Source organism: Carica papaya, chromosome 5 (assembly GCF_054855325.1).
Source record: "Carica papaya isolate Zhongbai chromosome 5, ASM5485532v1, whole genome shotgun sequence".
Lineage (NCBI taxonomy): Eukaryota > Viridiplantae > Streptophyta > Magnoliopsida > Brassicales > Caricaceae > Carica > Carica papaya.
The window spans coordinates 8,928,597-9,000,685 of NC_142313.1; the positions used below are offsets into that span (position 1 = coordinate 8,928,597).

Sequence of the window (72,089 nt, forward strand, 5' to 3'; positions counted from 1 at the left end):
TTTAGTGTAAGGGATGTTAATCAAAATTTTTATTACGATTCCGCATTTGACATTTTTAATACACATATTTCATTCTAAATTTCCGGGGCTGTTACACAAGAGGCATGATTAGGAGTGGCCACTACTAAATATGTTTGTATTTGGCACAATCAACGCTTTTCTGAATTTTATTAAATTTGAGCTTGAAAAAAAAAATTATTTAGTAAAACGAGTAAAATTTGAGTTACCAAGTATTTAGTTTTAGAATTTGGGAATAAGTTAAATATTATACTATATTATATATTTAATCAAAATGTAAAATATATTTTATAGATGATTTATTTTGATATATTTATAAAAATTTAAATAAATCTAGATTAAAAAAAATGTTAAACGAAATTATTGTCTTTATTAAACTCAATTCTATCAAATCTGAATTTATTTGAGTTTGAGCTCTAGCCCATAAATGAGTCAAATTTTAATTTAAAAATAATTCGTAGAAAGATTTAAATTCAAACTTGATACAATTATAAATAAAAAAACAAATCAAACTCAAGTATTTATGTATTAGCTTCACTTGTTATCATTCCTCATATATGATAGTATATTACAAAAAAAAAATTTATTTATCTTCAAAATGCATATATATATATATATATATATATATCACAACAGATAATCTTATTTAATGGAGTTTCATCTAGTAAAAAATAATTTAATATATATAATTTTTTACAATTATTTATTTCCTTGATATTTTACCATTACACAACAAATTGAGTACATCAATTTAATAATCAATATAAATCCCAAATAATTTTACGGTTATAGTGTCACTTTAAATTTATTATCTCTTAACTTACAGAAAAATCAATTCTCAATTTTTTTTTTTTAGATTCTTTAAGATCTTAAAAACTACCCCAATAATTTTATATTGATATTTAGATTTTAAAATTTGCCATATTAATTTGGTTATCTTATTATAAGTTTATATGAAAAAAAATTCACCCATAATGTAATTATAAAGAGCTTATAATATTGTAAGCGAATAAACAAATAAATCATATAAAAAATTATACAAGTCAATTAAATACATTCAACCGGTTTGAGCCCCTTCGGCATTTCATAGATTAATTATTATTTGTACAGCAAACTCGGCATTAGAGAGGTTCCATGGTCTAGTGGTAAGGACATTGGACTCTGAATCCAATAGCCCGAGTTCAAATCTCGGTGGAACCTTTCTGCCCTCTTGATTTTCTTTTTCCTCTCCGCTTCTTCCGCTGCCGCTGGATTCGGAATTCACTTCTTTCAGCGCAGTATGGAAGAAAATTTAATGGTAGGGCACGGTGATCTGCGGGAGATGTTTTGAACCCCAAAAACTCTTTTTCTATAACCCATGTTCCACCTTTCTTCCCCGTGATTGTTAAAATACCTCTGCTTCATTTCATTTTAATTTGCTTATGAAAATGGAACCTGAAATCCAACGGAAGGTCGAGGAAGCCGTGAAAGACATGCTTAAAAGAGCCGACATGGAGAACATGAATCAATTCAAGCTCAGACTTGCTGTATCAGAGCGACTCGGTCTTGATCTCTCCGGAATCGAGCATAAGAGGTTTATCAAAGACGTTATAGACTCTTTTCTACTCTCTACCGCTGACGAGACGTCTCGGAATGGTGCGGAAACGGAGACTAAGATTGGAGACGGCATTATCGACTCTTCTCTACTCCCAAGTGACGAGACGGCTCGTAATGGTGCAGAAACCGAGACGAAGATTGGAGATGGCGTTATCAACTCTTCCTTACTCCCAACTGCTGACGACACGGGTTGTGAAGGTGTGGAAACCGAGACGAAGCTAGGAGAGGAGATCGCGGAGAGAGACACAGTGGTGCAAGGAGATGAAACAGAGCAGAAGGCGGAGGTTAAGAAGATTATCGTCAGGGATCGCGTTCTTTGCGAGGTGAAATGCTCTTGGCTCCGTTCGGTTACCTGGAAAAAGCAAGATTCTGCTAAGAATTTTTGTTCTTTTAATTGCAGTGCATTTAGTATGTGAAAGGAATTTCGCTCCTTGTATGTGAGGAGTGTGCAAAGATTGATATCGTTGCAAAGCCTTTTTAAAAAGAAAAAAAAAATTGCATTATCATTGTCATTGATATTAGTTGTTTCGATTTTAGCTATCAAACAAGAAAAGTGTGGTGCTTAAAGCTTTCAAAGGGAATCCCTACTTATCAATTGGAGAACATCATCTTAGGGAGGGAAAGCAGATTACTACTGGTAAAGGTGATAATACATTCTCTCCCCCTTTACTTCTTCTGGTTTATAATTTCATCATTTATTAGCTAATATGCTCTTGAGCTTGTAGGTGTAATTTTGTGTCGCTAATTTTGACATTATGGTATTTAAGACTGTTTTTGTGCATAACAATTGAACAAGGAGTAGTTTCTTCCCTGTCTTTATATAAACAAATCTTTGCATACATTTCAGATTTGCTCTTTTCTTCTCTCGGCGTTTGGTCAACAAGGTTTAATTTAAACAGCTACCTGTCTTTGATGTCTAGTTTTCATATACTGGTGCTGAGAGGAAAATAATAACTGCCCCTGTGGTGTCTGTCTCTTACAACTTGACATGCTACATTGCATGCAAAACCCAAGCTCACGGTACCATGTTTACGTGGTTATCTTCTTTTACTTGAAGGCCGTCTTTCCACTTCTATGTAATTATTGGTTATATTGTATTTAACCAGTTTCATTATCATCGAGAAAGTGCTGTAAGCAACACTTGATGAGTCCGTAAAATTTGTCCATTGACGTGTTCTTTTTCCCTAAAGTGCCCATGTTCCCTTTACACTGCAATCTTCATCCTGAAAGGTTTTCCCACTATCATTTTCAGGAATTAATTTGTCAGCTGAGCAATGGTCGATCATCAAAAAGAATATCCCTGCAATTCAAGAAGCCATTAAGAAGATGAATTCAAATTTAATGTAAGAATATTCTTTTGATATTAAGTTAGTACTGGTGTTGGTATTTCTTAAAATAGTCTAGTCATAAAAATTTTGTTACACCAAAAGAGCAAAACTGCATTGTTGCATGAATTTAACAATTTTGATCCATATTCCTATCTTTGGATGCAAATGATCACTCAAATAAACAATAGATGGTGCATTTCCTTCTATTTTTTGTTGTAAAAAGGTAAGTAGCGAAACAATTAACTTACTTGACTATTTAATCAACATACAGGAGATCTGAGCCTGATGGTGAACAAAATACTACCGTGTCTAATTCAGCAATTGATTTTACTGACGAATTTGTTCCTATTGAGACTACCCGTTTTGATGGAAATAATTATCATTTATGGGCAGCAAAGATGGAATTCTTCTTAAAGCAATTAAAACTCTTGTACGTGCTCACTGGGCAATGCCCAAGTAGTGCCTGTGGTCTAGAAGCAAGTACTGAAGAACTTGATCAAGCAAAAGCAGCCAGACAAAAGTGGGTTAGGGATGACTATCTTTGTCGCCAGAATATATTGAACTCTCTATGTGATCGTCTTTATCATGAATACTCGAAGAAAAGTAAGAATGCTAAGGAACTGTGGGACGAACTAAAATTAATTTACGAGTATGACCCACATGGAACAAGGAGGCATCAAGTCAGTAATTATATTAATTTTCAGATGGTTGAAGAGAAATCAGTTCTTGAACAAGTTCAAGAACTCAATAAGATTGCTGACAACATTGTTGCTGCTGGAATGTTTCTTGATGAGAATTTTCATGTTAGTGCCGTCATTGCTAAGTTTCCTCAATCTTGGAAACACTTCAGCATCAAGTTGATGCATGAGGAACATCTACCAATCCTTATGTTGATGGATCGTGTGAAGGCTGAGGAAGAGTCTGGCAATAGAACCAGGCAACTAGATACATTCAAGTTTGTAAATTTTCAACCATCCAAGGGCCACGGGCCAAGGATGGAAGATATAAAGTTAGGGCTAACCTGTAATAAGAGAGAAGCAGAGACAGCTGGCAGAGTCATGATCTGTCATACTTGCAGCAAAATGGGGCATATTTCCAGATACTGTCATAGTAAGAAGTCTGATAGACATGCCAACGGGAAGCCGTTTGATGGGGAGGCTAATGAGAAGCCCTTTGATAAGGAAGCTAAGGAGAAGTCTGATAGAGAAGCTAACAGGAAGCAGTTTAATGAGGAGGCTAATGAGAAGCCCTTTGATAAGGAAGATAATGAAAATCTGGTCAGGGACAATTCAAATATATATATGGTTGCTGACATCGACATGGCTGACAGCAATAAAGTGTAGTCGATAAAGAAAAAAGGTAGAAATATATCTTAAAACCTCTCTTCAACTTGAGGTGGTTGATATTTCTCTGAGGAAGAGTTCCTGTTTTGATCTTGGGGAGTTCTTCATTTTCTCTACGGGGGAGCTCTAGATTCATAAGCTGTATTGTACAAATTTCCCCCATGTTTATTCTGATCTATTTCCAACACAAACAAACAGAGGACTAATCAAGAAGCTGGGATATATAAATCGGACATAGAGCAGGCTTTTATTTTCGGTCACTTAGGCATGGGGGGAATATCGGGGAGACTTATAGAAATCCTAACCCATAGAAAACAACTGTGACTTTCTCATAACCCATAGAAAGTATCTGAAGTATATTCGTTAATATGACCACAAACAATATTTAAAAAAGATTTGAAATGATTTCCCAATATTGTAATAATTTGGCTGATTTAGCCCTAAGAGACTTCATGGTGCAGCACTGTCTTTGTTCATTACAAGCCTCTCTTATAGTTTGGTTCAGGTACTAATTCTTGATTCTTTTAGCTTCAGTGATGCCCATGACTGGCTTGAACTCAGCCCCTCCATTTAAAAGCTGTGCAACTAAAGTAGGCTAAATTCCCAGGTCTGGTTCTTGATGTTTTTAGTTTCATATCATGATGAACAATCTGCTAGTCTTTCTATGAGTATATTGAAGTACTTTATTTAGTTAGTGGGTTTTAACTAGGATGGACATTTTTATTTTTAAACTACCCTTTTGACATCTGATTTGTCGAAATGCCATATGACTTTCTTTTTCTGAAAGAAAAATATAAAATGACACATGAGCTTATGCATGTCAATTCTATTTATCACTCATCTTTGCTTTTGCATTATTGTTTTATTTTGAACTGGTTGATCATTATGTTGTCATATATTGGTCCAGAGCCTGGTTCACAACACATGGATGAGCAAGGGCTTGAATTTCTTCAGTTTGCTTTTCGCTGGTTTAATTGTCTTTTGATTTGCAAGGTTTGGATCTATACTGGAAGTCCCTGTACAATGTTTTGCCATCCACAATTTTCAGTTTTAAGGTTAGGGACTGATGATATATTTTGCTTTACCAGATTCCTTTCCATCTGGTTACACGCCTATGGGATACTTATCTTGCGGAAGGAGATGCATTGCCAGATTTCTTTGTGTACATATTTGCTAGTTTTCTTCTAATGGGGAGACACATCCTCATTTCCTTGGCACTTCAGTATGAAGTATTAAGTTGTTCTCTGGGTTGATCTTCTTTCATGCTTAAAAATATAGATGAAGTTTGAACTGAAATGAACCATGTTTGATGCCTTAAAATCCTGTGCTTATTCGTACTCTATATTTCTCATAAAATTGAGTGCCTACTTCTGATAAAATTTTGTAAGAGTTGTCAATTTATGCTCCTTAAAATCTTATGCTTATTCCTAGTCTGTATTTCTTTCCGTAACAAATATTTCTAAGTAGATAGTTTAAGAAAAGGATTTTCTTTTCTTTCTCTAGTTGTCTTTATAAATAACTAGGTACTAGATAAGCAGAATCTTTGTTTAAAATAAAAATAAACATGAAAGATCCACCCAAAAGAGAATACAAAAAACATTAACGTGAAACAGTTCCTCTTTTCATTTTTTTCTTTTCAGTGGTCGGATAAAATTCAGAAGCTTGATTTCCAAGAAATGGTGATGTTCCTGCAACATCTTCCAACTCAAAACTGGACCCACCAGGAACCCGAAATGGTGCTCTCGAGAGCATATATGTGTCACAGTATGTTTAACAACTCTCCCAGCTACTTAGCCAGCTGAGAGGAGTAAAGTGACATATTCCTAATCAAGTGCCTGAAATACTATACTGTTTTTCTTGAGTATTGTGGAGTAATCATTTTTATTTACTTTGAATACCTCAACATCTATGGGTGTATATTTTTGTACCTCTTTCATAAAACCCCATGACATGGTCATAAGATTAATCCTCGCACTACGGCCTCTCTTCTTAACAAAGATTAAGCCATACGTATGGAAGCACGTGAATGAAACAATACGAAACGGGAAAAATGCAATTCCATACACCGAAACATGTTTCGGAAATAGTGTAGGAATTAATCTGTTACAAAATTTCCATAAGCAAAGCAAAAGGCAGAGTAGCAGATTAAAGCTTTAAGATTCCCTTAAAAAGAAAGAGAAAATCCTTTTCCTACTTGTCAAGAATACAAGTAGCAAAATAAAAGCATCCTAGAAGGTGTAAGTCAATTCAAAAGAAGAAACTCGTCATTTATGAATATATTTGATTCATTGTTTATTCAATCCCTAATCAGAATATAATGCATTGTGTTTGGTCATCACTGTTCTAGTTCGCGGAGAGATGGTAACTCAATCACAAGAAAAATTGCAAATATAAAGATGGGGTGAGGGAACTGAACTAAGCTTAACCATGAACAAACCTGAAGAACTGAACTAAGCTTAACCGTGAACAACCCTGAACACATCAAAAAAGAAAATATGCAGATTCAAGACTCCGAAAAATATTGCCTTGGCAACTCAGCCAAAGTGTCCAACAAGTCAGCTTTCAGAAGTCTCGAGAGTCTGGTCTGGAAAACTTGCTCCAGTTTAGAATCTGACGTGACCAGTTTGAGAGCATAGATTCCCTGGATATCACCCTTGACCTCAACAAAGGCTTTTCGGGGTCCTTCTCGTCTTAGCCCACAAGTGATGACAGAAACCCACCCTTGTTGCTGGTGGGTTTTCTCAGTCATCGTCATCATCATCATCCATCTTTTGAGGCAAATGGGGTTTTACAAAAAGAAATAGAAGAACCATTTTTTTTTCTCGGAAAACAAACAAGACCCAGAAGGAAAAATCACGTGATAACCCTCTCGCACGCACGTGCAATGACATTTATAATTTCTCCCCTTCTCTGTTTCGACCAAAAACAGAAAGTCCTCGATACCAAGCAGCAGAAAAAGGAGAGAAGATGGGCGTATCAGCCTCAAAGCGAGTGAAGAACTCACTAGCCAACTCTCGCTCGTTTGATTCGGCTTGCGACTCCGCCTACGCTCATTGCCTGTCCCTAACCCAGCACGCTTTCGAAGGAGTCCTCCCTTACCAGCTCCTCGCTGCCTCCGCCCACCTCCACCACACCCTCTTCACCCTCCGTCTACCTCTCGTCATCAAGTGGGTACCGTTTCCCCCAACTCGCGCTCAGGTTGACTCAGCTCTGCGAGCTGTAACACGTAAGAGGCACGAAAACGACGGCAAAAGCAGCGTTTCGTGTCCGGAGGATGAGGGCGCACTGGTTCTTGGACCGGCCTTGTTCAAGGAATGGGCCTTGGTGGTGTTTGCGGAGGCCATCGTGGGCAATGCTACGAAGGCGGTACTCACCCGGGTCCCCATCGGAATCGCTGGAATCGCAGGCATCGGAGCAATCGCTCGGCCAGGGAAGGATCTAATCGGAGCGGCGATTGGAATTTACGCGCTCGGTGTTGCGACTTCGATTTATGTTAGCTTGTCTGGATAGGCATATATAATTTTAATTGGATAGGAGGAGAGAAACCGTCTGTTGTATGCCGGTACGTGCATAAACATAATACGTGCGTATATAACGTCTGTGCCTTTTGGTCTGATAGAGCCGCGGGTAGGTGACCTGGTGTTTCATCTATTGGTTGCCACGTGGCACGCAGTAATTACTAAATAAAAATAAAAATTTTACTTTAGTCGTTAATTTATTATTTTCGCTAACACCCACGTTGTAATTTGAAATCTTCTAAATTCTGCTCCAGTTCTCAAATTTCAATTTGTCTGGAGAAAAAGAATGCAACTTCACTTTTCCTTTGTTTCTAAACTTTTCAATCATCTTTTTGGTTGCAATGGAGACGAATTCATTTTTTTTAACTTCTCAAAAATGTTTGGTCGCCAAGAAAAAGAATTCACGTTAAGTTTTTATGTTAATCTTTTATGATTTTCGATCATCTGTGAGGGAAACTAATTCATTATTATTTTCTTTGTTTCCTTATCTTTTTTGGTAACAAAAAATTTTAATTGCTTCTAAAAAAACAATTTTTTTTTTTTTCCCTTGAATTTGCAGTCATCCCTGCACTGATTTCCAGACTTTTTTTCTTTCTTTCATCATTTAAATATGCATTTATTCATATATTTGACAAGTTATTCCTGCACTGTTTGATTCCTCATGATAAAGACTTTTATTTCTTTTGCTTTGCTATTCTTTCCTTCCTGCCATATTTCCTTCTTTGTTTCATCATTTGTACGATGTATTTTCTATGCGAATACTATATAATCTCTTTGCATTTGAGGTAGAATATGACATTTGGTAGAAAAGTTTCCATCTTTTCATTATTCTTTTCTTTATTTTTTTCTTTTAATTAAATTTGCAATGACTGATGAGATCATTTGCTCTTAATCCGAGCTTGTATTAATAGTTGGTCAATGGAAAATAGGTACATTAAAAACCCATGATCCCTTATAGCATATTGATATGATTTTTGAGATAAGTGAAGAGAAGATAAGAATATTGGCATAATTATGGCAGGGGAGATATAAGGATTCGTGTTCATTTTTGCAGTTATTTAATGATGCATTTGTTATTATTCATAGATTTATTTCTAAACTTTTCAATCCTCTTTCTGTTTGCAATCGAGACAATTTTATTTTCTTTTTATATCTCGACATGTTTGGTTACTAAGAAAAAGGATTCACGTTGAGTTTTTATATTCTTTATTTGCGTATCCAAATGATTTTCAATCATCCGCGAGGGGAAACAACGTGATTATGATTTTCTTCATTTCCTTCTCTTTTTCGTTAACAAAAAATTCAATTGCTTCTAATAAAACAGTTTTTTTTTTCCCTTTAAATTTGCAGTCATCCCTGCACTGATTTCCAAAGAAGAAGATTTTTCTTTTTCTCATTCTTAACTTTTTCTTTCTGTCTGTGTTTATTTCTTAATTTAAATTTACAGTCATACTTGCATTAAGTAGCTTTAAATCCGAGCTTGCATACAAAACCTTCTTTCTTTCTTTCCTTCTTTCTTTTCTTTCATTTCTTCATTTTTTTCTCTCTTTCTATGTTTGTTTCTTAATTTAAATTTGCAATCTTACATGCATTAAGTAACTTAAAATCCAAGCTTGTATAGGAAACTTTCTTTCTTTTATTTTTCTCTTTCTTTCCTCATTTATTTTATTTTTCATTTAAATTTACAGTAAAACGTGTGTTTAGTAGTTCTGAATTTGAGCTTGCATGGAAAGTCCATCAATGAGAAATAGGTACCTTGTCAAGTTTCATGATCATATATTAGTGTCTTGAAGTGGTCTTTTAGATGGGCTAAGAGATGCAGATGATGTTGGCATAGTTATTGCCAAGAAGAAGTTAAGCATTCTTTTCGCTTTTAATAGTTAATGAATGAAGCATTTGTGATCATTACACCATGTGATCTATGCATTCGTCTTAGTTCATGCAACATTAATTAATAACAAATGATGTGTCAAAGGTAGAATTTGAACTTTGAAAGAAAAGTTTTCTTTTCCTTTTTTTTTTCATTTCTTTGTTTTTCTTTCTTCCTTTTTTTTTTCTCTCATTTAAATTTGCAGTGAAATGTCAAGTTCCTCTCAATCCAAGCTTGCATTAAAATGTTCAACAATGAAAAAGTGATATTTTATCAAGTTTTATGATCATTTATATCAAACGAACGTGATCAATTATGTAATTTAGGAGAAGGGGAGAATGTTAGCATAATAGTTGCTCAAAAGAGGATTTTTTTTCATATTTGTTGAATAATGCAATTACCATTTATATGCTGTATAATCTTATGTATTACTCATAGGTTATGTGATATACTTATAGCCAGTGATACTGTAACGACTCCAGAAATAAAAATTCTGATTAACATCCCTTACACAATAACCAAAAACGTATTTAACGTATGAAAGAATAAACTAATTAAGGTAAATACTAGTAATGAATGCTATAAATAAAACTATGAAATCCTTAAACGTCTACTCGCTGTCTTCCTGCGGGACAGGATCGAGAACCAAATCCTCCTGATATGAAATGGTTAAATAAGGAATGAGCTACACTAACCCAGTAAAGACATCACACTATCTCACTGTCACAGAAGTAAAGGTTGGTAGAAAACAAAAACGACCAATGGAGCATAATTCATGATAAATTCATTTATCAATAATAAAATCCTTTACTGTCCATTTACATCGGTGAGCTTCATGAAAATAACATAAGAAAATAATAACATTATAATATCATGAAATCATACACACTTTATAACATAACACATATCATACATTTACATTTCAATCATCATACAACAGATTTTCCTCTTTTATCAGCCTACTAGTATCCATGGAGATCCATAGGGGTCCCCGCTATACGTGAACTATTCACATTGATAACTTGATTCAGGGCTGTCCTCATACCCCATCTGGTATGGGCGCCAAAAACCATAAACCTCAATGCCCCGTCCGGTATGAGGGTGAAACGAGCCGTCCCCATATTTCGTCCAGTATGGGCGCCAAAACACATAAGGTCTCCATACCCCGTCCGATATGAGAGACCACGTTCCCGGTAGGGTTCCCTACGGACCCGGTCCGTTTACCATCTCTCAGGATATCTAGTTAGGCTGTCGACATCATCCATTTATCAATTCACATATCTTTTTCTATTTTTCTTGATCTCAATTATCCAATCAAACATAAACACGTAAACTAGTAATGAACACCAAACAAGACAACCACGGGTTCACAATAATTCAAACCATAATAAACGAAACCGTGATTCATGCACATAAAACCATAAAATAAACACGTCAGATACCATACTGCATTTAAAACTATAAAATAGATCAAACAACAACTGACCGAAAAATACATCAGATTCGGGCTCCATTAGCAACCTTAATTAATTATACACAATTCATGAAATACTGTTTTATCATTTATTGAGCTTTAATACTGTGATAAAAAATAGGGTGAAAAATCCTTACTTGTTTCGGAGTCTGAAATCGGCTTTACACTGCGCCTACGGGCAGCCCCTAGATTCCCTAAATTTTTCTCCGGGAACTGAAACACACTTCCAGTACCTACACGTGTCCTGAAAAAACTCAAAATCAGACCCAGGGCCTACTCGCCCAATTTTAGAATTCCGGCACGGCGGCTCCGCCGTGCTCCGGCGACGGCACCGCCGCCCGCAGCGGCGATTCGCCTCGGGTTAGCCATTTTCAGCCGAATTCGGCCAAACTTGCATTGGTTCCTGCGATAAAACAACCCTAGGGCCCTCGGTGGGCCAAAACATCACGAAAAACTGAGACTTACCGGCGGCTGAGCTCTCGGGTGCGACAGCTTCTCCGGCGTGAGTCGCGATTTGATGTTTTACTCCGGTCAACCTGTAGAGAAAAGGATGGTGATCACAGTGGTGTAAAAATTGCATTGAACGAGAACCGAGAAGGGCCTCATCGGAGGCAAAAATTGAGGGAAGCTGCGGTGGCGCTGCTGGACTTCGGTGGTGTTTTCTGGCCGATTGGCCGGTGGTTTGGCTCCGATTTGGCCATAGGCAGATTCAGCATCGAAAAACGAGCTAAGGAGAGAAAATTTACCTCGTTTGGCAGTCGAAAAATCCTCCGGTGGGCGGCGGGTGGCGGCGGCCGGCTCCTCCGGTGACTGGGTCTTCTTCTCCAACGAGGGTACTGGCGACTAGGGTTTGGGGTTGGGTGTGGGTGAGGTTATTTATAATCTTCTCCTTTTAATCTCAGCCGTCCATCATGATTTAATCTGGGCCGTCCGATCGCGATTAAAATGAGAATAAATCTGGGTCGTCCATCGCGATGCGATCTGGGCCGTCCGAGCGCATAAGATCTAGGCCGTCCGCATGCGTGAGATCTGGACACTTCGATCGCGTGCACGCGGATCGCCCACGTGGCTCCGTCCCGCATCAGCGTCCTTGCCACGTGGCGTGTCATGGTTGGTCGAGGCTGTTGACTGAGCTGCAGACGTAGCTGCTGACGTGGCACAACTTTTTTAAATTACGTTTTGACCTCCGGTTTTTTATTTTCTTTTCAAAAACACCCCCATAATCTAAATTTTCACCCCTTTTTTCCAAAATCATTTTCAATTAATTCCCAATAATAATTTTACCCAATTTTATCATTATTATTATTTTTATTTCTATTAAATTAAATTAAACATATAATTATTACAAAATAAATTAACTATTAAAAAAATAAAATAAAATCCAAAAAAAAAATTCAATATAAAAAACAAAAATAGTTTTGGGGTGTTACAACTCTCCCCCCTTAAAGAAATTTAGTCCCCCAAATTTGCCTCTGGCTCTTGATCGAACAAATGGGGATACTAAGCTCTAAAGTCTGATTCTAGCTTTCAGGTAGCCTCCCTTAGCGTGTGGTTCTGCCACACGACCTGTACAAATGATATTTTCTGGTTGCGGAGTATCCTGCTCTTTCGGTTCGTGATACCGACTGGTACTTCTTCATAAGATAAGTTCTCTTGGAGTGGAAGCAGTTCATGAGCCAAGACATGAGAGGGGTCTGGGTTGTACTTACGTAGCATGGATACATGGAACACATTGTGGACCTTGGAGAGCTCTGGAGGCAGTGCTAGTCTGTAGGTAGCAGTACCAATCATGTCTAAGATCTCAAAAGGTCCAATAAATGGGGGGTTCAGTTTTTTTTTCCTGCCGAACCTACTAATTCTCTTGAAATGAGTGACCTTAAAGAATACCCGGTTGCTTTTCTCAAACGCTAGATCTCTCCTCCGGGTGTCCGCATAACTCTTCTGCCTGCTCTGAGCCGTCTGAATGTTCTTTCTAATTTTAACTATTTTAGACGTGGTCTCCTCTACCAACTCCGGGCCGAACAATCTTATATCGCCCACTTCTTCCCAACAAATTGGTGATCTGTATGTACGCCCATATAACGCCTTATATGGAGCCATGTCAATGCTCGCTTGGTAGCTGTTGTTATAGGCAAACTCTATCAGGGGTAGATGGTCGTTCCAATGGCCCCCGGAGTTAAGGACAGAAGCTCGGAGTATATCCTCAAGTGTACCAATTGTCCTTTCTGATTATCCATCAGTCTGAGGATGGAATGCAGTACTGAGAGACAACTTTGTTCCCATGGCTTGCTGAAAGCTACTCCAAAATCGAGAAGTGAACCTGAGGTCCCTGTCGGATACCACTGTCACTGGAACTCCGTGCAATCTGACTATATTCCGGATATACATTCTTGTCAACTTGTCCAAGGGGTCGGTCATCCTGATGGCCAAGAAGTGGGAAGATTTGGTAAGCCGGTCAACGATTACCCAGATGGCGTCATGTCCTGCACGTGCCTTAGGTAATCCCGTTACGAAGTCCATGGTTATGTATTCCCACTTCCACTCCAGGATCGGTAAAGGCTGAAGTAGCCCACTTGGGTGCTGATGATCTGCCTTGACCTGCTGATATACCAAGCATTTGGATACAAAGTTGGGTATGTCTCTCTTCATCCCATTCCACCAAAACCAGAGTCGCATACTTTGGTATATTTTGGTGCTTCCGGGATGCATGGCAAACTTCGAGCTGTGGGACTTTGTCATGATGTCTCTCTTTAACTCACTGTCGTCTGGGACACACACCCTGTCTTGGAAACGGAGTAACCTATCGGCAGATATTCGGAATTCTGAGCTCACTCCCTGTTCTGCATCATTCTTGCGGGCTACCAGGGCGGGGTCGACTGACTGGGCTTCCCTTATTCTCTGGATTAACTCGGGCTGGACTGTCAGGCGGCCCAAACATGTGACTCTCCTCAGGTCCTGAAGTCGAACCTGTTGTGTGGCCCTAATTTACCTGCATTTTGAAACCATCAAATGGGCTAAGATACCTACACTTTTCCTGCTGAGAAAGTCTGCTACCACGTTGCCCTTACCCGGATGGTATAAGATATCACAATCATAGTCTTTAAGAAGTTCCATCCACCTTCTCTGACGTATGTTGAGATCTTTCTGAGTGAATATGTGTTTCAAACTCTTATGATCGGTATAGATCTGAAAGGTCTCTCCGTATAAGTAGTGGCGCCAGGTTTTCAAGGCATGTATGATTGCAGCAAGCTCTAAGTCATGGGTGGGATAATTCTTCTCATGGTTCTTTAACTGTCTGGACCCATATGTTATTACCTTCTCATACTGCATCAGGACACAACCCAAGCCTAGATAGGAGGCATCACTATAAACTGTATATCCCCCTGATCCACTCGGTAAAGCCAGTACGGGTGCAGTAGTTAGCCGCTTCTTTAATTCTGAAAAACTTCTTTCGCAGTTCTCATTCCGCTCAAACTTGGCATTCTTCTTTGTGAGTCGGGTTAGAGGAGCTGCTAGGCTGGAGAATCCTTCAACGAACCTACGGTAATAACCTGCCATCCCTAGGAAGCTCCGGATTTCTTTAACTGATGTCAACTTCTCCCAGTCAAGTACCGCTTCAACCTTTTCGGAATTCACTGATACTCCTTCCTTTGATATGATGTGTCCTAGGAAGGCGGTCTGTTCAAGACAGAATCCACACTTACTCAACTTTACATATAACTTCTTTTTTCTAAGGACCTGCAAAACTTGGGCAAGATGCTGAGCATGTTCTTCTCTGCTTTTTGAGTATACTAAGATGTCATCGATGAACACGATAATAAATCGATCCAAGAACTCTCTGAAGACCCTGTTCATCATATCCATAAAGATTGTCGGGGTGTTGGTTAGCCCAAATGGCATGACCAAGAACTCATAGTGTCCGTACCTGGTTCGAAAGACCGTCTTGGGGATGTCTTCTGTTCTTATCTTCACCTGATGATAACCTGATCGCAGGTCTATTTTAGAGAAGGCCTGTGCACCCTGCAGCTGATCGAAGAGGTCATCAATCCTGGGAATGAGATATTTGTTCTTAATTGTAACCTTGTTCAATTCTTTGTAATCAATACACAGTCTCAATGTTCCATCTCCCTTCCTGGCAAAAGTGACTCCGGCACCCCAAGGGGACACACTGTGTCTAATAAAACCACTGTCTTGCAATTCAGTGATTTGTTTCCTCAGCTCTTCCATCTCAATGCGGCTCATGCGGTAAAGAGCAACCGAAATGGGTTGGGTGTCTGGCTGTAGGTCTATAGTGAACTCGACTTCCCTGTCCACTGGTAGTTCGGGTAGTTCGTCCAGAAACACATCTGGAAAGTCTCGGACTACCGAAATCTCTTGGATACAAATTTTCTTCTTGAGCTTACCTAGTTAGAGAAAATAGCAAGATTAAGGTACTAGAAAATTAAGGAAACTTACTATCAAGGAATAAGTACTAAATAATTTTATTAATTTGTAAATAGCTCCTCATTGGGAGGATTAAATACAACCTTCTTGTTAAAGTAATCTATGGTGGCGTGATATGCCGCTAGCCAATCCATTCCTAAGATTACATCAAAATTTCCCGTGTCTAACCCTATCAGGTTTATACTCAATTTTCTATTTGCTATCTCCACAGCACAAGCCGTGTAGACAACTTCCCCTAATACATAAAGTTTTTATGTATTTCCACCATAACAGTTTAGATCTCACTTTTTGTATTTTTTAGAAACAAACTCCTTTTAAAAAGCCTTAAGGTTTTCCATGCACCTCATTATCTCTCTCAATAGCTAGGTTTTCTCTTCCTCAGACTTCAATAGGTTAATTGCCAACTTTAGTAGAACTAACTCTAGTGTGTTTTTTTTTTTTTAATTTCATGATAAGAATCATGAATTAGCATGCCTAGTTTCCACCACTAACTCTTTCATCGTCTTGGTAACTTTAGCCCTTGTATCTAGAAACTCTTCAACTCTCGTTCAAATACCTTTAATCCTGATTCCCTTTTAAATATGTGTCAAAAACGTGTTGCTAGTACTTTTAAGTTCATTCTTATTTTTCTTTTCTAATTTTAAATAGATTTTCTTTCTCTTTAATTACACCTAATTATGCATTCTCCATTTTCACTAATGTTCTTGAACCTTTCTATATTTTGGCCATAAAAGTTTCAATCTAGCTTTTAATTTTTTCAGACTTTTTGTTCAGACTGTTTAGCTCTTTTTTTACTACAAGATTTTTCATACATAGTATAGTCTCACTCTGCAGCTTAGTTTTCCCACCCTCAGACTTCATTAAATCGATAACTTAACTCAATTGTCAATTTCGTTTAGTGGATCGTTCTCAGTGGTATCTATAACAAGCATAATCACTCTTTGGTTTTTAAGAAAATGAAGAGAAAACCATTATTAATGCAACACAAATGAAGAATCAAATAAAGGGTGAGGAACGAATGAAGTCTACAACAAGGCAAATGAAGAATCGAAGGCTATTACTATTGAATATACTAGGTATTTTTTAAAAAAGATAAAAAATAAAATACATTGCTTTATTTTAGCACAATTAGACTTCAATGATGGCATATATGGCTTTTTAGATTTTGGAAGGAAAGAATCAATGCTTTCTTAATATTTGATGATAACGTAATCTTATCCTATCGATTTTTAAATTTGATTATGCTAAGAAAGCATTGGTTTTTTATTTTCTTATTGTATTCAAAATCCAAAAAGCAATAAAAGCCATTGTTAAAGTCATCTTGTAATATGAGAGAAATTTTTTCAACTTTTTCAAAGATCACTTGGTAGATTTAAAAGTCATTATCTTTGATTCTTCATTTACCTTGTTATAAACTCTATTTTATTTCCCAATCTCTCTTGAAATAATAAAAAATTAAATAAGTGAACAAAAATAGTTTTTGAAATATATTATATCTTTAAAAAAAAAATTCATCTCGAAAACTGACAGTGCAAGAAAGCACTACATTTCGTTTCTAGTTTTCTTAAAATTTAATATTTTATTATCCATGAAATCGTATAGAAAACAAAATGAATGGAATAGAACTACGTAAAACTTGATCCCTAAAATGAAGGTAGGTAGATAGCTCAGCGTACTACTTTAAGTTTAGTCAAATTTAAGCATTTTAATTTTATATTAGAATTCAAGAAATAAACATAATTACGTATGACTTGATTCTAAAAAATAAGGTTCGTAGAATTATTGAAGTACTACTCTAAGTCCAGTTAAATTTAAGCATTTCAAAATTTTTATTAGATTTCATGAATAATAACGTACTGAAATATAATGTCTTCTAATCACTATTGAATTTTAAGTAAAATAAATATAAACACAAAGCTTTCCAATTCTATCGGATTTCAAGATGAAAGAAATTTGAACATACAATTGTTTTTAAAGATTTTTATATTTTAAGAGAAATGAAAGATGAAATTTTACTTCTTTTTATTACTTATGTAGGTTTTTACTACTCCAAAAAAGATTAGAAAATGAATAAAGTCTACTGCAAGGCAAATGAAGAAACAAGGGCAATGACTTTTAAACGTACTTGATATTTTTAAAAAAGTTTTAAAAAAATTGTATTACTTTGTTTCAACACAAACAAGCTCCAACAATGCATATGTGGCCATTTAAATTTTGAAGGGAAAGAATTAATGCTATAACATTGAGTGTATACATCTAGCAGCTAAGTTTAAAGAATGTGTAGCCATTGAGAAAATACAAAATGATGTTATGTTATCTCTTGATGTTTATACATAAGGGAACTTAATATATATCATGTTGAATACAACAAAAATATTTGAAAGATGATTTAAGAGATATACAAACTACGATATTATGTTTAGATTAGAACTTAAATCAAAACAAGGTTGCATATTGAGGAGAATTGGAGTGTTATTAGATGATCATAAAAAATAATATAAAGCTTTTTTGACATTATTATGTGTATCTTGAGGCTAATTTATGTGGTGTCAACAAATTTTGTTTATAGAAATATGTCAACTACAATAACTTTTGATTGAACAAGTGAAAATGATTATGGGAACATAAAGAAATTGTTACAAATACGAAGATAAAGTTTGATAAATATTGGGGTAACATTGAGAAGATGAATGTGCTGCTACGTTGTGTTTGTTCTTGATATAAGGTGGAAGTTAGAAATATTGACTGCTAACTTGTATGATTTTTATGATGAGTTTTAAGCTTTTGACATCTTAGCAAGATAAAAGAGCTTTTTTTTTAGCTTTACAATTGAATATATAAGATTTTATGCATCTCATGCTAAAGAAAGCACTAGTAAAACTCAATATCATCAAACGTTGTCTAGTACTATTGACAATCAAATATATGAACTGTAATACCCAGACCCGAAAAATAATCCAAGATAAAGTTTTTATTTTTTAATTATTAATTTAAAATAATTGATTATTTTATTTTATTTTTATTTAAGTGAAATTTTGAGAAAAAATAAATTAGGAACGAGATTGAAAATAATTTTAGAAAAAATAGGTAAAAATTTGGATTCTTAAGGTATTTTTGAAAGAAAAATTAGAAACAGGGAATCAAAGTAAAAATAGAAAAAGTTCGGCCATGTAGGATTGCCCAGTCAGCAACCTCGATGAACTAGAGCGCGTCGCGTGGCAATGCGCGCTGACATCAGTGCCATGTGGGAGGCCACACTGGCGATCCGCGTACTCTACTATCGGACGGCACAGGATCGATCCCACGCGCATGGACGTCCCAGATTTGTTTCTCCCTTAGGCGCGATTGGACAGTCGAGATTAATCACGATAAATGGTCCACATTCGTTTCCTCATTAGACGCGACCGGACGGACGAGATCGATCGCGATGAACGGTTCATATTAATGTAAGATGATTATAAATACTTCACATCACACGGGAACCTAAACCCTAGCCACTAGCCCGCGTCGGAGAAGAAAAACCAGACGCCAGATAAAGTTGCCAACCGTCGACCGCTGCCACACCAGAGTCACCACCAATTGCCAAAAAAGGTAAAAAAATTTCTTACATGCTCGAAATTCGATTCCGAATACCCATGTGGCCAAATTGGAGCAAGAAGGATAGTAGATGAGTTAGAAACTACGGGCAAAACTAATGGAGCTGCTGTGGTTAAACTCCTAAAATTTCTCCGATAAGTCCCTTTGTGATTCCCGTTTCACGTGATTTTTTTATTATTGTATTCATAATCCTTTTCTGTGCAGGGTAGCCAAAGAAAGAACCTCAGCCGCGAAAGAGGACCAGCGGAGCCCCTGCACCCGGAGGTCCCACCCTCCTGCTGGTATGATCGATCTTTTTTGTGATTTTTCGATCAACAGAGGCCCTTAACGTATTTTTCTACAGAGATACGACCAAAATTGGCCAAAACTGGCCAGACTAAGGCGAACTGCCAACGTGGGGGATGGAGCCAGTGCCAGAGCATAGCGGCAACGCTGTGCCGAAATCTAAAAAATTAGTTGTAATGAGTTTTGGACACTAATTTTAGATTTTTGGAAGTATTTTTAAGCATGTGACGAGTATTTTGAATTTCACATAAAAAATTCAAGAAATTTAGTACCTATTAGGAGGTGTAGTAGACAGTTTGATATCTCGAAATACCAATCGAAGTAAGGATCCCTCATCCTATTCTCCGTTACGATAAATTAAGGCTTAACGATGTATAATTTTATATTTTTCTAAAAAATTAAAAAATTCTAAAAATAATTACAAGCTACTAGTTGAGCCGGAACTAGGTAATTCACAATTGTCTTGATTTTCTGTTTATTTTCTTATACTGTCCTACTTACTTAATTTTCGTATAATATTTGTTCTTAATTTATAGTTCAATAGTCTTATCAACTTATCTGGTTATTTTGGTTATATACCGTCAACATGAATGTAGTTTAATTGATTTGTGAATATAATATGAGATATTGGTACGAGTTTATTAGTTATTTGTTAATGAAAATCTGTATGTGAAAGACTTGCTGGTTACCTAGGGAAAGGGCATACTGGTCCAGTACATAGGAAATCCTACCGTGAATGTTACCTCAGTCGAACAGGGCTGAAAAATCTCTTACAGAAAAAGTTTGGGAGATATGGTTCACCCTTATATCAGATGGTGTATCGAGGCATCGCATCCACACCCAACCTCAAACTCTAGCCGCCAGAACCCTCACCGGAGAAGACGACCCAGCCACCGGAGGAACCCGCCGCCGCACCGGAGGACTTTTCGGCCGCCAAATGAGGTAAAATTTCTCCCTTTGGCTTGTTTTTCGATGTCGAACCTCCCTATGGCCAAATCGGAGCCAAACCACCAGCCAATTGGCCGAAAAATACTGCCGAAGTCCAACGGCACTGCCGCAGGTTTCCTCAAGTTTTGTCTCCGATGAGGCCCTTCCTATTTCCCGTTCGATGTAATTTTTATACCACTATGACCACCGTCCTTTTCTCTACAGGTTGACTAGAGCAAAACACTGAATTGCAACTCGCGCCAGAGGAGCCACCGCACCCGAGAGCTTCGCCGCCGGTAAGTCTCGATTTTCTAGAATTTTTTAGCCCACCGAGGGCCCTAGGGGTGTTTTATCACAGGAACCAATGCAAGTTTGGTCGAATTCGGTCGAAAACGACCGAAAACGGCCAATCTGAGGTGGATCACCGCCGTGCCGGAATTTCGATATTGACCGAAAGGGTCCTGGGTCTGATTTGAGATTTTTTGGGGACACGCACAGGTACCGAAAGTGTGTTTCAGTTTTCGGAGAAAAATTCAGGAAATTTAGGGACTGCCCGTAGGCGCAGTGAGAACCCGATTTCAAACTTCGAAACAAGTAAGGATCTCTCACCCTATTTCCTACCACGACATTAAAGCCTAATAAATATTAAAACGGTATTTTATGAATTAATAGATATGTATAATTGATTAAGGTTGCTAATGGAGCCCGAATCTGATAAATTTTCGATCAGGTGTTGTTTGATTTACTTTACAGTTTTAAACGCAGTATGGTGTCTGATGTGTTTATTCTATGGTTTCATATGCATGAGTCACGGTTTCATTTATTATGCTTTGAATTATTGTGAACCCGATGTTGTGTTGTCTTGTCTGGTATCCATTGGTGGTTTACGTGTTTTGTGTTTGATTGGATAATTGAGATTAAGAAAAATAGTAAAAAGGCATGTGAATTGATAATGGATAATGTTTACAGCTTCACTAGATATCCTGGGAGATGGTGGACGGACTGGGTCCATAGGGAACCCTACCGGGAACGTGGTCTCTCATATCGGATGGGGTATGGAGACCTTATATATTTCACCCTCATACTGGACGGAGTATTGCAATTTATGGTTTTGGCGCCCATACCGGACGGGGTATGGGGATGACCCTGAAATTAAGTTATTAATGTGAATGGTTCACGTATAGCGAAGACCCCCTATAGATCTCCATGGATACTAGTAGGTTGAATAAAAGGGGATAATTGTTGCCTGATGATTGAAATACAAAAGCATGATATGTGTTATGTTGCAGAGTGTGCGTGATCTTATGATATTTATGATATAATTATTTTCATAAATTGTTTTCATGAATCTCACCGAAGTAGGTGGACAATAAAGAGTTTTATTATTGATAAATGAGTTTGCATAAATTATGCTCCATTGGTTGTTTTCGTTTTATACCAACTTTTACTTCTGTGACAGTGAGATATTGTGATGTCTTTACTGGGCTAGTGTAACTCATTCCTTACTTAACTATTTCAGATCAAGAAGATTTGGTTCCCGAGCCCGTTCTGCAGGAAGACGGCGAGTAGAAGCCAAAGAATTTATTAGTTTTTCTTACAGTATTGTTTCATAGTATTTCCTTTAAGTTAGTTTATTCTTTCATACTTTAATTCGTTTTAGTTATTGTGTAAGAGATGTTAATCATAATCTATTTTATTTCGCTTCTGCACTTATAATAAATATATACACATTTTTTTTTTAATTTCCGGGGCCGTTACAAGATACCCCTATGGACCCTTAGGGATATCAGTAAATAGGTAAGAAAGAAAAGCAATTATTTCTCGTTCTCTTATGCGTGAAAGTGAAAGGTGATATGGATATGGGTCTTCATAGGTTGTCTTTAGTAAATTCGTTATGATAAGTATTAAACAAATATTTTCAAATTTTAAATGTATTTAAATAAAGTAAGGGCTCCATTAGTTGTTTTTCTAATTTTTTTATTAATTTTCAGTTTTTTGTATTTGTAATTAGTGTGATATTCTTACTGGGTTAGTATAGTTCACCTTTTCATTAACTATTTCAGATCAAAATGACTAAGATGCAGATTCCAATCAATAAGAGGGTTGTGAGTAGTTCCCTATCAATAACGATACGTTTTGAACAAGCTTTGATTTACTGTTGTGGTGGAGGGTTAACAATCCTACATTTAGTATTCTTTTATAGCTATAGTAGCTTGCATTTAGTATTAAAGAATATACACTTGATTAATTCAAGAGTTTTTTCATTCGTAAAATATAATATAGTTTCTTTTACATACTTTTTTTTTTCATGATATAGATGGTGAGATGCTTTAATTTATGAACAAAATTGGATTCGAGATAGACCTCTGATAAGATAAACCTATAAGAAGATCTTTAATATATAGAGAAATTGAAACAATATATTGTCATTCACTCAATTATCTTATTTATATAAATTCATTTTTAACTTTGATTTTATTTTTTGGTTTTTAACATTAATTAACATGGAACTAAATGGGTCAAATCCTAGTGAATGGATTTCTATGTTGGACTAGTTTGTGTGGATGAAGACAAATAAAATGGGTTAAAGGAATTTAGTCACAAGAATAAAATTATATGGTAATAGAAAATTGCTAATTCAAAATTTGAACTGTCTACTTTTTATGATTAAAAAAAATTGTATGTTAATCAAACATAATGTTTAATCATGCTTAATAAATAACTATTTAAAGCAAAGCAAAGGAAGATTAATATAAAAGAGTGAAATTAATAGAAATAATTGAAGGTTTTCGTGTTTAAAGTAGTGTCACGAACGTGCCCACGAAAACACCACCTTGTGCTAAGATGAGATATCCATATTTGGTCTAATTAAAGCATGAAATGATACTTTATGCCTAAAGTCATATTAACAAGGATGGCTTTTTATTTATTTATTTTTTTTAAAGTGTTTTATAAATAAATAAATAAATTAAAACACATAATAGATAAGAAAATTAAATATTTTATTAAATATAATTAAATTTATATTAATAAAAATTTTAAAATATATTTATTAATATATAATAATTATGTTGATAAATATATATAGAATTATAATTAATAATATAATGTAATATATTTAGTAATATAAATATAAAAAATATATATATGCGTACACATTATAGATTAAATTCTAATGAATTTTAAAAATCTGAACTGAATTTATTTCTAATAATTTTTTTTTTATATAAATTAAAACTTTACTTAAAATTATACTTTGAAAATATATTAAATTGAATATGATGAATCAGAATAAATAAATTTACGTAAAAATATCATTCCTATATTAATCTCATCTCATGTACGTCATTATTAAAGTAATATTTTTTGTGTGTAGAAAATTAATTGTGTTTTTATTGATATTTAAATTATTATTAATTATTAAAACTTATTAGAAAAATATTAGTACTAACGAAAATTTATTGAATTCTATTAATCCAACCATTCTACGGTCAAATCAAAATTCAAAACAATACTGAAAAAATGGGTCCACAACTTGTTATTAAAAGCATATATGATGATATCATTTCAATGCACTATTTGAATTTGACCGTCACTCTACAAACCTTGCCCGAATGTTTTCTTCCCAAATACATATACATACATACATACATACATACATATATATATATATATATAAAATAGATGAGGGGCGACCTTTCAGCAACTCTTCAAGCCAGAAAAAGAAAAAAAAAAAAAAAAGCATTTTTAAATTAAAATAATTTGAACGACGTTAAAATATAATTTTTTTAATAAATAAAAAAGCAATAATTTAATTTTCGAAATCATAATGTCATCATACAATTTTTTTTCTTAAAAGAAATAAAAATAAAAAAAAAAGGAGAAAGAAATAAATGGCATGAAAAAAAAAAAAAAATGGAGGAAAATAATGAGAGAAAATGGGCACCAAACCAAAAAGCAAAAGGCCAAAACATGTAAAACAAGTTGGGCACCACAAAAATTAATAATAAAAGAAGGCATTTTTCATGCTGTGGAAATTAGGGCACATGCCTTCTCTTTTTCTTTCTTACACCCACGTTTGTTTCGTGTGATTTGTCTCCTAAATAAATATTCTTTCTTTTTTACCCACAAAATTTACATTATTTACAATTTATACCCATCTGAACCGAATTACTATCTTAATCCCCTCCGTTTATAGTTTTCTTTTTCAAAGTCAATATCTTCATCAAGACAGTTTTGTTTTTCTTTCATTCTTACCACATTATTATATTTTTCAAGATTTTTTAATTCAACAAGGAGATGATTTCTGGACCACCAACATTGTATGTTCCAAATTAATTCTTCCTTGTTTATTTATATATTTTTTTTATTTTCTGATAATGTTGCATATTGTTTCTAACGCTTTGCCTCTGGCAAGCATTCAAGGAGACACTCTTTATACAGAGTTAGGATTATATACATTTACTAGTGTCTATTTTTGGCGAGTATATAAATCTCTACAGAATGCAATCTCTTCTTTTCCCACCTTTTTTATTTGCATATAAAAGAAGCTTCACCCACCTGGTAGATCAAAATGAAAAGAGAAATGAGCTAGAGAGGGCTGATTTCATGAATCTTGCAATTAACCCACTTTGTAAATTTCTTTGTTGCTTGCCCCCTCCATTTTAAGGAAAAATGAGCTAAATAAAAGTCCAGCTCTTTGGGAGTTTTTGTTTTATGTCTCGTTGTAACAAGAAATTTTCTCAGGAATCAAACAAAAAGCGGGTAAAAGATTCGAAGCCAGATGACCCATATCACAGGGAAAAAAAAAAGAGTGCTGCAGTTAAAAGGTCAAATACTCAAAAGCCATGACAACATGTTAAGTTAGTACCTAGGAATAATATCAACTCTTCTTTACAAGGTCTTCCATACAAAAAGCTGACTCCAACATCCCCCCCACCCACCCCTCCACATGCTCCTTGTTCTTCCTCACTTCCTTTGACAAAAAATTACATGGAGAAACTCCAATTATGCTCTCTTTATTTATTTTATACATATATATAAACTAAACATGTGGGCAAAGAAATGAAACACTTTTGAGTATCTTCTGCAAAATCTGCATTCCAATCTACAAGACAATCATTGGTATTCTTCCCAAATCAACTTAACTTCAATGCATTCAAAAATGTTTGAATAAGAAAACTATGGGAAAGGGGAAAAGCAATTAAGAAATAAACATGAACTATAAAGAAACAAAACAATTTATCATTATCTCAAGAACCAACAATAATAAAGTTGGTTTGAATGACAATTTAATTCACCTTGCAAGAATACTTAATTACCATAAGATATGTGTAAATATAAACAATCATAGAAAATTGGCTGCCCTACTTGGTTAATAAGTAATTATATTCTACTTTTCTAGCTGAGCCTGCTCTTCTTTTATGGGACTTCCTCCTGTGTATCAAAACTTCTGAAGAAGCTTTTGAATTGATTCTTCACTACATATTACGCCTATGGACTATGTTAAATGCAATTCTCCAACTATCCAACTGGCGATAATTGTTGTAAGGAGTTGGATTCAAGGGAAAGCGCTGCAATTAACTTTTCCTTTGTCAGTTGCTCAGCTCCTTGGGACTTAATCACAAATGTATGGAATACCATATCGTTAGCTGCCGCAAGTCTTGACTCCACAACCGTGACATGTGCCTCTTTGAATGCCTGGATGACCCTTGATGCCGGGTGTGAATCTAAGGGGCAGCTCACTCTCACAACAACTTCATCATGAGAAGATTGAATATCTATTTCAGGTACTTGGTTCAGCTGTTCGGAATTTATGTTAGCCTCCAAAGCCGATGATTCTCTAGAAGAGCTTCCAAATCTCTCTCTCTCCGCTTCCATGAACTTCAGCTTCGCCTGAAGCTCATTGATGTAAGCAATTGCATCCCCCAACAAAGAGGCTTTATCCATCTTTGATATATTAGGTACCACAGCTCGTAATGCATAGAACCGCTGGTTCAGTTTCTCTCTCCGCTGCCTCTCTGCCTCCACATGATTAAGAGGCTCTTCTCTTCCATTTGCTGGCTTCCTGCCCCGTTTCCTGGGCCGCCTCTCATCAGCAGTGCCAGGCCTCTCTTCCTTGCATGAAGCCTCAACATCTGAATGCTCAGATTCAGCTGTAGTAGGCCGAGTGACCACAGAAGGCCTCGAGGTGGCTCCTGAGAAATCAATCTGCATTTGCCCTTGCTTTTGTGGCTGGAAATGATTGGGCCGGAAATCTTCCCTTGCTCCATTTACAAGCTCTTGTAGATTATTTGCTGTAGGTTGAGAGCCATAAAGATCTGCTGAGCTTCCTTGCTTCATACCATGAATATGCGCCCAGGTAGTGGCATGCAGACCATTTCGAGTGCTGGAAAAAGCAAGCCTGCCTCCATTGGCATAGGAGGCATCCCATGCAGGCCTCTCTTCCATCTTTCTAACAGCAAGTTTCTCCCTAAAATTGGGATGAATGTGTCCCGAGTTGTTCAAATCTTGCCCAAAAATCTTTTTCACTCCCTCCACTCTCTCAACAATCCCCAAATTAGGGAAGTTATTATTCTCATCCTTCTTCTCATTCATCACAACAGACACAGGTGCTACCACCGGCTTTGCACTCATCAAGGAAGCACTGGTCGAAAAGGAAAATTTTATTGACTGCAATAACTCCAAGCTTTCAGGTAAAGATCTCACGGACCCCAATTCAACAACACCAACATCAGTCGGGACTAGAACAACAGTCTGAATACCAGCAGACTTGGCCAGAAACGACCTCACACAATACTCAGATGTAGATTTCAAGGCATCAGAGAACCACATGTGCTTTCCCGAAGCAAAACACTGGCCCGGGCCACCTTCTCCCCGAGGGAAGGAAAAATACATGGATGCCAAAAAGAACATCTCAGTATCAGTAACCCTGTCCAATCCTAAAGCATAATTATCCTCATCAGATCCACCAAACAATTTGTGCAGTTTCTGCAATACCCTCTTCCTCATCTTCTGTTGGGTCTCATCCTCCAGCATAAGATTGAGAACCCGCTTGGCCTCGGATTCTTCTCCTTCCTTAGGCTCCCTACAACACCCATCTCCCCATCCGAGAACTAAATCACCAGTCTTGGAGCGGGAAATTTGCCAGAAAATAGCGTAGTTCCAGCTAAAGTTAGAGGCGTTGGGTCGGTCCACGAGATCAGAGAGCTTGTTCTGCAAATTCTCATCATTCCCTATGGCCATTAAGAGATTTTCATTCGAGACTGAGCTGGATAGCAAGAAGTCGAAAGCCTTTGTGCCCAAAACCGCAGCAACCATGGCCTTATCCTCATCATTCCACGCCAGACCACCCATATTCACCTCTATTTTCATCTCTAGAACCGAAAAGAAAGGCTACCAACGAAAAGAGGGCTGAAAATTTACTATACGCAGATCAAATCTCAAAGCCAAACAGTCCCAAAACCCCGTTCATACAAGCTTATTAACGAAAATTCAATGCACCCAACCAAACAAAAAACACCCATGGCGGTCCTGAGATGGCATGAAACCTATAATTCCAGATCTCAGCCTTCTTCAAAACTAAGATATAAAGAAAACCCAGAAAAAATAAAGTAAAATTAAGGCAAACAACGTAAGAATCAGAAAATAATACACACCAGTTGAGCGAAGCAGAGTAAGATCATGAGACAACGGTGGTGTGAAAGAGCGGAGTGTAATTCTGGGCGCTGAATATTTTCCCGGGAGAGTGGAAAATTGAATTGGGAGAAAAATAAATAATTTTCCGGGAAAAGAAAGAGATCAACCTGAAAGGAAAAAGAAGGGGAGGGTAAGGGGAAGGGAGGTAAACTGGTATTGGGTTTAAAAAGCAAAAACCAAAATTAAGAGAAAGAAAAGAGAGGACAGGGAGAGAAATAAGGCTTGTTCTTTGTGCTCCCTAAAATGTAACTGCATGAATGGACCGTGGTTAAGTAGAGATTAGGGTTAGGAGTAACCATGGTTAGGTTCATTCTAGTAGTCGGCAACGTATGTGCGAGTGCAGGGGTTTTTTTTTTTAAGCTCTTTAATAATGGCGACACAGGTAACACGAACCCGCACGTACCTCAGGGTTTACAAATTTTTTTTTTTTTTTTTGGATGATTTTTAAAAATAAAAAATATAAAAATTTGAAAAAGAAAAAAAGGGTTGCTTGTGACATAAATTTGCGTGAACTCGTGTCAAACAGTGGCATACAATAAGTTAGAGCACATGTAGAACATGTGACCCCATTTTTTAATAATTTATTAAATTCCCACCTATTCTCATTGCTTTATCTTAATATGTCACGTTATTTTTAAAATATAATTATTTTATTTAATTTCATTATTTTAAATATGATTTATTGAATTTTTTAACTTTACCCCATATTAAAATTCGTTAATTCTGAGATAATATCTCATTCTTTTTTACATAACTTTCTAAAAAATCTAACGACTTTATTAGAATAATAAATTTTAAAAAATTAATTATAATTTCAAGAATTTTAAAATATAATATTTGGGCTTGGGATTAATTTAAAAAATAATAATAATAAATATAAATATATTTAAATACAATTTTTTAATTTATAAATTTTTATTTAATGTAAAAATTAGAAAAAAAATAGGTGGACGATAAAATTAAAAATAATTTTGAAAAAAGTTAGTGAAAATTTGGGTTTGAAATGTATTTTTAAAAGAAAAATCAGAAACTGGGAATTAAAATGTAATTTAAGAAAAATGTGCCACGTAGGACTGTTCAATCAGCAGTCCCAATGAACTGGAATGCGCAGCGTGGCAAGCCACGCTAACTCGGTGCCACGCGAGAGGCCACACTAACAATCCGCGTGCCCGCGATGGGACGGTCTGGATTTATTCCCGCGCGTGATGAACGTCTCATATCAAAGGGAGATGAATATAAATACCTCACTTCACACTAAACTTTAACCCTAACCGTCAACCCCCTGTCGAATAAGAAGAACCAATCGCTAAAGAAGGGAGCCAGTCGCCGACCGTCGACTGTCATCGCACTAAAGCCACCTCCGACCACCAAAAAATGTAAAAATTTTCTCATTCGCTCGAAATTTTATTTTGAACACCCTCATGGCCAATCATAGCAAAAGGACCGGCAAATGAGCTGGAAACCGCGGGTAAAGCTAGACGGCGGCATTGCAGAAAAAACTAAAAACCACCTCCGATGAGCCCCTTCCCGATTCCTGTTTCGTACGATTTTTTCACTATTGTAATCATCATTCTATTTTCTACAAGTTGACCGAAGAAAAACGTCCAACTGCGAAGGTGAGTCGGCAGAGCCACTGCACTAGAAAATTTCGCTGCCGGTGAGTTTTTGTTTTTCGATTTTTTTTACCCAACCGAGACCCCTTAACATATTTTCTCATAGTGATGAGTATAAAACCAGCCGAAAACGGTTAGTCCGAGACAAATCCTCGTCGCAGACGGTGGTGCCTCTGTACCGGAATTTTGAAATTGGTCAGAAAAAAATTTTAACACCGATTTTGAGTTTTTTAAGGTATTTTTAGGTACTTGAAGCGCATTTTAATCTCTGAAAGAAAATTCAGGGAACTCGGGGCTCGTTAATAGCTGCAGTTGAAAGTTTAGTGTTTCGAACACCGATTCGAATTAGAATCTCTCACCTTATTCTCTATTATGGAATTGAAGTTTAATTATAAATAATACGGTATTTTACGTAATTTAAAAAACTTTGATAATTAATCATAGGTTACTAATGGAGCCAGAACCGGTTATTTATTATGTTTGTCATGTTTTAACTAATTGATTGATTTTACAATTTTCAATGCATAGTAATACACTGGAGTTGGTAAGATGATTCAGTTGTATTTTCTTGATACATGTATTGCTTGTTTTGCGTGATTTACAATTAAATTGTGAAACTGAAAATTAAATATAGACGAAAAATTACTTGATTAAGTGAATGAATGAATGGTACCCTTACTGAATATCCCATGAGATGGTGGACGAACCAGTTACATAGGAAACCCTACCGTGAACGTTGTTTCATACCGGATAGGGTATCGAGGATTGGTATTTTGACGCTCATACTGGACGGGGTATGGTAACGGCCCGTTTCACCCTCATACCGGACGAAGTATTGAGGGATAATATTTTTTGTACTCATACCGGACAAGGTATGAGGACGAAGAGTTAGTTAACAATGTTGAATAATGGTTCACGCGTAGTAGGGACATCCCTATGAACCTTCATGGATACTAGTATGCAGATAAAAATAGAAAGTTGTTGTTCTGACTAATTAAAAATAAGATTATAATGTTGTTTGTGTTGTCGCATCTATAGGTCGATTTTGAAAATCTCGCTATAGTAACTATGTAATAAATGATTTTATTTATGATAAATGAATTTACTTAAATTAAGAGCTCAATTAGTTATTTTTATTATTTTTACCAACCTTCATTTCTGTATCGGTGAGTAGTGTGACATTTCTATTGAGCTAGTGTAACTCCCTCATTCATTAACCATTTCAGATCAAGAGGACCACGATCCAGATCTCGATCCACAAGAGAATTGCGAATAGGATGCCTAGTTGTTTACTTTCTATTTATTTTTTTGATTTTTCGTTTATTTTTCTAGAAGAGTCATTCCCGTAACCCTGTTAGGTATTCTTAATTATTATGTAAAGATTGTAAATCCTAATTTTATTATTTCGCTTCCGCATTCAATTTATAATTTATTTTTTTTTTAATGTTCCGAATCGTTACATAAAATCTTATTAGAAATGATATGAGATTGTAACTTATCCATATTATTACAAAATTTAATCAGATTTTTTTTTTGTAATTATCAAATAAAGAAAATAAAATTTTAAAATTATTTAATTGTGTGACCTACTTTTAATTGAATTGGGGAAGTGAATAAGTTGGTATGCTTATAAAATAACACAGAAAATATTTCCATAATAAATAATTGAATTTTGATATATAATCCACAAAATATTTTCTTTCACAAACAGAATGAAATTTATTTATTCTAATTAAATATAAAATATTAAATTATAAATCATACTTTTTTAGCGGGATTAATTGTAGTTTTCCTGGTAAAATTATTATATCCCTTTTTCTTAGATAATAAAACGTGTTGAGGAATGTTAATCGTACAAAAATTTAGAGATTTCCAACTTGTTATTTATAATTATATATACAAACATTTATATATATATATAAAATAATAATAATAATACGTACTTGTCATGTACCTTTATCTTTTACAGACAAAATAATATGAACACCCACGCACCATTAACTGAAATGAAATAAATTTTATTACTATTTTCATAATTTATGATTATTTTTTTTTTGTATTTTAAAAAAAAAAGTCAACCTAAAACATTTTAAAATAAGAAGCAATTAATTAGCGTTTTGCATGGTTCTTTTTATTCATTCATTATAGCTGTTACTATTATGTGAATGATTTAATTCTTCTAACTGATTTTATCAAAGTTAATTACCTATGTTATAATTTTTAATTTTATAAATTTTTAGGCAAAACAAAAAAAAATTTGTATAATTTTCTGTCGAAATTTTTGTCCTAAATTGAAATAATTATAAATTTTATACTACAAATTTTTTAAATTTATTTATAATATGATAAATAGTTTGGAATAAAACACTATTACACTTCAGAAGAAATTTGTAACATCTGGGACCAGAAATTTGACCCGGAATAATTTTTTAATTAAAAAAATTATATATTTAAATAATTTAATTTTTATTTTAATTTAATTTTGTGAAATTTTTGAAAAAAATAGAATTATGGACAAAATTAAAAATAATTCTACAAAAATGAGTGAAACTGAGAATAAGGAGGTGTTTTTGAAAGAAAATTTAAAAATAAGAGGTAAAACTGCAAAAAAAAAAAGGTCACGTGAGACGGCCACGTCAGCAATCAAGGCGAGTTAGAACACGTCATGTGGCAGACACATTGACATCAGCTCCACGCAGGAGGTGACGCGGGCGATTCGCATGCCTGGGTGATCCAATGGTCTAATTTGCATCCCGCGCGCATGAATGATTCGGATCTATTTTATCTTCAGACGTGATCAGACGTATGAGATTAATCATGGTGAACGGTCCTGATTCGCACACGTGATCAGCCTAAATAGGCAACGATCGGACAGTTCTCCTCGTTCCACGTTAACTCGAACAGACAATCTACATTGAATAGAGAGGAGTATTTAAACTTCTCTTCGGAGGGAACCAAAACCCTAGTCGATCGAACAGTGACCGAAAAAGAAAAAGAAGAGCGGCCAAGGAAGGAAGCAGACGCCGGAGAAGTAGACCGGCCACCGTTGTCGCTGCACCGGAGTCATTGCCGACGCCGAACAAGTATTTTTTTCCTTATCGTTCGAAATTTAATCTCGAATCTCTGTATACCCATATCAAAGTTGAAAGGCCAATAGGTGAGCTGAAAAACACGAGCAAAGCTCGATCGAGCCATCGTAGTCGAAATTCAAAAACCCCTCCGATGACCCCCTTCCCGCTTCTCGTTTTTCAAAATTTTTTAACCATTACGTTCTCCGTCCTTTTCTAATGCAGGTTAGCAGAAAGAAAACCCCAACCGCGAAGGAAGAACGAGGGAACCGCCGTACCCACAGACCCTCATGTTGGTAGGGTTTCAGTTTTTGCTTCTCTCGGCCAATAGAGGCCCCTTAACTTGGTTTTTTTTTGCAGATTTCCATGCAAAACCGCCAAAATAAGCCTAAACTGGCCAAAAACGGCCAGGCCAAAAGGAACCACCACCGTAGGCAACAGAGCCGGCACCGAAACATGGTAGCGGCGCTGTGCTGGAATCCTAAATTGGCCGAAAAAGATTTAAAACACGTATTTTGGCCTTTGGGGGTATTTTTTGATACATTATGGGTATTTTTAATTTCCACAGGAAAATTTCAAGAAATCCGGAGACTGCTAGGAGGTGCAGTGAAAAGTATGTTATTTCAGATACTAATACGGGATAAGAATCTCTCATCCTTTTTCATATTATGGTAAATTAAAGTTTAATAATCAATAACGTTGTGTTTTGTAAAAATTAGAAAACTCTAAAATTAATTACAGGTTATTAATGGAGTAGGAACCGGTTAGTGTATATTTGCCATAGTCTGTTGTTTATTTTCTCATATTCTGCCTAAAATGCTTATTATCATATCGTGTACTTTAAATCATTGGTTTTAATTGCTTTATTGCTTATTTTTATCAAACTACATTGTCTTCATTTGTTGATTCGTTTGTAATAAATGTCCTAATAATGTTTTCTTAATTTACATATTGTCTAAATTGCATGACTTACTGTTGATTGATTTACGTGTTGTCTATTTGCATGACTTACTATTTATTGGTAAAAATGTGATGTTGGTATGTGGCTAGTGTTTGGTTGATGATGTAAAACTATGTACGAAAGGCTCATTTGGTACCCTGGGGAAGGGTGTATGAACTTGGTACATAGAAAAATCCTACTATGGACATTATCTCAAGTCGAATGGGACTAAGAAGTCTCATATCGAAAGGAGTTGGAAGATATAATTCACCCTCATTACCGGACAAGGTATTAAGGTAGTGGTATGTTTGGTACCCATTACTAGATGGGGTATGGGGACGGCCGGTTAATCAATAACTTGGAATTTGGGTCCACACATAGGGGAGATCCCTATGGACCCCCAAAAATATTGATAAACAGGTAAGAAGGTAAGATGTTATTATTGCTCATTTGGATATGAAATTACAATGTTATTTGGATTATTGTCTTTATAGGTCATTGTTTTGGAAATTCATAAAGGTAAGTATGAAATAACGATTTTTAAGTTAAATGAATTTATTTAAAAAAGTGAATTGCTCCATTAGTAGTTTTATGATTCTTTTTACCAACCTTAGGTTTTTCATATTGATAATAAGTATGATATTCTTACTGAACTAGTATAGTTCATTTCCCTATTTAACCATTTATGATCAAGAAAATTAAGATCTAAATCCTAAACAACAAGAGGGTTATAAATAAAGGTTACCTCCCAGACCACATCAAAGTTGCACACCAGAGGTTAACCCCATTGGATTCTTATTTCATTTGTTTAACTATTTATTTCATTACTATGAACTGTTATAAAAAGAACATTTCTGCAGCCTTATTGAGCATCATAATTTACCGTGTAAGGAATGTAAACCCTAGATTCTAAATTATTTCGCTTATAGTTGCTACAATTCGATATTTCTATTTCCTTTTAGCTTTGGGCATTTACAGTTGATATCGGAGTCGCATTCCTCGAAACCATTCCTTATACAAAGATTAAATTACTAAAATACAACCTGTCACTCAACTATTTTTTGTGCAATTCAGGTGCAAAGATATAAGGAGAGGAAGGCCCCCACTAAATCGAGCAGTCCGAGATGGGTCGCTCCAAGAGGATGTCGATTGACTCTTTGAGATGCTAAAGAGACTTATCTCCGCCCAGCAGGCTCAGAAAGAGGGAGGGAGTTATTTGACTCTCCACCACTGCCACAATATGAGCCACTCCTACAACGAGAAGATCTAGTGCCACCCCAATACAGCCATGCTCCTCCACCATATCATCCGGCATCGTCACAGTACAATCCAGTGCCCCTATTATACAACCAGGTACCGCCATAGGGCCACCTAATTCCTCCCCAATATAATCCAGTCCCTCTTCAACAAGACTCAGTTCTACCCATTATGGATACAGGCTATATTGAGTGGTATATAAGACTAAACTCATTTACCTTTTTAGGAACATCCTCATTTGAAGAGGTCGAGTACTGGTTAGCCGAGACCGAGAAAGCTTTCGCAACTCTTGGGGTGGTTCCCAAATAGAAGGTTGTACTTACCACCTATATGTTCGTGGGTGAGACAGGTCGTTGGTGGTAGTTAAAGTAGGTCACCCTAACCATTCCAGTCACTTGTAAACAGTTTCTGGTAACCCTCAATGCAAAGTACCGCCTAGAGAACTGTCGACATTTGAAGGAAATGAAGTTTACACACCTAGTCCAGGGTGAGATGACAGTGTCCGAGTACACCTAAAAGTTCCTAGAGTTGGGTCGGTATTCTCTTAAGAGTATAATGAATGAAGAGAGAAAGGGAAAGAAGTTTAAGTGGGGCTTCCGTCTTAAGATCAGACAACAACTGTATGTATTCGAGCTCAGCACCTACTTAGCAATTTTGGCAAAGGCACAACTAATAGAGAGGAACTTTCATATCTTTCCTCTAGTAATGAGTAATTCCAGACCTCTGGTTTAACACCACAGACCAACACCTACTGCGTCGATTTAGCAGAACAAGAGACCTAGTTCTGTGACTCAAGCTCCTTATCGGGCTCCAACAACAAGATGCGGTAGGACTTCTCATCACCGTGGCAAGGATCATGGAGACCAACCCCATTATCACCTCAATAATACATGCTACATATGTGGAAGTGTCCAACATTACGCGAGAGAGTGCTCGCGAAATCAGAATCAGGTCAGACCTCCCATCCAAGCCAGAGCTTACACCTTCACCCAACTGGATGCTGAAGCCAACTCAAACGTGATACAGGATATATACACTATCTGTAATCACTTTGCACATATTTTGATTGATACTGGTGCTTCACATTATTTTATCTTACATGTTTTTGTAAAAAATTTAAATATGTCACCTAAAAATCTTGATTCTGTATTGTTTGTGTCTACTCCTAGTAATGAGACACTACTAGGAGAAGTCATATACAAGGTTTGTATAGTAGAAATAGCATATAGAAAATTGAGTGTAGACCTTATAAAAATAGACATGGGGGATTTTTATATAATTTTAGGGATGAACTGGTTAGCAGTGTATCACACCAATGTAGATTATTTACATAAGAAGTTGTATATAAAATTGAGTAAGTGTGAGTTCCACCTCGAGCAAACTACCTTCTTACGGCACAAAATATCAAATGATAGGATGTTAGTGAATCCCGAGAAGATTGAGAAAATACTCGATTGGAAAAAATTGACTTCGATTAAGGAGATTCATACTTTTTTGGGAATGACAGATTATTACCACAGGTTTGTGGAAGTGTCTTCTAGGCTAGCTACTCCCTTGACCCGACTTACAAAGAAGAATGTCAATTTTGAGTGGAACAAGAATTACAAAAGGAGCTTTATAAAACTCAAGAAGCAGTTGACTACCGCACCCGTTTCGGCTCTATCGAATGGGACAGGTAGATACATAGTGTATAGTTATGTCTCCTATCTGGGGTTGGGCTGTGTTCTAATGCAACATGGAAAGGTTATATCCTATGAGTCCAGACAATTGAAAAGTCATGAAAAGAACTACCCCACCCACGACTTAGAATTTGCCACCATTATCTATAACTTAAAACTTACTGCCATTATCCACATCTTGAAGACCTGACACCACTACTTATACGGGAAGACTTTTGATATTTATATAGACTATAAGAGCTTGAAGCATCTATTCACTCAGAAAGATCTCAACATACGTCAAAGGCATTAGATAGAGCTCTTCAAGGACTACGATTTTAGGATTTTGTGTCATCTAAGCAAGGGCAATGTTGTAACTAACACGCTCAATAGGAAAAGTGCAGGTATGTTGGCTCACTTAATGATTTCTAAATGCAGGGTAATAGGGGTTACGCAAGAGATATGGCTTTAGGACTTGAAGAAGGTTACATGTTTGGCTTATCTAATTGTCTAACCCGAATTGATTCAGAGAATAAAGGAAGTCCAATTGACCGATTCTATCTTAGCAGCTTTCATCAAGGATACAGAACATGGAGTAAATCCAAAATTTTGAATCTCTATTGATAGGTTGCTCAGGTTCTAGGACAGGGTGTGTGTACTAGGTGACAATGAACTAGAAAGGAATATCATGACAAAGATCCATAGTTCAAAGTTCACCATACATCCCGAAAGTACTAAGATGTATCAAAGTATATGACCCTAGTTTTAGTGGAGCGGGATAAAAAGAGAAATCATTGATTTCATCTCTAAGTGCCTTATATGTCAACTGGTTAAGGTGGAGCATCAATGCCCAGGTGGGATACTTCAACCATTACTAATCCTAGAGTGGAAATGAAAATATATCACCATGGATTTTGTAATAGTGTTGCCTAAGACACGCTCAGGAAATGATGCTATTTGAGTAATTATTGACCGGCTCACCAAGTCCTCTCATTTATTGGTTATCAAAATGACCGACCTCTTAGAGAAGTTAGCAAAAATTTATATCTAGGAGATAATCAAGCTACATGGAGTTTCGATGACAGTGGTATCCGATAAAGGCCCTAGGTTCACCTCTCGATTTTCGTCTAATTTTCAGTAAGCAATGAAAATGAAACTATCCCTCAGCACAACATTTCACCCTCAAATAGATGGACAATCAAAACGAATAATTCGCACACTGGAGGATATGCTCGGAGCTTATGTTTTGGACTTTGGAGGACATTGGGATGATCGCCTGCTCCTGATAGAGTTCATCTACAATAACAGTTACCAAACAAGTATCAGCATGACCCCCTATGAGGCATTGTATGGCCGATCCTATAGGTCACCGATCTATTAGGAAGAGGTGGTTGATAGAAAATTATTTGGCTCAGATCTTGTAGAAGAGACTACAATCAAGATAGTTAAAATCAGGAAGAATATCTAGACAGCTCAGAGTAGGCAGAAGAGTTATACGGACACCCGGAAGAGATATTTAGAATTTGATAAGGGCGATCAGGTATTTCTTAAGGTCACCCCCTTCAAGGGTATCAGCAGGTTTGGTAAGAGGGAAAAATTAAATTCCCAGTTCATTGGACCATTTGAGATCTTGGAGAGAATTGGTACGTCCATCTACAAACTACCACTACCTCCAGAACTATTTAGAGTTCATAACGTGTTTCATGTGTCTATACTATACAAGTACAACCTAGACCCCTCGTATATCCTATCTTATGAGCCACTTTTACTCAGTGATGATCTATTCTATGAGGAGGTACCAGTAGGTATTTTGGACTGAAAGAATAGAGTATTTCACAATAGAAAAATTCCCTAAGTTAAGGTCTTAATGCAGAATCACGCAAAGAACGAGGCCACTTGAGAGTTAAAATCGGACTTCAAAGTCCAGTACTCTCAACTGTTTGACTAATGTGACAAGGACAAATTTGATGTATCAAATTTCTTCTTGGGGGAGGGGGGGAGAGGGGAGAGTTGTAACACTCGGACTCGAAAACTTGGCCCAGGATAATTTTTCAATTAATAAATTATATATTTAAATAATTTAATCTTTATTTTAATTTAAGTTTGTGGAATTTTTAAAAAAATAGAATTATGGATGAAATTGAAAATAATTCTTAAAAAAATGGTGAAACTGAGAATAAGGAGTGTGTTTTTAAAAGAAAATTTAAAAATATGGGGTAAAAATTATAAAAAAGGAAAATACGACCACGTTAGTAGTTACGGCGAGTCAGAACACGCTGCATGGCAGACATGCTGACATTGGCTCCAAGCAGGAGGCCATGCTGGCGATTTGCATGCCTAGGTGATCCAACAGTTCAGATCGCATTCTTCATGCATGAACGACCTGAATCTATTTCCTCTTTAGAAGCAATCAGACTGATGAGATTAATTGTGATAAACGGCCTTGATTCGCACACGTGACCGACCTAAATAAGCAACGATCGAGTGGTTCTCCTCACTCCATGTCAACTCAAACAGACAGTTTGGATCGAATGGAGAGGAATATTTAAACTCCTCTTCGCAGAGAATAAAAACCTTAGCTGACAGAGGAGTAACCGAAGAAGAAGAAGAAGGGCGATCGGGGAAAGAACCAGACGCTGGAGAAAGAGACCAGCCACCGTTACTGCCACACTGGAGCCACTACCGATGACGAACATTTATTTATTTTTCTCTATTCTCATTCAGAATTTAATCCTGAATCTCCCTATTTCTATATCGGAGCTGAAAGACCGACGGATGAGCCAAAAAATACGAACAAAGCTCGGCTGAGCCGCCATGGACAAAATCCAAAAACCCCTCTGATGATTGCCTTTCCGCTTTTTGTTTCCCATAATTTTTTGACTGTTGTGCTCTTCGTCCTTTTCTAATGCAAGTTAGTCGAGGGAGAACTCCGGCCGCAAAGGAGGAACAACGAAGCCGTCGTACTCAGAGACCCTCCCACTGGTAGAGTTTCAGTTTTTGCTTTTCCTGGCCAACAATAGTTTTTTGTAGGTTTTCATGTAAAACCGGCCAAAACTAACCTAAATTGGTCAAAAATAGCTAGGCTGAGAGGAACCACCAGCGTAGGCAGCGGAGTCGGTGCCAGAACAGGGTGGCTGCGCCGTGCCAGAACCCTAAATTAGCCGAAAAAATTTTAAAACACCTATTTTGACCTTTGAGATATTTTTGAATATATGACGGGTATTTTTAATTTTCGCAAGAAAAATTCAGGAAACTCGGGGACTGCTAGGAGGTGCAATAAAAAAATGGTATTTCGGACACCAATTTGGGGTAATAATCCCTCATCCTTTTTTCTATTATGGTAAATTAAAGTCTAATAATCAATAACATTTTGTTTTGTGAAAATTAAAAAATTCTAAAATTAATTACAAGTCACCAGTAGAGCCGAAACTTGTCAGTGTATATTTGCCCTACCCTATTGTTTATTTTCTCTTATACTGCCTAAAATGCTTACTATCATATCGTGTATTTTTAAATTACTGGTTTTAATTGCTTTATCACTTATTTAGTTTATCGAACTGCGTTGTCCTCATCTGTTGATTCGTTTATAATAAAAGTTCTAATCATGTTCTCTTGATTTATATGTTGTGTAAATTGCATGACTTACCGTTGATTGGTTTACATATTTTCTTTTTTGCATGACTTACTATTGATTGATAAAAATGTGATGTTGGTATATGACTGGTGTTTGGTTGATGATATAAATCTATGTACAAAAAGCTCATCGGGTACCCTAGAGAAGGGTGTACGTACTTGATACATAGGGAAACTCTATCGTGGACATTATCTCAATCAAACATGGCTGATAAATCCTATATCGGAAGGGGTTGAGAGGTATAATTTCCCTCATTACTGGACGGGGTATTAAGGTAGTGGTATGTTTGGTGCCCATTACCGAATGAGGTTAAGGGATGACGGGTTAATCAATAACTTAAAATTTGGGTCCACGCGTAGGGAGAATTCCTATGGACCCCAAGAGGTACTGGTAAATAGGTAAGAAGGTAAAATATTATTATTACTCATTTGGATTTGAAATCACAATATTATTATAATACCTGGGCCCGAAATTTGGCACGTGATTAATTTTAAAATTTAAAAATATATATACAAATATAATTTTGAAATTAATAAATTTTTATTTAATGTGAAATTGAGAAAAAAAATAGGTTGAGGATGAAATTGAAAATAATTTTGAGAAAAATGGATGAAAATTTGGGTTTGGATGGTTTTTTTGAAAGAAAAATTAGAAATTAGAGATCAAAACGCAATTAAGAAAAATTATGCCACATAGGATCGCCCAGTCTGCAGCCTCGAAGAACCGGGGCATGTCGCATGACACCTCTTGGTGCCACGCGAGAGGCCACACTGGTAAACTCTGTGCTCTTGATTGGAAGGCCCGGAAGTGTTCCCGTGCGTGTGGACGGTCCTGATCCATTTCCTCATCAAGCGCGATCGGAAGGTCACGATTAAACGTGATGAACAGTTCAGATTTATTCTCTATTTAAACTCAATCGGACGGTTGAGATCAAATCATAATGAATAGTCCAGATTCATTTTCTCTTTAAATACGATCGGACAATCGAGATCAAACGTGAAAAATGGTTCAGATTTAAGCGATTTGGGTACAAATATCTTCTATCACACCAAACCTAAATCCTAGTCGCCAACCTCCCGTTGGAGAAGTAGAACTAGTCTCCAGAGAAGAGAGCCGACCGTCGCTCGCCGCCACACTGGAGTCACCTCCGACTGCCATAAAAGGTAAAAATTCTCCTATCTGCTCGAAATTTGATTCCGACCACCCCCATGGCCAAATTGGAGTAAAAAGAACGGCAGATGACCAAAAATCGCAGATAAAGCCTAGTGGCACCACCGCAGGTAAAACCCAAAACTACCTCTGATGGGTCCTTTCCTGTTTCCTGTTTCGTGCAATTTTTTTACCATTGTGTTCACCGTTCTATTTTCTATAGGTTGACCGAAGAAAAATGTCTAGCCGCGAAGGTGAGACGGTGGAGCCACCGCCCCAGAAAATTTCGCCGCCGGTAAGTTTTCATTTTTTTATTTTTTTCGGCCAATTGAGGCCCCCTAACGAGTTTTCTCGCATGGATGGGTATAAAATCGACCAAAATTGGCCAAAAACGACTAGGTCGAGGCAAACTGCTGCCATAGGCGGCAGTGCTATCGTTTCAAAATTTTGAAATTGGCCGAAAAATATTTTTAACACCGATTTTAGATTTTTTGGGATATTTTTAGGTACATAAAACGTGTTTTAATCTCCGCAGAAAAATTTAAAAAACTGAGTGACCACCAGTAGATGCAGTAGAAAGTTCAGTATTTCGAACACCAATTCGGGTAAGAATCTCTCACCTTATCTTTGTTATGGATTTGAAGCTTAATAATCGATAATATAGTATTTTTTTTAATTTAGAAAATTTTGAGAATAATTACAGGTTACCAATGGAGCTGGAAAATGGTTACTCATTTATTTATTATCATGTTTAATTGATTGTTGAATTTATAGCTTTAAATACATGATGATATATGGAATGGTTAAATGATTCAATTGTGTTTCCTTAATATATATATATATATATATATTATATATATATTACTTGCCTTACGTAATTTACAGTTGATTTGTAAAATTAGTAATTAATATGCTAACGAAAAATTATTTGGTCATGTGAATTAATGAATGGTAGCCTTACTAGATATCCTGAGAGATGGTGGACGGATTAGGTACATAGGAAACACTATCGTGAACATTGCCTCATACCGGATGGGGTATCGAGAAATAGTATTTTTTGTGCTCATACCAGACCGGGTGTGGGGACGGCCCGATTCACCCTCATACCAGACGGGGTATTGAGAGATGATATTTTTAGTGCTCATACTGAACAGGGTATGAGAACGGTCGGTTTGTTGACAATATTGAATATGGGTTCACGCGTAATGGGACATTCCTATGGGCCCCTAGGGATATCAATAGGCAAATAAAAATGAAAAGTTATTGTTCTTCCTCAATTGAATATAAGGTTGGAATATTATTTGAATTATTGTCTCTATAGGTCGATTTTGAAAATCTCTCAACGATAAATATATGTAATAAATAGTTTTCCTTATGATAAATGAATTTACTTAAATCAAGAGCTCCATTGGTTGTTTTTAGGATTTTTACCAACCTTTAGTTTTTATATCGGTGAGTAGTGTGATCTATTACTAGGGTAGTGTAGCTTACCCTTTCATTAACTATTTCAAATCAAAAGGACCAAAATCTAGATCCCGATCAACAAGAGGGTTGTGAATAGTTCACCACCTGGACTCCTTTCAAAAGGTAGTGAAGGTCGTTCTACAATACTCAGTTATTGGTTTTTTATTTATTTCCTTAATTTTTGTAATTTTTTTTAAAATGGACATTCTCGTAGTTCTATTGGGCAATCTAAATTATTGTGTAAAAAATGTGAATCCTAAATTCTATTATTTCGCTTTCACATTTAATTCATGACTTTATTTTCTTTTAATTTCTAGGCCGTTACATTTATTCAGATTATTGTCTTCAAATGTCTGTTTTTTTTTTTGAAATTCATAAGGGTAAGTATGAAATAACTATTTTTAAATTAAATAAATTTATTTAAGAAAATGAATGGCTCTATTGGTAGTTTTATGATTTTTTTTTTTACCAACCTTTGATTTTCTATGTCGATGATAAGTGTGATATTATTACTGGATTAGTGTAGCTCATTCCCCTATTTAACTATTTCAGATCAAGAAAACTAAGATGCAACTAATGAAAAGCAGGAGAATTGCAAATAAAAGTTACTTACCGGACCCCATCAAAGTTGCCCAGCGAAGGTTAAGCCCATTGGATTTTTATTTCATATGTTTAACCATTTATTCTATCATTATGAACTGCTGTAAAAGGGACATTCTCATAATTCTATTGGACATCCTAATTTACTGTGTAAGTAATGTAAACATATATTCTAAATTGGTTCCGTTTATAGTTGGTATAATTCAATATTTCTATTCCCTTTTAGCTTTGGACCTTTACAAAATTAATATTTTTTATAATTTAAATCAATTCTACAATAATAAATAAGTCAATTTGATATTTAAGCAAAATTAAGAGATAAATTCTCTAAATAAATTATAATAAATTAGCTTATAGGAAATGCATTTATATCATTTCAAGATTTACTTTATAAAAAAATTATACTCATTAGTGCTAGTGAAATATTTAGTATATTTAATAGTTGATCTTAATCACTTAGATTATATTACTTCTCAAGTTGAATAATAAGAAATATTGAGTCATTTATTTAGGTTAAAATAGGTAAAAGACCATTGTACTAATTAAATAAATTTTAATTTATTTATATTCAAACATTTTGAATTTTATTCTCCCACCCCAATAGGAAAATAAACAAATGTTCAATAAGTTATTAGAAACACGTGTTGTTGATGTGGTCATTGAGGCATCTTTTTTCACACATCCAATTGAATCAACTAACTTTTTTTTTTTCTTCTTATTATTCTTCTTTTTCCATATTTCTTAATTCCAAAAATCCTAAATATTGAAAGCTCAACCATATGACAAAATTTGTCTTTGTAACGGCCCCGAAAATATTAAAATGAAATGAGTATTTAAATATATCAAATGCGGAAGCGAGATCAAAATTTCAGTTAACATCCCTTACACAAAAACCAAAAACGTACTTAAAATATAAAAGGTTAAACTAACTAAAAGAGAAACTCGAAAACAAAGCTATGAGTATGACTACAGAGTCTCTAGGCATCCCTTTCGTCGTCCTCCTGCGGAACGAGCTCGGGAACCATGTCTTCCTGATCTGAAATGGTTAAATAAGGAGTGAGCTACACTAGCCCAGTAAGAACATCACGATATCTCACCGTCATGGAGGTAAAGGTGGGTAGAAAATACAAAGGACCCATGGAGCATGTTTTACAACAAATCCTTTTATTTATGATAAAACCTTTACCATCCACTTACCTCGGTGGAATTTATGAAAACAATATAAGAAAAACAATAACATTATCATAATCATGGAATAATATAAGCTGTAAAATATAACACTTATCACGCCTCTTGTAATTCAATCATTATACAACATATCTTTTTCTCATTTACCAGTCTACTAGTATCCGTGGGGGTCCATAGGGGTCCCGCTACCCGTTAACCTTTAACATTCATAATCAGTTTCCAGGGCCGTCCTCATACCCCGTCCGGTATGGGCGCCAAAACCATAAACCTCAATACCCCGTCCGGTATGAGGGTGAAACGGGCCGTCCCCATACCCCGTCCGGTATGGGCGCCAAAACCATAAGATCTCCATACCCCGTCCGGCATGTGAGACCACAATCCCGGTAGAGTTCCCTACGGACCCGGTCCGTCCACCATCTCCCAGGATATCTAGTCAGGCTGACCCCCATAATACAATTATCAGTCTACACAATCTTTCATTTTCCTTTTCCTCAGTCAGCATCATCAATTCACATTTAAACAAGCAAATCGTAATTCATGCCAAACAGACAACATACAGTATCAGTTTTTCAGTCATTCAACCCATAATTAATAAAAACGTAGTATATGCACACAAATCTGTAAAATGAACACATCAAACCTCATTTTGCATTTAAAGCTGTAAACATGCCAAATAACAGTAAATCACCAATCACACTAGACTCGGGCTCCATTAGCCACCTTAAGCAATTTCACACATTCGTTAATTCAAGAAATACCGTTTTATCATTTTGAACTTTAATACCGTGATAGGAAATAGGGTGAGGGGTCCTTACTCGTTTCGGGGTCCGAACACGGCTTCACAGTGCGCCTACAGGCTGTCCCTAATTTTCCCTGAATTTTTTCCTGGGAACTGAAACGCACTACTGGTACCTGCACGTGTTCCAAAAAAATCCTAAATTAGGCCCAGGGCCCCTTTCGGCCCAAATCGCAACTCCCGGCGACGGCGCCGCCGCTGGCGGCGGCGATTCGCCTCGGGTTGGCTGTTTTCAGCCGTTTCCGGTAGAATTCGGCCACACTCGCATCGGTCCCTGCGAGAAAACAACCCTAGGGTCCTCGGGGGGCCAAAAAATCACGGAAAAACGGAGCTTACCGGCGGCGGCTCTCCGGCGAGGTTCGTGTTTTGGTGATTCGGCTCCGGTCAACCTGTAGAGAAAAGAATGGTGATCACGGTGATATAAAAATTGCATCAAACGGAGGCCGGGAAGGGCCTCGTCGGAGGCAAAAACCTAGAAGGGGCGCGGCGGCGCCGCTGGTCTTTGGCCGGGATTTTGGCTCCGATTTGGCCACAGGAGGAATCAGCGTGGAAAAACGAGTCGGGGGTATGAAATTTACCTCGATCGGCGGTCGGAAATTTCCCCAGCGCGGCGGCGGGTGGCAGCGGCCGGCTTCTGGTTTGTCTTCTCCGGCGAGCGGCAGGCGACTAGGGTTTGTGGTCTGGTGTGGGGGTTCTATTTATAACCCCTTGCCTTTTGATCTCAGCCGTCCATTTTGTTTTAATCTGGGCCGTTCGTTTTTGATTGAATCTGGGCCGTCCGTGCGATTGCATCTAGGCCGTCCGATCGCGCGATTGATCTGGGCCGTCCGATCGCGCCCACGCGGATCGCCAACGTGGCCCATTCCGGAGTGATGTGGTCTTGCCATGTGGCAGGCCCCGGTTGGCCGGGATTGTTGACTGGGCCTGCTGACGTGGCTGCCGACGTTGCTTTTCTCTTTTTTTTTTTTTTTTTTTTTTCGGCCCCTTTTCTCCGGGCACTACAGTCTTAGTAGTGGTAGAGGGTAGCGTCAACCATGGTAAGATCAATGTCTAATACTATAGTATTATGAAACTATAAAATACTATTGCTTGTTATCATCTCTTTCTTCTCTAAAATCCCTAAGTGATTTTTTGTCTTGAAATTTTTGAAACTTAAAACTCATATCTCCTTTTGAGCTTCTAACCTATTTTGTTGGTCTTAATTCTTCAAAACTTTAGATCGTTTACTCTCTCCGTGACAACATTGTCATGACTTTTTTAGTGAATAGATTTGTCAAAATAGACAATGCATTTGTCACTAATACAAAAATGTCAAACTTTTAATAATTTTATTTACTAATTGTGAGATTGGAAAAAATAAAGTTTTATTTTTTAAAAAAATATATTTTGTTAATAAAATATTTATGTCGATATTATATTAATAATAACTTTAATTTATTTTTTTAAAAAATTAAATAAATAAGCATACAGGATAATGATTAATGACATTTTAACCTTGGGGTGAGAGAATAGTTGATCTGAATAAGTTTAAAAACTTCAAAATGCATTTGGACACAAAGAGTGTGGACAAACTTATTTAAAGAAAGTCAAATAGTAAATAGATTAGTCATTTTTTTCTTCTTTTCCTATTCTAGTCATAATTAATTATATTAGTACTTAGGTTATTAATAGTGTAAAAGAAATTTTGTTTAAAAACAAATTTAAATAAGATTTTATAATAATATATTAGCATTTAAATAGCTGTTTTTTTCCATCTTTTTCATTTTCCTTATTTGTTATTTCCATTTTTTTTGTAATAAATATTTTTCTTTTTCAAAAACAATAAAACATGTCAATTCACTAGTTCAACAGTTTTTAATGAATTAGTCTATTTTTTGCAGCACTAATTGGGTCAAATGGTTATTTACTAAATTAGAACAGTTGGACACACCATCAGTTTTAATTTTTTAATTAAAAAATGAAAAAAATAAATAAATCAAAGATTTAAATGATTTATTATTTTATTTAATTTTAATTTATTTAATATTGAAATAATTATTCTAAAATTTTAAAATTAAAAAGAATTATAAATTTTACGGCTACTTTAATTTAAAAATATATTATATAAGAAATCGCGTTAACAAAAATAAATGACTCTAATATGTATTAAATATCTATTATTTTTCTATTATGATAGAATTTATTCAGAGAAAATTGAAAACTTTTAGGTCTAATAAAAAAAATAATAATTTGAATATTTTCCACAAATACAAAAATATTTTACCTATTTTAACACTAAATTTGTTATTTTTCTAAGAATGACCAGCCACAAGTGGGGCCTATACTCCTTAAATATATATTAGTTTATAATAGTCAAATCTCCGCCGTTCAAATTTCATCTCGTCCGTATATAGCAAAGTACAAAAGTTTACATCTGTTAATATAAAAATTAAAAAATGCAAAATCCAAGTTGATCATGCACTATATATAAATATATATATATACTGAATAAATATCAAAGGTTTTAAAAAGCATTCGAGGTTAAAGAAAAGGGAATTATCACGTGATTTATTTAAGGCTAATCCACTTAATTATATATATGGTGGTTCTTTGGAAACCATGATGTTGAAATTAAAACACAAAAAGAAGGATCAAATCCAAGGAGATTAATATTATAAAGTACGCATTAAGAGCCATAGCCCTTAATCGAGTAGAATCTAAGCCCACAAAAAGCTGATAGTCATACCAAATTGTTTTACTTTTTCTTTTTTTAATGTTGGAACATGTTAAAATACAATACTAAAGTGTTCTTTCTATTAATTTAAAATTTTAAAATGATTGATTATTCAAGTTCCCATGTAGGTTTTTAATTTTTTAGGGTTCATTTAAAGAAAAGTATTAGACTATTTTAATTGATATTGTTCTAAAAATAATTTATTTTTGATAAAATAGACGACTCAGATAATGTAAGTATTATGGTGAGCACCAATTTTCTTTCCACTCTCAGTTACGTAACCAAAGCCTCTCGTCACGAGTTGAATTTGGTTAAACAAAAATAAAGTAGTTATCCTTATTTATTTGACTCTTGTATCATTAAAATGTATTATAAATGTTGGATTCGAATATTTTAATAAAATTTTATAAATAATAAATATATCTTTTTTAAGCAAAATTTTAAAAAACCAAATAAGAAAAATTAAAAACATAGATAAAATAAGAGCTGACCATAAATAGTAATCCAATGTGTTATTGTAACGACCTCGGAAATCAAAAAAGAAACGTATATAATTTAAGTGCGGAAGCGAAATAAAATGTTAAAGTTTACATCTCTTACACAAAAATTTAAAAGTACTGAATAACATTACGGAATGAATTCTCTTAAAGAAACATGAGAAATAAGAAAAATAATAAAAAATAGAAAGTGTCTAGCATCTACTCGCAATATTCTTGCGGATCGGACTCTAAAACCAGGTCGTCTTGATCTGAAATGGTTAAATAAAGGATGAACTATACTAGCCCAGTAAGGATATCACACTATATCACCGGCACATAAGTAAATGTTGGTATAAAATCAAAACAACTAATGGAACACTAAATTTAGCAAATTCATTTATCAATCAAAATTATTTACCATTCACTTACAATTGTAGAATTTATGAAAACAACATATAGAGACAATAATACCATACAGATCATAACTTCATGAACAATCAGCAACATATAACATATCATAAATTCATATCTATTAACAATAAATCAAATCATAATCATTTCTCATTTCATCAGCCTACTAGTATCCATAGGGGTGTCCCCGCTACACGTGAACCATTTTCCTTAATAATTTCAATTACAGGGCCGTCCCCATACTTTGTCCAGTATGAGCACCAAGACATTAAACCTCAATACCCCGTCCGGTTTGAGGGTAAAACGGGTCATCCTCATACTTCGTCCAGTATGAGTGTCAAATTACCAAGTTTCTATACCCCGTCCAGTATGAGACAACGTTCATGATAGGGTTTTCTATGTACCTGTTCCGTCTACCATCTCCTAGGATATCTAGTAAGGCTGTCATTCTATCTATTTATTTGATCACACCTCTTTTTCTGTTTTCCTTTAGTCTCTATTATCAAATAAAACATAATCACATAAACAAATAAACATGTATCTGGTAATGCAATCATATCTCAAATCTCAAAATCAAATGGTGGTCAAGTAAGGCAGTAATACATGCATTTAAACCATAAAATAAATAAATCAGATACTATCATACTTTTAGACTATAAAATAAATCACATAAAACAATGTCCGGTTCGGACTCCATTAGCAATTCGTAATTAATTATGCACATCTATTTAATTTGTACAAAATACCGTATTATTATTTATTTAAACTTCAATTATATGATAGAAAATAGGGTGATGGGTCCTTATTCAATTTGACGCTGAAAAACTAAATGGTTTACTGCGCCTACGGGCGGTCCCTGAGTTCCCTGAATTTTTTTTTTGGGAACTGAAACGCGCTTATAATACCTACAAATGTCCCAAATAAACCCAAAATCAATCACAGGGCCTACTAAGCCAATTTTAAAAATCCGGCACGGCAGCTTCGCCGTGCTCCGGCGACAGCACCGCCACCTGTGGCCGCAGTCTGCCTCAGGTCGGCCGTTTTCGGCCGAATTCGACCAATTTTACATCGATTTCTGCAAGCACACACACTAAAGGGCCTCGTGGGCCCAAAAAAATACAAAAAACTAAAACTCACCGGTGGCGGGGCTCTCCGTTACGGCGGCTCCTCTGGCTCACGTTGAAGTTGGGTGTTTCGCTTCGGTCAACTAGCAGAGAAGAAAACGGTGATCACAACGATGAAAAAATTTAGAATCGGGAACAGTCTCATCGGAGGCGATTTGTGAAATTCTCCGCGGCGGCGGCGGCAGGCTTCGTCGGTGTTTTCTGACCAATTGGCCAATTCTTTCACTCTTATTTGGCCATGGATGGATTTAAAATTTAATTTCGTGCAAAAAAAGAAATTTTTACCTTTTTTGGCAGTCAGAAAGGGTTCCGGTGCTGCAGCGAGTGGCGGCGGTCGGCTCCCCAGCTGTTGAGTTGTCTTCTCCAGCGAGGGGTTCTGGCGGCTAGGGTTAGGGTTTGGGTGTGGATGGGGTTATTTATACCCATCTGCTTTTGATCTGAATTGTCCATCGTGTTTGATCTAGACCGTCCGATCGTGATTAAATAGGGAGTGAATCTGTGCCGTTCATCGTGATCCAATCTGGACCGTCCGTGCGCGATTCACTCTGGGTCGTCCATGCGCGCGGGAACGGAACTCAACCGTTCGATCACGCGCACGCGGATCACCCACGTGGCTCCCCCCCCTCGTGACCTCCCGCATCAGCGTCTCTGCCACTTGGCGTGTCCTGGTTGGTTGGGGCTGCTGACCGGCGTTTGACGTGGCAAAATTTTTTTAAATTGCGTTTTAACCTCTAGTTTTCTATTTTTCTTTTAAAAATATCATCAGAACCTAAATTTTCACCCATTTTTTCTAAAATTATTTTCAATTTTATCATTTATCAATTTACTCAATTTTTTCTATTAAATTAAAATAAAATAAAATATAATAAAATAAATTAAATAATTAAAAATTTATATTTATTAATAAAAAATAAAAAAAAAGTTTTATGTGGGTGTTACAGTTATAACCACATGCGACACACCAGGTGGCACACTAACTATCGCGCTACTTACCAATTGGAACATTATCTTACTAGTTTGAAGAAAAAGAAAAAAAAAATAAGACAAGAAAAGGAAAAGAATGAGAACAAAGGAAAATAAGAAAAAATGAAAAAGAAAGAGAGAAGAAAAAGAAACTGATACCAAAAAGAGAAAATAAAAAAAATTATATATATATATATATATACATATATGAAAATAAAAAAAATAAGGAAATCAAATTTATTCATTAATTGAAAATGGGTTAAAAATTGTCACCAATTGTATATGCACAAAATAATGGCAAAGAAGTGATTAGATGAAAGGAAGAAATTAAAAATCGAAATATATGAAGCTGTATCTCAACGTTTCTTGAGATTGGCGAGAAACAAAAACAAATGAGAAGAAAAGTAACTTTCAAATTTTCCTACTTTACCAAATAAATAAAAAATAAAATTACACATATATGTAGAAAAGAATGCATATACTTATACTCTAAGTGACCTAGGGTGAAATAAAAAAAATGGAAAAATAGAAATGAAATAGAATAACAAATTGTGGTTGCCTTCTTCTGAATTTACATTCTTGTTTATGGATGGGTTTATACACAACTTGCATAATGATCCTATCTAGCATTCAGTATGACGTAGATTTTAACTTACATTTTGACATTCCCCTATAAATTGGGGAATAGATGTTTTCTACTCTCATCTTCACTATATATGAATGAAGAAGTGTACAAGGAAGGGATTTAGTGAAGATATCAACCATTTATATTGCATCACTAACATGTTCTCTAATACTAACATAACAATTTGATTACATGTTTTCTTATAAAAAATAGGATTTATTACAGATATATATTGTAGCTTTGTTATCACACTTAATGATTTGATTTTTCATGAAGTTTATTTCCTTTAGGTTATCCATGTAACTTATAACAAATTTTTTGTAGTATGTCTAGGCACATTACAATGCAAACATGTAAGTTTATTTGAATTAGCCTTAAAACACTGTTCTATAGAGTGATATGCAATGAAAATAGTAATATCTCTCACGACTTAACTAGATCTTCTTGTAGTTTTACTTGAGTCTTTAACAACAAAGGTTAACTCTCCATTAAAAGGGCTATGCAATGAGATATCTTTATATTTTTCTTCTTATTTAATTCCATAATAAATTTTATTTAAGTTGGAAAAGAGTTTTACTGATAATATTTGTGGCTTAATCACTTTATATGACTCATTTTACATTATAATAAATTTCATTATTTAGCATTTTTGTTGGTACTCAACTATAGTTTTTAATCCACTATAACTACAGTTTAAAATTGATTTATAGATTAACAATTCATCAAATAATATTTTCAGTTTAGAAAAGTAAACATTTATAATATTCTACTTTCACAGTAAATTAGTTATTTTTTGTGTTATTTTGTAGATTCTCATTGTATTATATCTAGCATGTTTATATGTTTGTGTCATAAGAACTTTGAATTGAAGGTGCCCTCCAAGATCTCATAATTCTGAGGGTTGTAAAAGTACAAACCAAGTGTTAAAAATGAAATTTTATGTTAATACAAAAAAAAAACCATGTTAAATAATATATACAATACTTTAAAAAATTTTAATGCATTAAGTAGCACTTAAATTAACAAATTTTAAATCTGATTAATTTTTTAGAGACCTAATTTTAAGACTCAAACTCCTATAAAATATGTTAAATAATATATACGAGCAATTTTTTTTTTGTTGACTCTATTCACACATATTGCGCTGAGTTAAAAATAGCATTATTATTATTAATTATTAAAATAAACAAAACTTTTTGTGCATGAACTTTTTTAAAATCTGCTCTCTCTGAGTGTTATACATCATGATATCTTTTTTGAAAATTCAAATATAAATAATTACTATCAATTATTAACATAAATACTATTAATAACGTGTAAAATATGCGAATAAGAAAAAGTAGACGTGACATCTTTGACAAAAAGTCGTACCGCTGGCGAAAATCACGTGAGGCGAATGGGTTAATTTGGTGAGAGAACGTGATGTGCATTAATTATCAGCTTTTTTAAAAAAATTAGGTGTAACGTGTTTGTCGTGTGCTTCTTTTTTGTAAATTCCACGTCAGCTAACTATGGATATTTTCGTAGGTCAGGTTAATTAAAAATTATATATTTCTTTTACATAAATACATAACCCCCCTATAATTCTTTTGCTCAGTGAAGGCCAAGATTGGGACGGAGGAACGAGTGATTATTAGAGGTAATAATACATATGGAGCCTTTGATTCTTTAAGGTTGTGCAATTTCTAACCTCTATGTTCACTATAATTTCTCTTATCAAATTAATTTAAATAAAGATAGTGATCAGACATGAATTAAACCAGCCACTGAAAGGCGGATTAAATTTTTTTTTCTTTAAATCGTGTCAGATTTACCGATTATCCGATCTATAATTAATTTGATCATTAATAAAATATATTATATATATTTATGTGAATATATAAAAATTTACATTAATAAAAATATATATATTGAGAAGAATTTCGACAAATTTTACTATCTCGAACTTAAATCCTCCGGTATAGTTTTTCCACAAGCCTGAGCTTGATTTTACATGAATTTGTTGTTTGTTAAAAGAAAATTGCTTTGAGTTACGTTTAGGCGAGTTGGGTGGGTTCGAGTTTGGTTAAAAATGTCACCTCCTAATCTTGAATAATGAACTCATTAAAGTTTCGTTGTCCCAAAGACAATTAATACAAAGAGATCCTTTAGCCTCTTATCTCTTTATCATTTACATTCTTTTCTAGATTATTAATCTACATTGAACTCTAGACAACATATTATAAGATTTAAGCTTGACTCCTCAACCTCTGTCAACTATTCATCACTTATTATAAGATTTGGACTCAAATCATTAAAAAAAAAAATCTTAAAGGTATCCTTTTTCTCTCCTACTCCCTTGGAGCTAAAGACTTTATTTTTGGAAAAGTATACTAGGAAATAGGTAATTGTTAGTATTAAGAGCCTATAAATCTTTAGGATTCGAGAATTATGTCCACATTTAGATGGATCATTAGATCCCATCATTCTCTACCTTCATTTCCCCTCCTTCATAAAACCACTATCTCATTAAGGTAAGTCAATTCATTTAGCCTTTTATCAGTACTTGGAATTCTACTTTAATTCTTGAACAATTCCTTCTTATAACCTCAACCATCACACAACTTACGATGCCCTAAAACCCACATGAGCTTAACACTTAGAAATGACAACCCACTTTTAATTCCACCTTCACGACCCACATAAACCCACTTCCTTTTACATATCACGTTCACCAACTGATCAATGATGATCTTTCCTTTCTATTTTTATCATTTCTATTTTTAGATAAAGTTATTATAGTTTTTCTTTAATATATTAATAATTTTAATTAATTTATTAGAAAATGATAAAATATTAGCTTATATATTATTTTTGGTATTTACTTATTTTAGTTATTATTTTTGTAAACTCCTCATAAAACGATATTATTATAAAAATTAAGAAGAGAATAATGAATTAATATTTGCTTGAGAGTTATCAAGTTCCATCATTCTCGTATGGATTAATTCAGTATTTAATTATTTTAATTTATTTGTTATTTTTTGTAAACTTTTCATAACTATATAAAATGATATCATTGTAAGAATTAATTAGAGAAGAAGAAAGTTATCTTATCTTCTTCAGAGATAAACCTTATCTGGATTTTTAGTTAATACACATGTTAATGTTTCATGGCTTGGTGTACGATAAGCAAATCTTTGTTATAAGTTTGGTAGTTCTTTAAGACCTTGAAACAATTCGAAGTAGTAAGCAACATGTCTTCCTTTTTACATCTGAATAACACCCATTGCATATCAAGATGCATCAACCTCAAGTTTAAAATAGTTTTTTAAATTTGGTAAAAGTAAAACAGGAGCCCCACATATCTTGTTTTTTTAAAAATCAAACGTGTCCCCATGTTTTTGAGTCCACTCAAATCATTGATTTACCTTTGTTAGCTCATGTAAGGAAACTGCTATTAGAGAGAAATTTTGAATAAATTTTACAATATACTTACCAGTTTCCACAACACTTTGAACTTTAGTGATATTTGTTGGCCGAGACTACTATCGAATAACCTTCACTTTTTGGATCTATTTTCAATTCTCTATTATCCTTAATGAATCTAAGGTATGATAATGATCTCTATCTAAACTCACAGTTTTTATTAAGGCAGAGTTCAAGTTTTTGTAGCAATTCGAATACCTTTTTAAAATGATGTAGGTGCTTCTCTCAAGTACGACTGTAGATGAGAATGTTATCAAGATAAATAATGGCAAATTGATTGATAAAATATCACAAGATATTATTCATCAACCGAATAAATGTAAAAGAAGCATTACAAAGTCTAAATGGTATGACTAGCCACTCAAACAAACCTTGCCTTAGCTTAAAAGTCGTCTTCTAAGAACCTTTTACTTGGATTTGTAATTGATGGTAACCATATTTTAAATCCAACTTTATGAAATAATATGCATGTTTCAATTGATCCTCAAGATTATCTATTATGGGAAAAGGGTAACGATTCTTTAATGTGATTTTGTTTAAAGCACGATCATTAATACACATACGCCAACCACCATCTTTCTTAGAAATAAGAACCACTAGTGATCCACATGGTGAATTGCTCAATTTTATAACACTACTTTCAAGCAAAACATAAATATGCTTCTTTATGTCTTTATTCTCTACTACAGAATAACGATACATGCTTAAATTCGAAATGGATGAATATGAGATGAGTTGGATATCATGTTTTACTTTTCGCTTTGGTAGTAAATCTCATTATTTATAAAATAGGTCAATAAATTCAATACAAAACTTCATTACCACTGTAACAACCCCAGAAATATCCAAATTAAGTAAATGATAATTAAAGTGCGGAAGTGAAATAAATGTCCAAGATTTACATTCCTTACACAATAACTTTAAGTACTAATTAGTATTACAAAATTCACCATTTTGAAGAAAATACAAAGAAATAAGGAAATGAACTAAAAATAAAGAAAACAAGCATTCTACTCGCAAAACTCTTGGGAATCGGGCTCTGGATCCTGGTCCTCTTGATCTGAAATGGTTAAATAAGAGATGAGCTACACTAGCCCAATAAGAATATCACACTATATCACCGACACAGAAATGAAGGTTGGTAAAAAATTAAAAAAATAATTAATAGAGTACTAAATTAAGTAAATTTATTTATCAATAATAAAATCATTTACCACCCATACAGTAGTGAGATTTATTAAAAAAACTATAGAAAATAATAACATTATATATATCATGATTCTGTATATAATTGGTAACATAGCACCTATCATACTTTCATATTCAAATCATCAAACAACAATTATCCTTTTTTTCACCAGCCTCCTGGTATCCATGGGGGTTCATAGAGATGTCCCCGCTACACGTGAACCTTTTTCTTTAACATTCTCAAGTACAAGTCATCCCCATACCCCGTTCGGTATGAGTGCTAAATTACCAAACCTCAATATCCCGTCCGGTATGAGGGTGAAGTGGGTCGTCCCTATACCCTATATGGTATGAGTGTTAAGTTACCAAGTCTCCATACCCTATTCGGTATAAGACACGTTCATGGTAGGGTTCGCTGTGTACCCGGTCCGTTCATCATCTCCCAAGACATCCAGTAAGGCTGCCGTTTCATCCAGTCACTTAATCACACAAGTTTTCCATTTACCTTTAACCTCCATTTTTACAATTCAACCATAAATACGTAAAACAATAATACATGCATTCAAAGCTATAAAATAAATCAATAAGGCATTATCATGCATTTAAACTGTAAAAACAATCAACAAAAATCAACAGAGAATAATTTCTGGTTCTGGCTCCATTAGCAATCCGTAATTAATCATGCACATTTTCTAAATTGTGCAAAATATCGTATTTATTATTAATTAGACTTCAATTCTGTAACAGAGAATAGGGTGAGAGATTCTTACTCAAATGGTACCCGAAAAATTAAGCTGTTCACTGTGCGTACAGGCGATTCCCGGATTCCCTGAATTTTCCTTCGGGAATCAAGAAAAGCTATAAGTACCTACAAATATCCCAAACAAACCCAAAATTAGTTTCAGGACCCATTTTGATCAATTTTAAAATTATGGCACGACGGATTCGCCATGCTCGGGCGATAGTGTCGCTGCCTGCGGTGGCGGTTCACCTTAGATCGGCTGAATTCGACCAATTCTACATCAATCCCTATAAGAAAACACGTTAAAGGGCATCGGTTGGCCGAAAAAATATAAAAAACTGAAACTCACCAACGGCGGGGCTCTCCGGTGCGGCAGCTCCTCCGGCTCATGTTGCGATTGGGTGTTTTATTCTGGTCAACTTGTAGAGAAGGAAACGATGATCATAATAGTAGAAAAATCACGCATAACAGGAATCGAGAAGGGCATCATCGGAGGTGTTTTGTGGAATTTTTCGCGCCAGCGCTGTCGAGTTTTGCCTACATTTTTCGGCCAACCAACCAGTCATTTTACTCCGATCTGGCCATGAGTGTGTTTAAAATTGAATTTCGAGCAAAAGGGAAAATTTTACTTTTTTTGGCTGTCGAAAAGGGCTCCGGTGCAGCGGCAGGTCGCGGCGGTCTCCTTCTCGGCAGTTGGGTCTTCTTCTCCGGTGAGGGGGTCTGGCGGCTAAGGTTAGGATTTGGCGTGGATGGGGTTTATTTATATCCGTCCATTTTTTATCTAGGCCATCCATCGCGTTTGATCTGCACCGTACAATCGGGATTAAATAGAGAGTGAATCTGAACTGTTCATCGCGATCCAATCTGGCCCGTCTATTGCGATCTAATCTGGACCGTCTGATCGCCTTTAAATCTGACCGTCCGATTGCGTTTGGGGAGAGAGTGCATCTGGGCTGTCAGTGCGTGCGAGAACGGATCTGGGCCGTTCGATTGTGGTCATGCGGATCACCCGCGTGGCCGTCCGCTGCCACGCAACGGTCCTGATTCACCGGGCCTGCTGACCGGGTATCTGACGTGGCAAAATTCTCTAAATTTTATTTTGACTCATGGTTTCTGATTTTTCTTTCAAAAATACCTATAGAATCCAAATTTTCATCCATTTTCCTTGAAATTGTTTTAAATTTCATCCTCCATTTAAATTATTTCATTTTTACTCCAAAATAAAATTAAAAAAATTTAAAAATTGCATTTAAATAAATTTAATTTACATTAAATTTAAACTGGAGCATTACAACTCTCCCCTCCAAAGGAAATTTAGTCCCTCAAATTTATCTTTCTCACTGTCAATCAAACAGCTGGGGATATTTGGCTCTAAAGTCTTATTCTAGCTCCCATGTGATCTCTCTCAGTGTGTGATTCTGCCATAGGATCTTAACAAAGAAAATTTTTTAGTTTCGGAGTAATCTGCTTTTTCGGTCCACAATGTCGACCGGTACTTCTTCGTATGACATATTCTTCTAGAGTGAAAGAGGCTCGTGGACCAAGACATGAGAGGGGTCCGGGTTGTACTTACGTAGCATGGACACATGAAATACGTTATGGACCCTGAAAAGTTATAGAGGCAGTGCTAGTCTGTAAGCAGCAGTACCAATTCTATCTAAGATTTCGAATGGTCCAATAAATTGGGGATTCAGTTTCTCACTCTTGCCGAACCTACTGATTTTTTTGAAAGGAGTGACCTTAAGGAACACCCGATCTCCTTTCTCAAATTCTAAATCTCTCCTCCAGGTGTCCGTATAACTCTTTTGCCTACTTTGAGCCGTCTGAATGTTCTTCCTGATCTTAACTATTTTGGATGTAGTCTCCTCTACCAGATCTGGACTGAACAACTTTCTATCATCCACTTCCTCTCAACAAATCGATGATCTGCATGGGCACCCATATAACGCTTCATACGGAGCCCTGCTAATACTTGCTTGGTAGCAGTTGTTGTAGGCGAACTCTATCAGGAGTAGATGGTCATCTCAATGGCCCCCGAAGTCAAGAACACAAACTCGGAGCATATCTTCAAGTGTGCAGATTATCCTTTGTGACTGCCTATCGGTCTGAAGGTGGAATGCAGTATTAAGGGACAGTTTTGTTCACATGGCTTGCTGAAGGCTAGACCAAAACTGAGAAGTGAACTTGGGGTTCTTGTTAGACACTACTGTTACTGGCACTCCATGTAATCTGACTACTTTCTGGATATACATTTTTACCAACTTGTCCAAGAAATCGGTCATCCTGATGGCCAAGAAGTGCGAAGATTTTGTAAGCCGGTCAATAATTACTCAGATGTCATAATGTCCTGAGCGTGCCTTAGGTAATCCTGTCACGAAGTCCATAGTGATATGTTCCCACTTTCACTCCGAAAATAGTAATGGCTGAAGTAGCCCACCTGGGCGTTGATGCTCTGCCTTCACTTGCTGACATACCAAATACTTAGAAATAAAGTCAGTTATATCTTTTTTCATCCTGTTCCACCAAAATTGAGGTCGCATACTTTGGTACATCTCAGTGCTTCCGAGATGCATGGCAAACTTTGAGATATGGGTCTTTGTCATAATGTCCTTTTTTAACTCACTATCACCTGGAACACACACTCTGTTATGGAATCTGAGCAACTCATCGGTGGAGACTTGGAATTAAGTTAACTCTCTATTTTGCATCTTTCTTAAGAGCCGCTAGGGTGGAGTCGGCAGACTGAGCTTCCTTTATTCTCTGGATTAACTCAAGCTGAAAAGTCAGGTGGCCCAAACATGTAACTCTTTTCAGGTTCTGAAGCTGTACCTACAGTGCGGCCCCTATCTGCCTGCATTCTGAAACCATCAAATGGGCTAATGTATTAGTACTTTTTCAGCTCAGCGCGTTGGCTACCATGTTGCCCTTACCCGGGTGATACAAGATGTCACAATCATAGTCTTTGAGAAGTTCTATCCATCTTCTCTGACGCATGTTGAGATCCTTTTGAATGAATATGTGTTTCAAACTCTTGTGATTGGTATAGAACTGAAAGGTCTCCCCATACAAATAATGGCGCCAAGTGTTCCAGGAGTGTATGATTGCGGCAAGCTCTAAGTTATGGGTGGAATAGTTTTTCTCATGACTCTTCAACTGTCTGAACCTATAGGCTATGATCTTCCCATGCTGCATTAAAATACAACCCAAATCTAAGTAGGAGGCATCACTGTAAACTGTATATCCACCCAATCTACTCGGCAAGACTAACACAGATGCAGTAGTCAGCCGCTTCTTTAGTTCTAAAAAACTTTTTGCACAGTTCTCATTTCACTCAAATTTGACATTCTTTTTTATGAGCCGAGTCAGAGGAGTAGTTAGACTAGAAAACCCTTCCACGAACCTGCAGTAATAACCTGTCATCCCCAGAAATTTACGAATCTCCTTAACCGATGTCAATTTTTTCTAGCCGAGTACGACTTCCACCTTTTCGGAGTTCACTGACACTCCATCCTTTGATATGATGTGTCTTAGGAAGGTAGTTTTCTCAAGCCAAAACTCACACTTACTCAACTTTGCATACAACTTCTTTTCTTTGAGGACCTGCAAAACTTGGGTTAGATGGTGAGCATGTTCCTCTCTACTTTTTGAATAAACCAATATATCATCGATGAACACAATAACAAACTGATCCAAAAATTGTCTGAAAACCCTGTTCATCAAGTCCATGAAGATGGCTGGAGTGTTGGTTTATCTAAATGGCATGACCAGGAACTTATAGTGTCCATACCTAATTCGAAAGGCTGTCTTGGGGATGTCTTCTGCCATGATTTTTACCTGATGGTAACCTGAACACAGGTCTATTTTGGAGAAGACCTGGGCATCCTGTAACTGATCAAAGAGGTCATCAATCCTGGGGAAGGAATACTTGTTCTTGATCGTGATCATATTCAGACCTCTGTAATCAATATATAACTTCAATGTCCCATTAGCCTTTTTTGCAAATGTGGCTCCAGCACCTCAAGGGAACACACTATGTTGGATGAATCCAAGGGAACACACTATGTTGGATGAATCCACTGTCCTGCAGTTCAGTGATTTGTTTTCTCAATTCTTCCATCTCAACACGGCTCATACGGTAAGGAACAACCGAAATAGGCTGGGTGCCTAACTGTAGGTCTATAGCAAATTCGACTTCCCTGTCCACTGGCAGTCCAAGTAGTTCATTGAGGAATACATGTGAAAAGTCTCGGACTACTAAAATCTCTTGAATACAAATTTCTTTCTTGAGTTTACCTAGTTAGAGAAAACAGTTGGGTTAAAGCACTCGATAATAAGAAAATCTCCCGTGTCAATTTCTATTAGGTCTACACTCAATTTTCTATCTGTTATATATATGACACAGACCCTGTATACAACCTCTCCCAGTAGTGTTATACTCCCAAGAGTAGACATGAACAACACAAAATCAAGTTTTTCAGGCAGTACATTTAATTTTGATGTAAAAACATGTGAAACAAATGAATGCGATGCACCAGTATCAATCAAAACATGAGCAAGATGCTTACAAATAGTGTACATACCATTTACCATGTTCAGGTTGGCTTCTGCATCTTGCTATGTGAGATTTTAAGCTCTGTCCTGAACAGGAGGTCTGACCTGTTTTTGGTTCCTTGGGCACTCCTTCGTATACTGTTGGGTAATACCACATATGCAGCAGGTGTTGTTGAGGTGAAAGCAGAATCGTTCCCCATAATCCTTGCCACAATGCTGACAGATCTTGTCATGTCCTACTGCTGGAACTTGAGGGAGAGCCCGAGTCATCAGCCTGTGTCTCTTATTCTATTGAACAGATGCAGTAGGTGTTGATCTGCGGTGTGGAGCTAAGGGCCTGAGGCTCCCTGCTGCTTGAGGGAAGGTGCGAAGGCTCCTCTCCGCTAACTGTGCCTTGGCCAGAACAGCCGAATAAGTGTTGAGCTTGAGCACAAACAACTGCTATCTGATCTCAGGATGAAGACCCCACTCGAACCTTCTAGCCTTCTTGCATTCGTCCATCATGCTCTCGAAAAATATCGACCCAACTCCAGGAACTTGCGAGCATATTCTGATACAGTCATGTTCCCCTGGACCAAGTATACAAACTCCATCACTTTCAGATGTCGGAGATACTTTAGGAGGTACTCTACATAAAAGGCCATCAGGAACTGTTCCAAAGTAATTGGAAAGAGTAAGGTGGCCTGCTTGAGTTGCCACCAGCAGTCTGCTTTTCCTACTAACATGTAGGTAGCAAGGATGACCTTTTGTTTGGGGATCACCCCGAGGGTCTTAAAGGCCTTCTTTGTCTCAGATAGCCAGAACTCAGCATCTTCAAAAGCGGATCCCCCCTACAAAAATAGAATAATTTAGTCTTTTATACCTTTCTAGGTAACCTGGGTCCATCATGAGAGGAGCTGGATCCCGTGGATGAGGGACTGGGCTAGACTGAGGATGGACTGGATGACCCTGCAGTGGTACTTAATGATACGGTAGAGGCACCGGATTGTACTGTGGTGGTGTTAGGTGATGCGGTGGCTGGGGCAACAGATCATACTATGGTGGTACCGGGTGGTACTGTGGAGGAGCAGGGTCATATGGGGTGGCTCAACTTGTGGCAACAAGGGGAGGGTCAGGTAGCTCCCTCCTTTCCTCTCGGGCCTGCTGGGCAGCAATAAGTCTTTCTACCATCTCAAATAACTAGTCAACATTCTCTCTAAGCAAACCCTCACGGGCTGCTCGGTTTAGTGGGGGTCTTCCTCTCCTTATCTATCTGTACCTGCATTTCAAAAAGAAAAATTTGTGTGACAATTCATTGTTTTCGGTGTTTCCTAAGGATTTTGTGTAAGGAATGGGTCCAAGGAATGTGGCTTTGATACTAACTGTAACGACTCCAGAAATATCCAAAGGAAGTAAATGATAATTAAAGTACGGAAGAAAAATAAATGTCCAAGATTTACATTCCTTAAACAATAACTTTAAGTACCAATTAGTGTTACGGAATTCACCCTTTTGAAGGAAATACAAAGAAATAAGGAAATGAACGGAAAATAAAGAAAATAAGTATTCTACTTGCAACCCTCTTGCAGATCGGGCTCTGAATCCTTATCCTCTTGATCTGAAATGGTTAAATAAGGGATGAGCTACACTAGCCTAGTAAGAATATTACACCATATCATCGACACATAAATGAAGGTTGGCAGAAAATAAAAAATAATAATTAATAGAGCACTAAATTAAGTAAATTTATTTATCAATAATAAAATCATTTACCACCCACTTACCGTAGTGAGATTTATAGAAAACAACTTATAGAAAATAATAACATTATATATATCATGATTTCGTATATAATTGACAATATAGCACATATCATACTTTCATATTCAAATCATCAAACAACAATTGTCCCTTTTTCCACCAGTTTGTTGGTATTCATGGGGGTTCATAGGGATGTCCCCTTTACGTGTGAACCTTTTCCTTTAACATTCTTAATTACGGGCCATCTCCATACTTCGTTCGGTATGAGCGCCAAATTATCAAATCTCAATACCCTGTTTGGTATGAGCGCCAAGTTACCAAGTCTCCCTGTTCGGTATGAGACATGTTCACGGTAGAGTTCGCTGTGTACCCGGTCTGTCCACAATCTCTTAGGATATCCAATAAGGTTGCCGTTTAATCCAGTCACTTAATCGCACAAGTTTTTCGTTTACCTTTAACCTCTATTTTTCTAATTCAATCGTAAACATGTAAAATAATAATACATGCATTTAAAGTTATAAAATAAATAAATAACGCACTATCATGCATTTAAACTGTAAGAACAATTAACAAAAATTAACAGAGAATAATTTTCGGTTCTGGTTCTATTAGCAATCCGTAATTAATCATGCACATTTTTTAAATTGTACAAAATATCATATTTATTGTTAATTAAACTTCAATTCTATAACAGAGAATAGGCTGAGGGATTCTTACTCAATTTGGTACCCGGAAAGCTAAACTGTTCACTGTGCCTACAGGCGGTTCCCAAGTTCCCTGAATTTTCCTTCGGGAATCAAAACCACTATAAGTACATACAAATGTCCCAAACAAATCCAAAATCAGTCTCAGGGCCCATTTTGGCCAATTTTAGAATTCCGGCATGGTAGCTCCACCGTGCTCCGGCGACGGTGCCACCGCCCTCAATGGAGGTTCGCCTCGAGTTGGCTATTTTCAGCCGATTCTGCATCAGTCCCTATGAGAAAACACGTTAAAGGGTCTCGGTTGGCCAAAAAATCAAAACTCATTGGCAGTGGGGCTCTCCGGTGCGGCAGCTCCTCCTATTCACGTTGCGGTTGGGTGTTTTGCTCCGATCAACTTGTAGAGAAGCAAACGATGATCACAAATGATAAAAAAAATAATACAGAATGGGAATTGGGAAGGGACTCATCGGAGGCATTTTGTGAAATTCTCCATGGTAGTGCTGCCAGGCTTTGCCCATATTTTTCGGCAATCGACCAGTCCTTTTACTCCGATTTATCCATGGGTGTGTTTAAAATTGAATTCAGAGCAAAAAAAAACATTTTTACCTTTTCTGGCGGTCGGAAAGGGCTCCAGTGCAGCGGCCGGTGGCAGCAGTCTCCTTCCCGATGGCTTAGTCTTCTTCTTCGGTGAGGGGGTCTGGCGGCTAGGGTTAGGGTTTGGTGTGGATGGGCGTTATTTATATTTGTCCGCTTTTTATCTAAACCGTCCATCACGTTTGATCTGGACCGTCCGATCGCAATTAATCTAGACCGTCCTATCGCGATTAAATAGGAAATAAATCTGGACCATTCGATTGTGTTCCAATATGATCGTCCGATCACGTTCAGGTAGAGAACGCATCTGGGCCGCCTGTGTGCGCGGGAACGAATCTGGGGCATTCGATCGTGAATACGCAGATCGTCTGCGTGGCCTCTCGCATGACATCGCGTTAGCGTCTGCTGCCACGTGACACGTCCTGATTCACCGAGCCTGCTGACCGGGCATCTGACGTGACAAAACTTCTCTAAATTGTATTTTGACCGCTAGTTTTTTATTTTTCTTTCAAAAATACCCAAAGAATCCAAATTTTCTCCCATTTTCCCTGAAATTATTTTCAATTTCATCCTCTATTTAAATTATTTCATTTTTACTCCAAAATAAAATTAAAAAAAAATTAAAAAATCACATTTAAATAAATTTAATTTACATTAAATTTAAACTTGGGCATTACAACCACATTTTTCTCTTTATTTTGAGATGGCATAGCAATAGTCACATGAGTTGGATTAATAATATTGATTGTCTTTGTAAATCCATCACCTTTAGAAGGTCCTATAAATAGTAATACAAACTTTTCAATCATTTTTTTTATTATTATCATTAACATTATTATACATTATTATTATTACATTCATTTTTATCTAATTAATTATTTTATTTTGACCAATCAAATTTAGGGTATGACAACAAAAAAATAACATAAATGGGGTTTTACCTTAGTGCGTTTTGATTGTTGTTATTTTTAAAAGCTGAGTGGCAGTCAAAACACAATTACTCCAGAACTATGGTGGTAAATTATCTTCGAAATGGAGAACACTGGCTTTAGTTTTTCAAAAACCAAAAAGATTAGGTTAGGTTTTAAGTCATTATGTCTACTCTAATTAGAAAATATAACCACTGTGGAATGTTTCCTTTATCTAGAGACATAATAGATTCATTGAAACTTATCCAAACTTGATAATTATAATTCTATCAATACACTATTAAGTTAAGTTCTTAATTTTACTGAATTAAATATTATAGGTTGGGCGCCATAAGTCATAGTACACCCATAATGGGACGAGTTATATGTTCTTAATAAGGTTTAAACTCGTGATTTTCAAATAGAACACTAGTTTTATTTTAGTAAAATTGTGGTAGGAATTGGTAACTGTATTATTATAACGTGCGTATTAGAGTAAACATATTTAATATAGGTCCAAAATTTTGTTTAAATGTAATGGGAAAAAAAATATGTAAAGTATATATGTTTAAGACTTAGTATTTTACAAATATACTCATGTGCAATGTGAGAACTTATCCACAAATATACTCTTTTGAGATTTGATATAACATTAACTTCTTAAAAGTAAATAGATTACTTTAAACCTTATTGTTGAATTTTGGCATTAAATTTAACAAAAACCATAAATTATTATAAATTTTCCTCATTTAATAGTAAATTACTATGAGAATTTTAATGGTGTATTTAAATAATAATAATATATCAAAATTACAAATGAATTAATAATTGATGTTATTAAAAAAAATTATTTGAAAATAAATATTAAAGTTATTTATTAAAGATTTACTTATATAATTTATTTACATTTTTCTGTAATTCAAATTTTTAATAAATGCTTATAGTGATTTTGTCACTTATTGTAAATTTAACATCACAGTTTAAGATTTATAGTGTGAAGTGCATAATAGTTTGTTGTGGAATTTCCTATTCAATTTTTAAAAATGGGTTTATATTGCACCAAATCTCAAAAAATTTCATTACTAAATATTGGAATGAAATAAGGCCTTAAAAATATTTACATGGATCAAATCAAAACAATATGCAATTAAAGGAAACAATGCTTGAGCATTTATTGTGAGATAAAACAAGTTTAAAATCTAAAATACGAAAGGCAGATGAGAGACACTGCAAAAATATATGATAATAAGTCTTCATGTAACAACCTAAAAATTTAATTGAATAATAATATTGAATTAATAAGATATTAGCAGAAACATTTATGAATTTAGGGTTTACATTCTTCACACAGTTTAATCAGAATACCCAATAGACCTACGGAAATGTTTCTTGAAAGAAATTAAAATAAGAAAAAGAAAAATATAACTAAAAACCTATAGAGTCGACCTCCGTAGTGCAACTGGTACGAAACGGGAGGTAATCTTTAATTAATAAAATTAAAGTACACGATGTAACAGTAAGCAATTAAAGCAATATAGAAATAAATAGGCAACACATATAAACTATATGCTGACCAATTATCAGCTCTATTGGTGACCTGTATTTAATTAATTGAAGGTTACCAATATTAACAAATTTCACTGTTTATCATTATTTAAACTTTAATTAACCGTAACGGAAGAAATGATGAAGGTTTCTTACACTGGGTCGGTGTTCAAAACACAGCCTTTTTCACAGCACTTCCTGACGATTCTCAAATTTCTTGAATTTTTCTGCAAAAATCGAAAACATGAGTCACATATCTTGAAATTCTAAAAAATGGCCAAATGAAAGGGTTTTAAAATTTTTCGGGCTGGTTTAGGGTTTCAGCACGGCAGTGCCGACACAGGAACTCTGCCACCTACGACAGTATCTCCTATCAGTCTGGCCAGTTTTTGCTGGTCCTGTACGAAAATTTACAAAATTCGAGATTAAGTGGCCTCTATTGGCCGAAAAAAGAAAAAAATCGAAGCATTATTAGTGGGGTAGTTTTTCGGTGCGGTGGCTCCGTCATTCCTCCCTCACGGCCACGGGTTTTCTTCAATCATCTTGCACCAGAAAAGATCCAGGAATCTAATGGTCAGAAAATCGAAGGAGACACGAAGGGGATTTGAGCTCACCAAAAAGGTTTTGGGTCACGGCTGGGACGACTTAATCGAGCTTCGCCCTCAATTTCTGACTTCAACTTTGGTTTTCGGCGCTAATATGGATTTGGGGAGGCATAGAATCGAATTGTGAATCAAAAGGGGGAAAAAAACCTACCTTCCAGCATCAGTGACGGCTCTGATGCGACAGCAATGGTGGCCGACATTTCTTCCAATCACCCTTTTTCTTTTTCGGTGGGATGGTTGCGACTAGGGTTAGAGTTTCTGTGGAAGAGCAGTTTAAATACTCCTCAGCATTAAATCCAAACCGTCCGTTCGAGGAGACGTGATACATTCCTAGTCATTGGATCAATCTTATATGGGGAATGAATCTGGACTGCACGATCGTATGCAATCAGGACCGTTCGAGTGCGCTTGAAGGAGAAGTGAATCTGGACTGTCCGTGCGTGCAAGAGAAGATTTGTGCCACCAGATCTGTTGGCACGTGGGTCATCTGCGTGTGTGCCATGCGGCGCACGAAGACTAGCCGCACTACTGACATGGTAGTCCACGTGGCCACTTTTCCCTTTTTTTTCACTTTTATCCAGTTTTCCAAATTTCTTTTCAAATAGGTCATTTCTTATTTTATATTTGGTCCTGACTTTCTAAATTTATTTTCAAATACACCCAAAATATATATTTCTTCAAAATTTCTATGAAAAATTAAAAATTAATTTTTTTAAAAATTATTTATTAATATAATTTATTTATCCTGGGTATAAATTATGGGTCTGGGTGATACAACTCTCCCTTTTTAAGAAAATTTGGTCCCCTAAATCTGTCGCTCTATCACTAGTCTAACAATTGAGGGTACTGAGTCCTTAAATCTGATTCCAACTCCCAAATGGTCTCGTCTTGCGAGTGATTATGCGATAAGACTTTGATGAAAGAAATTTTTCTGTTGTAAAGTACTTTGCTCTTCATGTAGCGGTCTGAAACTTAAAAGGAAATAAATTCATAAATTAAATGCGGAAGTGATTAATATAGTTAGGATTTACATTCCTAACACAGTAATTTTGAATGCTCAATAGGGCTACGAGAATATCTCTTCTAAAAGACAAATAGAAATTAAAAAAATAAAATGAAAAACGAATAACTAAGTATTCTAGAATAACCTTCACTAACACTTGAAGGGAGTCTGGATAGCGAACTACTCACAACCCTCTTACTGATCAAGATCTGGATTTTGGTCATCTTGATCTGAAATAGTTAATGAAAGAGTGAGTTACAATAATTCATTAAGAATATGTCTCTAATCACATATACAAAAAACTGAAAATTGGTATAAAAAAATTAGAAAAACAACTAATAGAGCCCTTACTTTATTTAACTACATTTAAAACTTGAAGATATTTGTTTAGTACTTACCATAACAAGTTTTTCAAAGACAACCTATGAAGACCCATATCTATATCACTTTTCACTTTCACGCATAAGAGAACAAGAAACAATAATTTTTCTTTTTTACCTGTTTACTAGTACCCTTTGGGGTCCATGGCGGAGTCCCCCCTACTCGTGAACCCAATATCCAATTTTACTATTGATCGGCCATCTCCATATCCTATTTGGTAATGGACGTTAAACATTCCATCACTTTGATACCCTGTACGGTATGAGGGTGAAACATATCTCCTAAATTTTTTCGACAAGAGACTTCCCAGCCCCGTCCGACTGATGTAACATTCACAGTAGGGTTCCCTATATACTGGGCTCATCTGTCCTTTCCCTGGGTAACCATCAAGTCTTGCACAAATAGATTTTCATCAATAAACAACCAATAAACTCATACCAATATTTCATATCACATTCACATATAAATTAAATTACATTCATGCTGACGATATATAACCCAAATGACCAGATAAGTTGATAAGACTATTGAACTATAAATTAAGAACATGTATTATACGAAAATCAAGCAAGTATGACAGTACAGGAAAATAAATAGGAAATCAAGATAATTGTGAACTAACCAGTTCCGGCTCCATTAGTAACTTGTAATTATTTTTGAAATTTTTTAATTTTTCACAAAAATACAAAATTATACATTGTTAAGTCTCAATTTACCGTAACGGAGAATAATGTGAGGGATCTTTACCCGAATTAGTATTTCACGACGTTGTGTTATCTACTACGCCTCTTAACGGGTACCGAATTTTCTGAATTTTTCTGTAAAAATTTAAAACACTCGTCATAGTGTGTCCCCTTGAAGTGCTGGAGTCACTTTTGCCAGAAATGGAGATGGAACGTTAAGGCTATGTATTGATTACAGAAGATTGAACAGAGTCACAATCAAGAACAAGTATCCCTTTCCCAGAATTGATGACTTCTTCGATCAGTTGCAGGGTGTACAGGTCTTCTCCAAAATAAACCTGCGTTCAGGTTACCATCGGGTGAAAATCATGACAGAAGACATCCCCAAGACAGCTTTTCGAACTAGGTACGAACATTATGAGTTCCTGGTCATACCATTTGGGCTAACCAACACCCTAGTCATCTTCATAGATCTGATGAACAGGTTCTTCAGACAATTCTTAAATCAATTTGTTATCATGTTCATCGATGATATCCTGGTTTATTCAAAAAGCAGAGAGGAACATGTTCACCATTTAGCTCAAGTTTTGCAGGTTCTCAGAAGAAAGAAAATGTATGCAAAGTTGAGTAAGTGTGGATTTTGGCTTGAGCATACCACCTTCTTGGGACACATCATATTAAACGATGGAGTATCAGTGAACCCTAAAAAGGTTGAAGCGGTGCTCGGCTGGGAGAAATTGAAATCAGCTAAAGAGATCCGTAGCTTTCTGGGAATGGCAGGCTATTACCGCAGGTTTGTTAAATGATTTTCTAGTCTAGTTACTCCCCTGATCCAGCTCACAAAGAATAATGTCAAGTTTGAGTGGAATGAGAACTGTGAAAGAAGTTTTTCAGAACTAAAGAAGTGGCTGACTACTACATCTGTGCGAGCCTTTTCGAGTGGATCGGAGGGATATACAGTTTACAGTGATGCCTCCTATCTAGGCCTGGGTTGTGTTTTAATGCAGTATGAGAAAGTCATAGCCTATGGATCCAGACAGTTAAAGAGTCATGAGAAAAACTATCCTACCCGTGACTTAGAGCTTGCCGTAGTCATGCACGCCTTGAAGACTTGGTACCATTATTTATATGGAGAGATTTTTCAAATCTATACCAATCACAAGAGTTTAAAAAAAAATATTCACTCAAAAGAATCTCAACATGCGTCAGAGAATGTGGATAGAACTTCTTAAGGACAATGATTGTAATATCTTGTATCATCCAGGTAAGGGTAACGTGATAGCCGATGCACTCAGCAGAAAAAGTACAAGTATATTAGCCCATTTGATGGTTTCAGAATGTAGGCAGATTGGGGCCACACAACAAGTTCGGCTTCAAGACTTGAGGAGAGTCACATGTTTGGGTCATCTAACCGTTCAACCTGAGTTAATCTAGAGAATAAAGGAAACTCAGTCAGCTGATCCTGCCCTAGTAGCCCTCTAGAAAGATGTAGAGATGTAGAATATGGAGTTAACTCAGAATTTTGAGTCTCTACCGATGAGTTGCTCCGATTCCAGGACAGAGTGTGTGTTCCAGGTGACAGTGAGTTAAAGAGAGATATCATGACAGAGTCCCATATCTCAAAGTTTGTCATGCATCCCAGAAGCACTAAAATGTACCAAAGTATACGACCCTGATTTTGGTAGAACAGAATGAAAAGAGATATAGCTGACTTTGTTTGTAAGTGTTTGGTATGTCAGCAGGTCAAGGCAGAGCATCAGCGCCCAGGCAGGCTACTTCAGCCATTACCGATCCTAGAATATAAGTGGGAACATATCACCATGGACTTCGTAACAGGATTACTTAAGGCACACTCAGGACATGATGCCATCTGGGTAATTGTTGACCGGCTTACCAAGTCTTCTCACTTCTTGGCCATCAAAATGACTGATCCCTTGGACAAATTAGCAAGAATGTATATCCAGGAAGTAGTCAGATTGCGTGGAGTCCCAATGACAGTGGTGTCCGACAGGGACCCCAGGTTCACTTCTCGATTTTGGAGTAGCTTTCAGCAAGCCATGGGGACGAAGCTGTCTCTCAGTACTGCATTCCACCCTCACACTGATGGACAGTCAAAAAAGACAATTTGTACACTTGAGGATATGCTCTGAGCTTGTGTCCTTGACTCCGGGGGCCATTGGGATGACCATCTACCCCTA

The 72,089-nt window shown here is 36.0% G+C and overlaps 3 protein-coding genes, 1 non-coding gene and 1 pseudogene across 7 annotated transcripts; 4 read left to right on the forward strand and 1 right to left on the reverse strand.

Annotated features, from left to right (window-relative positions):
* The first annotated feature begins 1,146 nt into the window (after positions 1 to 1,146).
* TRNAQ-CUG (transfer RNA glutamine (anticodon CUG)) lies at positions 1,147 to 1,218 on the forward strand. Its single transcript has one exon. It is a non-coding gene; the product is annotated as a tRNA-Gln (tRNA).
* Positions 1,194 to 5,715, forward strand: LOC110811027 (zinc knuckle (CCHC-type) family protein). 3 transcript variants are annotated; one of them, XM_022037381.2, is made up of 7 exons: positions 1,194 to 1,937; positions 2,152 to 2,257; positions 2,867 to 2,957; positions 3,214 to 4,301; positions 4,814 to 4,892; positions 5,193 to 5,278; positions 5,374 to 5,715. In XM_022037381.2, the coding sequence occupies exons 1-4, from the start codon at positions 1,440 to 1,442 to the stop codon at positions 4,283 to 4,285; spliced, it is 1,767 nt and encodes a 588-aa protein (XP_021893073.1). In that variant the 5' UTR covers positions 1,194 to 1,439; the 3' UTR covers positions 4,286 to 4,301; positions 4,814 to 4,892; positions 5,193 to 5,278; positions 5,374 to 5,715. The 3 variants fall into 3 exon arrangements, with proteins under 3 accessions (XP_021893073.1, XP_021893072.1, XP_021893074.1); XM_022037380.2 differs by having other exon boundaries at positions 4,820 to 4,892; XM_022037382.2 differs by lacking the exon at positions 4,814 to 4,892.
* LOC148253730 (GTPase-activating protein gyp1 pseudogene) lies at positions 5,210 to 6,087 on the forward strand (annotated as a pseudogene).
* Positions 6,088 to 6,723: 636 nt separating this feature from the next.
* LOC110811021 (uncharacterized) lies at positions 6,724 to 7,991 on the forward strand. The gene has a single exon (XM_022037373.2). It carries the CDS (start codon positions 7,253 to 7,255, stop codon positions 7,793 to 7,795), a length of 543 nt encoding a protein of 180 aa, XP_021893065.1. The 5' UTR covers positions 6,724 to 7,252; the 3' UTR covers positions 7,796 to 7,991.
* Positions 7,992 to 25,623: 17,632 nt separating this feature from the next.
* On the reverse strand, positions 25,624 to 28,391 carry AIB (ABA-inducible BHLH-type transcription factor). Of its 2 annotated transcripts, none has more exons than XM_088219815.1 (2): positions 28,058 to 28,391; positions 25,624 to 27,812 (listed from the first exon to the last, which is right to left on the reverse strand). In XM_088219815.1, exon 2 carries the CDS (start codon positions 27,771 to 27,773, stop codon positions 25,923 to 25,925), a length of 1,851 nt encoding a protein of 616 aa, XP_088075941.1. In that variant the 5' UTR covers positions 27,774 to 27,812; positions 28,058 to 28,391; the 3' UTR covers positions 25,624 to 25,922. The 2 variants fall into 2 exon arrangements, with proteins under 2 accessions (XP_088075941.1, XP_021887369.2); XM_022031677.2 differs by having other exon boundaries at positions 25,624 to 27,949.
* Between the last annotated feature and the right edge of the window lie 43,698 nt (positions 28,392 to 72,089).

What these genes read in the sequence shown, in the direction of transcription:
- LOC110811027 (XM_022037381.2), top strand. Translation starts at nt 1,440, where the DNA reads ATGAAAATGGAACCTGAAATCCAACGGAAGGTCGAGGAAGCCGTGAAA. An exon ending in GCAGATTACTACTGGTAAAG is followed by an intron (nt 2,258 to 2,866) that starts GTGATAATACAT and finishes TATCATTTTCAG; the next exon opens with GAATTAATTTGTCAGCTGAG. An exon ending in AAGATGAATTCAAATTTAAT is followed by an intron (nt 2,958 to 3,213) that starts GTAAGAATATTC and finishes ATCAACATACAG; the next exon opens with GAGATCTGAGCCTGATGGTG.
- LOC110811021 (XM_022037373.2), top strand. Translation starts at nt 7,253, where the DNA reads ATGGGCGTATCAGCCTCAAAGCGAGTGAAGAACTCACTAGCCAACTCT.
- AIB (XM_088219815.1), bottom strand. Translation starts at nt 27,773, where the DNA reads ATGAAAATAGAGGTGAATATGGGTGGTCTGGCGTGGAATGATGAGGAT.